At 40.6% G+C, this 72,089-nt stretch overlaps 2 protein-coding genes and 1 non-coding gene across 4 annotated transcripts in view; 1 reads left to right on the forward strand and 2 right to left on the reverse strand.

The window, feature by feature from the left end:
* The first annotated feature begins 27,019 nt into the window (after nt 1-27,019).
* On the forward strand, nt 27,020-47,976 carry LOC110735340 (elongator complex protein 1-like). Of its 2 annotated transcripts, XM_021915517.1 has the most exons (6): nt 27,020-27,327; nt 28,395-28,728; nt 29,371-32,431; nt 45,296-45,394; nt 45,538-45,856; nt 47,570-47,976. In XM_021915517.1, the coding sequence occupies exons 1-5, from the start codon at nt 27,169-27,171 to the stop codon at nt 45,851-45,853; spliced, it is 3,969 nt and encodes a 1,322-aa protein (XP_021771209.1). In that variant the 5' UTR covers nt 27,020-27,168; the 3' UTR covers nt 45,854-45,856; nt 47,570-47,976. The 2 variants fall into 2 exon arrangements, with proteins under 2 accessions (XP_021771209.1, XP_021771213.1); XM_021915521.1 differs by lacking the exon at nt 27,020-27,327 and having other exon boundaries at nt 28,457-28,724.
* A 6,211-nt stretch (nt 47,977-54,187) lies between these two features.
* TRNAC-GCA lies at nt 54,188-54,259 on the reverse strand. The gene has a single exon. It is a non-coding gene; the product is annotated as a tRNA-Cys (tRNA).
* An 8,222-nt stretch (nt 54,260-62,481) lies between these two features.
* LOC110735354 (pentatricopeptide repeat-containing protein At2g39620-like) overlaps nt 62,482-72,089 on the reverse strand; it is a 14,767-nt gene continuing 5,159 nt past the window's right edge. Inside the window, exon 3 of the mRNA XM_021915531.1 lies at nt 62,482-63,667. The gene's annotated coding sequence lies outside the window, so the exon portion shown is untranslated. The remainder of the gene's footprint in view (nt 63,668-72,089) is intronic.

The following is a 72,089-nucleotide window of genomic DNA, read 5'->3' on the forward strand; positions in this document are numbered from 1 at the left end:
TAAATCATCATCATATTTCCCATCTTCATCATATATCCTAACAGTTTTGTTTTATGTTGTTTTTTTTTTTTTTGGTTTTTCTAGGCTAGATGTTTCAATTTTATATTATTAAATTAAATTTGTTGATACGTTGCTTTTAGTATGGTTTTTATCATATTAAGAACATCAACAGTGGTAGTATCTTAGGTAGTTCTTAAGGAGAGAGAAAAAATAAAAGAGATAGATCTTAAAGAAGTGTTTCTTAACTAGGCTTTAAACAACATACTTCATCTGTTCTTTTTTACTTCACCTGTTTCTTTTATCACGCTAACCAATGTAAAACTTTAACGAATCATAACTTTAATTCTTGATGAGTAAAAATTATAAAAGTTATATATTATGATAGTATTTAATGAGACGAATTTAAAAAGATCCTACATAAATATGTTTTCCCTTACATATTATTCAAAAAAGACGGTTAAAGGACAGATGATAAATAGTGTATAAGTCAAAGTGGATCAAGTAAAAAAGAATAGAGGAAGTATTATACAAGTGAAATATGTGCGTTTTGCTTGCCTTGTATTTTTTTACAAAAGTAAAAGCTATGCTTTTGCAGGAGAAATGCAGAGAAGATACCAGGCACCCATATGGCTATGCATGCATGCATTATCCAGCCAAATTCCAACGACTATGTTTCGCATGCATTATTATTATTTTTTTTTACCAAAATTTAAACTGTAAAAAAAAAAAAACAAAAAATATAATATGTTGAACGGTTACTTATTTTTTGCTTATATAAAAGTAGACAACTTCATTCAATTTCACCAAAATCACCATACTTAATCAGTTGTTTTTTTTTTCCTTGTGATAATACTCCATCAAACCATAATTCTCATCATGGATAAAAAATAATCCAAATTATAGATCACCAAACTATTCAATAATTCCAAATTACCCAACAAATCTAAATTACACAACAGACAATCAAAATTTTCAATATTATCCAAACACTCAAAATTACCCTAATAATAAAAATTTCCCTAATAATCAAAATTACCCTAACTATCAAAATTATCCCAAATAATCTAATTTTTCCCACCCATCCAAAATTACTCATTAAATCCAAATTTTCTAGTAAATCCAAATTAACATCCATCTTTTAACCATCACCAAATAGTATGTCACCTTCATCTTTTGCCCCATACTCCACCCAAAATTCTTCAAATTATTTTACAAATATGTTAAACACTCCAAATTTATCAAATGCAGGGGAATCTCAAGGTGAAGATGGGGCTGATCATGGTGGTGAATATTCGGGATCCGATATTTCACTTAGTAACATTAACATTAATGCCATTGCTGAAGAAGAAAATGAAGATAATAATGATGAACCAACACCAACACCTTAAAGTTATAAAGGGAGGAGGATATCTTGGAATAAAGCCCAAGATAACCTTCTAATCTGTGAGTGGCTCAATTATGCGTCTGATAAGATGCATGGTAAAAATAATCAAACTAGTGAATCATTTTGGACTAAGATAGAGGACTACTACTACAACAAGCATCACAACGGGGGAAGGCCAAGAGAACTTCAACAACTCAAGTGTTGTTGGCAAAAAATACGACTCGCGATTGCAAAATATACAACATGTGTTAGCTAATCAATGTAAACAATGGAAAAGCGGCGGTGAATGTACTTCAGATGTCACTAATGAAGCTAACGCAATTTATTTTTCTGATAAGAATGAAGATTTTAAGTTCGACTTTGCATATGAAAGATTAAAAAACCAACCTAAAGAATCCACCTTTTCTTTATCTTCTTGACAAGCAGCATTGTGGAAATCGCAGTAGGGAGATCACACCTCTGCTTGGCTTCGGGCCATCCCAATTTCGGGGTTGGGTCAGACGATGAACGAAAAGACATACCGATGTGTGTTGTGCTATCGCTTTGGTGTTCCATTGTTCTCTGCCTCGACGCTGTGCTCTGCTTGTTAGAGGGTTTTTACTAGGGATATTTTCGACGTCATGCAGTATCGTGTGCCGGTATTTGGGGTGTTAAACATCAGCATAATGTTGTTCGGGATACCCTGGTTGATATTTGTTACCGGTCTGAGACTTCAGCAAGGAAGGAGGTTAACATTGGGTTGTCTGGGGGGAACAATGGACCCCTTAGACCTGCAGATGTGTTACTTTACTCTTGGAAGCGGGGTCAGGGTGTGTGTGTTGACTTGAAAGAGTTTTCTCCTTCGACACAGACTGGGCTATCTGACTTTGTTCCTGGACGAGTAGTGGCTGATGCGGCTCATCGAAAGCGGGTTAAGTATGAAACTAGTTGTCAGGCGATTGGATATGGTTTCCTTCCCTTCTCATTTTCTTCACTTGGGGAATTAGAGAAGGAGGCTATTACATTACTGAAGCGGGTTCAGAAGTTCTCGACGACGCAAGACATTGGGGCACGTGCTGCTGCTCATGTATTCACTAGGATAGGATTTGCTACAGCTAGAGGAATGGGGGGCCCAGATTGTATCTCGGCTTCCCACTAACTTTTTGTAGGTTGTATGACTTTGTCTGTTATTAGATAATAATAATAATAATAACTTTTTGAGTTGACTAGAGGGAACGATGGGGCTCTCCGACCTGCAGATGTGCTACTTTATTCTTGGGATGTGTGTGTTTACTTGACGGGGTCTTCTTCTTTAACACAATCTAGGTTGTCTGACTTCGTTCCTGGTCGTGTTGTGTCGATTGCTACTCAGCGGAAGTGGGACAAGTATGGAGCGCGTTGCAGGGCTATTGGCTATGATTTTCTTCCTTTCTCCTTTTCTTTATTGGGGGAATTAGAGAAGTATGTTGTTGCGTTGTTGAAGCGGGTTCAGACGTTCGCTAGGACTCAGGATATTGGTGCTCGTGCAGCTGCTCACATCTTTAGCTGGATCGAGTTCGCTATAGCTAGAGGGGTGGAGGCCCAGATTGTATCTCGGCTCCCCACTAATTTCTTGTAATTTGTTTGACTTTGTAGGTTTTAGAAATAATAATAATAATAATAATAATAATAATAATAGTAATAATAGTAATAATAATAATAATAATAATAATAATAATAATAATAATAATAATAATAATAATATTGCTTTACAAAAAAGGTATTGAAGAAATAAAGTAATGATGGAGCAATTATTAAAAGTAACAGAGAGAAAGAAGACAGAGATTAAGATATAGTGTTAAGAACTAGTGCATTTCTTAGGTTATATGGAGGGTGACTCCTAATAGGGGTTCTTGATGATGTGGAATAAGAGAGGGAATAAGAACTACAATTTAAGAAACTACCCATTATTGATGCTATGATATTCAGTTTAGATGTTTTTGAATTTGTATTGTTGTTGGGTTTTATTTATTTTGAGTTTATGTTCATTTTATTTTTATTTGTATTATGTCTCTTTAAAAAAAAAAAAAAAAAAATTACATTTTTGTCAATTAAAACTGTAATGTTTTTTTAATAGGAAAGATTGACGCCATCAGTTACAACAATGGTTAGTTATCTTCGAAAGGTCCCAACTAACTATCAATCAACTTAGAGAATTTTAATTCCTTTTTAATATTGCTTTAAAGTATGCGATATGACCATACTAATTTTGTTTGATATATTTTTTTTATAGATAGTACATATAAAATTCAAAATAGGTGTACATTGATGTTATAAATGAGTGTTTGATATGACAAGTCTATAAACGTAAATCTTGAAATAAGTGTACCGTGTACGGCTTTATATCTTTCATACTACCGTTTATTTTTTGACATTTTTTTTGGGCATAGATAGTTTTGTACTATGTTTCTTTTTATTTGCAACGGTTTTAGATAAAGTGTGGGTAGAAAATGTCTAATCGTTGTAAATAAAAAGAAACGGAGGTAGTACATCTTTTAACAATTTATGTTGTATACATATAAATAGAGCTTCATTGCTGCAATATGCAAAACATGCGTAGCTACATTTCAATGTTCATCTTCAAGTAGTTTTGATAAATCTAATTGATATGTTATTATACATTGATATTTCTTTGCATTCTGGCATTTACATAGATCGTCACACAATAAGGTAATTTCGAAGTTTATTGTATGAATTCAATATGCATAGATGTATCATACAAAAACAAAGGTTTAATCAATCCTATGTTAGTATTGTACAGTATTATTTATAGAGTAGTTAACTAGTTATAGTGTAATTTTTTTTCACAAATCTCACTCAAATCTTATATTTAATTTAAGAGTTGTTTTTCCAACTTTCATTCACATCACTCCAAATTCCCATCCTTGCAATTTTAGCCCTTCAATTTTATTTTTTTAAAAAAAAAAAAACCAATAACCATCCTTTTTACTCATACCTACCCGTATCACTCAAATAAAAAAAAAAAAAACCAATAACCACCTTTAATAACTTTCACTTCTATTATCTTTTTTTTTTTCTTAATACATACTACATATATCCCGTGCAAGGGCACGGGTACACTCTAGGTAACCAAATTCAAAACTCAAATTAAATTGTTTTTCATTTGTGTCACCATTTTCTTATTTTAATCTTTATTTCTTAAGTTCTTAATAAAAACGGAATTTTCACCATATACCACTGAGTTAAAGCTTAATTCACCATATACCACCAAAAACTTTCTAATACACCAAATGCCACTCAGCTACTGTACATTAACACAAAATGCCTTTTTTGGTAATTGTCGTTAGTCTGCCGTTTGGGGTAATTTACTAATTCACCATATACCATTATTTTGTAAGTTATTTCACCATATACCATTTAGTTTAAAGTTATTTCATAGTAACCCACAATTTTACAACGTTTTTTTTTTTTTTTTTTTTTTTTTAAAAAAAAAAAAAAAAACTAGTCGTTGAACAGTTATAACGGCTAGTTTGTGTATATAAATGTAGTACTTGAGGAATTCACGTACCAAGTCAGACTTCTAAAAGAATTTGCAAAGATGTCCACACACTCGAGATCATTATCGTCATCTTTCGATTCTTTGTACGTAAGAGTGCCAAACAAAGCTTGTTGTTGTGGCAGGAAGTTTGCAATAAGGAGCTCTGATTCGGTAAAAAATCCACAAAGGTTGTACAATACTATAACTGTGATGTATGTGAGACATTCAGATGGTGCAAGGGTAATGTGGAGCAAAATGTCCCGTCGGGTTATGAAAATCAAAGTAGGGGAGGGATAGCATGCAATTCCATGGAGGTGAGAGCATGTTGAAGTAAGAATTGAAGGAGCTCAAGAGAAGAGTAGCAAAGCAGCAAAAGATAGTAAATGCAGCAATAAATATAGGAGTAATTATGTTTATGGTTATTGTATTTGTAGCCTTGAAATGATTAACACTACTAGAAAAAGGCTGTTTTTCGACGAAAAAATTTCGTCGGAATCACTTGAAATTCCGTCGAAAATTGACTTTCCGACGGAATTCCGTCAGAATGTTCTATCGCAAAAGCTTTTGTAGGAAATTTGCCCTTTTCCGATGGAATTCATTTCCGACGGAAATACATCTGTCGGAGCTTGGTTTGACTTGAATTGGAAATCCGTCGCAACATTCCGACGGATTGAATTCCGTCGTTATCGACACTCTTCCGACGGAGTATTCCGTCGTAAACGATTACTCTTCCGACGGAATTTTCCGTCGTAATTTATGTATGTTGCGAGGGAATTTTAATCCGTCGGAAATTTACGATGCAATATTCCATCGTAAATTTCCGACGGATTTGCTTTCCCTCGGAAAATATACACTTTACGACGGAATTTTCCATCTGAAAATCCGTCGCAACATTCCAACGGATAAATTTTCCGTCGCAATAAAAGGAGTTTCCAATGGATTATCCATCAGAAATTCCGTCGGAATTTCACCTGCTAATTTAACAAATTTTTTTGAATTTTATTTTGGAATTCCCACCATTCAAAACCTATACCTCCTGCATCTACTTCACGATAAAATTAAATTAATGACTTAATTAAAAATATATATATATATATATATATGCCATAAAACATAATCCAATTAAGTACATGTACATACTACATAAACTAAAGCTAAGCTACAGCTGGAGTACCCTGCCCTGCTCCGCCACTACCCGGGTCGTCCCTGGGGTCTCGAGGTTGAGGTTGAATGGTGGAACATGTGTCGCTTGGGAGACGACTCATAAACTCCTCCCATATCTCTTGGTTTCTCCTCTCCATTGCGGCCATTTAGGCTTCAAATCGGGCTTCCATCTCGACTTCCAATTCACTCCGGATTTCACTGCGAAGAGCCTGCACCCTATGCTCCATCTGATCATGCATCCGAGAAACAATGGAAGGCGTGTACTGCTGTGAAGACGTGGAAACTCGACCCATCCGGCTGCCAGTACAGCTCTGCACTTCGGCCAAGTCCCTTCACACGATCCTTCTTGTTGTGACCACCCAAGGTCTCCGAGTACAACTCATTCAGACTCTTCCGAATCCCTTGAGTGCTTGCCTCTTCAGCCTTCTTCTGGTAGGCCTCCTACAGGGTATACATATGAAAAGGAGCAACTTACTAAGTTTAAGGAAGCATTTTCAACAACATAGAACCAAGTAAGGCCTAAGTGACTTCTATATTGCCCATTTTCTTCATTTATTACCAAATGAGTTCCTTCTTTCTCATAACATGTCAATGATAGTAGTTTTAGGTGTATAGGGCTTGAAATGACAAAAAAAAAAAAAACTAAGTTTTGGGAACCATTTTCATCAAAATAGAACCAAATATGGCCTAGGTGACTTCTACTTTGCCCATTTTCTTCATTTCTTAGCAAATAAGTTTAGATTCTAAGTTATATTGAAGTTGTTACCGCAATTTGCTTCGCTTTGGTGTTGACTGGCACTGTGCCGCTTTCCCAGGCACATCCTTGAAGTGCGTCTTCAGAAAAAGCTCAGGAGCAGTTGGTAGCTGGCCTTTATTCTTCGCCGCCTTTGATTATCATGCAGAAAATCATTGTTATAAATGTCACACCACCATTACATTGTAATACACAAATGCATTCTATTTTACTTGCCTATTAAAAAAACTTACCATCCTTTTTGTATGTTGGACAACTGACATGGAACCCTGATAGTGGGTTGGTTCGACCACATTTTCCATTGAACCGCCCCTTCTGTTCTTCCTATTTTGGGCCAACCTCTTCTTATACGTCGAATCTGTGGCAACAATGTCCATCTTCTTGTGGACTTCCTTATTGAGCCAGCCTGGCTTGGCGTCATTCATCTTGTGTGTGACTGTGTAGATAGTCACGTAGGCGAGTTGCAAACCTCCTTTGAAAAGTGACCTTCACATGCTCGTTCAATTGAGGTGCCTATTAAGGGGATTTTTCCCCGCCACGTGGACCAGTCAGCACCTGCCACGTGTCAGCCACATGGACCATTCAGGGGCTGCCACGTGTCATGCTCAAGGAGGTCCAGCATGGACTACTCGCACCACGCCACGTGGCCTACTATTTGCCAACCTAGAAAACGAACAACTGGGCCTGAATCCCGAGGCAAGCCCAATCAGTCCTAAGTTTACCATTTAACCTAGTGTTGGGCACGTGCTTCGAGGCTATAAATACAGTAATTAGCCTTCATTAACGACATTCAGAATTAATTAATCATCTCACCAAGAGAAGCCTAAACACGCGTGCTTACTAACTGGTATACCAGACTTAGTGTTAATTACACACCTCGATCACTCCTCCTCTTAGAGGAACCAGGTCACCTTTACTTTCCGCACCTTATACTCCTTAAACACGTTCTAACTTGATCGTCGGAGGTGGAGTTCCCACTAACCGGAGTTTCTGTTGTTTTGCAGGTACAGGCGCACGGATCCAGTCCCGGAATTGTAACTCTCCCGCAGGACATAAAAAAACCCCGAAACATTTTGGCGCCGTCTGTGGGGAGAGTACTTTCGAGATGGAATCATAGTTTGTAACGATTCTAAGTGAGAAGCGTCCCATGGACGACCCCCTGGTTCAGACGGACCAACATACAGACAATGAAATTGAAGTCGAGACTCATACGGCCTCTGACGGGACCTTAAGAGCTCGACGCACCCGTCCCACCGAAAGGAGGGAACGGGAGGACTGCCCGGCTGGATCTAGTAAACTAGCTGGTCAGCCGCTTGATCATCAATAGGCGGCCGAGGGATCTGCCCCCATCACCAGAAACGAACTCATGACCTTCATGAATAGTTTCAAGGGGGAGATCTAGGAGCTTATCAACAAAAAGGTGACTGTCCCACCAAAGGAACAGTCGGCCAGAAGACTATCCCAATCTAGGAGGAAGAAGCCTGTAAAGGATCGGGAGGCGAATCCTTAACCTAGACCTAGGGAGAGGGAGGCGCCAGTGACCAACCTAACTAAGTACCGCTTCCCCTCACCTGGGAAGAGAAAGCCCATCCGTCATATTCAGCCAGACGGGTCAAAGAGAACATACTCTGATGCTCGAATGTTGCTCGAGCAAAAGAAGAATGACTGATTGTCAGAGTCGGCCTCTACGTCTGATTTTCAAGACAGTCTACATAATACCTCCCTGAGGTATTCAAAATCAAATTATGAGAGCTAGACGGCCGGAGCCTCCTCTCGTTTTGGTTCCCAGAAACATCATGCGGCCCCGTATGTGCCTCCACAACCATACGTTCCGCAGTCCCAATATTTCATGCAGCCTAACCTTTTTGGAGGACAGGCGGCAAGGAATGTCCAGCCTTTGGACTGGCAACTTAGGTTGCTCAAACTTGGAAAACAGCCCTCCGCCTTCTCTAAGGAAATAATAGAGGCCGCCCAGCCGGCTAAAGTAAAAAAATGTGTTGGTAGGGGCATATGATGGCACTACCAACTCTGAAGACCATTTGATGGCGTACACCAACCTTATGTACCTCCAAGGGTTGGATGACGCCACATGGTGCAAGTGTTTCTCGGCCACATTGAAGGGCATCGCCCAGCAATGGTTCGGCAATTTGCCGGCCGGGTGTATTAACAATTTCAAGACCCTCGCCTACTTGTTCACATCAAATTTTGCAATGAACATTCCTGCTAAGAAGACCACCCTTGACTCGGGGGCCATACAGTAGGGAGCGAAGAAAGGGATGCGCGCCTACATCAAGAGGTTCAATCTGATGAGAATTCAGATACAGGGACTACCAGATGAAGTAGCTTACACGGACTTTTTCAAAGGTCTGAAGGACGGTTCGAAATTCAAATTCGACCTCGTCAGAAAGAGGGTGACCACCCTCCAGGAAGCAATGATGAAGGCAAACACCTACATTCAGGAGACCGACCTCTGTAATGTTGGAAAGTAGTCGGACCACAAGAAGTCCGACAAAAAAGAGAGCCGGCCGAAGTAGTCGGCCAATAAAGAAGATAGAAAAAGGAAAGAAGTCTGGGTGGCTGACTCCTCCGAACAGCCGTCCTAGAAGAGGAAGAAGGAATTTAAACCATACTCCCCCAAGTATGAGTTTAACAAGGATAGCTATGCCATCCTCAAGGAAATCAAGGACCGACTCTCAATTGAGAAGCCGGCTGCCTATGAAGAGTTCCGTCAACAATCGGAACAAGGACAAGTATTGCTATTACCATGAGGACATTGGTCATGACACCAATGAGTGCATCAGTCTCAAGCGCTTCTTGGACCGCCTGGCAGACAAAGGAGATCTTAAATCCTATGTTAAGAAATCAAAGGGTACCCAACACCCCAAACAAAAATAGGCGGACCGGAAAAGGGCGACACTTGCTGAAAGCTCCGACACTGACGAAGCGCTAGTCTATACTATAGCAGGCGGCTTCGCAGGAGGAGGCCCTACTATCCGAGGCAACAAGGACAACATTAGGCGTCTAGAAGTTAACTCCGTCGACCAATGGCGGACCTCTAAAAATTCATTTCCAGAATTTGTTATCACTAAGGAGGACTTAGGGGAAATCAGGGGGCCGCATGACGACCCCATTGTAATTGAATGCAAGGTGGCCAACCAGAGAGTTGGTCGGATTCTCATTGATACTAGGAGCTCATCTGACCTCATCAGTAATAAGTGCTTGGCAAAGCTCAAGTACAGGCCCGGCAGCATACACCCGGTCTCCCATCCCTTAGTAGGATTTAGAGGAGGTGTCATACACCTAGTTGGACAGGTGGACTTGCCTATCCGCTTGGGCGAGAAAGGGGAGGGCTGTCACATGGTGGTCCGGTTCTTGGTGGTCGAAGAACTGTCGGCCTACAACATGATCTTAGGGCAACCCACCCTGAATAATTCAAAAGTTGTCATCATTCCATCTCTCATGCTTCTCAAGTTTGAGAGAGATGATGGAACAATCGGCTCCCTAAGGGGAGACCAGAAGATGGCCAGAGAGTGTTACCTCTCTGATATCAATCCCACTGCGGCGGCATCCGGTCCCAGTGGGGAGACTACGGACCTTGAGCAAAGCAAGGACGCCGCGCCTGCCCCATCAACAGCCGGTAAGAAGAGAAAGGCCACCCATCTGGAGGCCTAGAGAAAGGAAAAACAATAGCAATCACTAGCCAAGGAGCGGTCAGATGAATTCCGTCCTCAACCGGCTGGTGAACAAGTAGACTTCGTCCTGGACGACTCTCGCCCCGAGAGAACTGTTAAGGTCGGGACGACTGCTTTTGCTGAACTTGGTGCTGACCTCCACCAATTGTTAAGGGAATTCAAAGATATATTTGCATTTGAAGTCCAAGAGATGCCAGGCATAAGCCCGAACCTGGCCGTACATAAGCTCGCTTTGGATCCCAAAAAGAAGTCGGTCAGGCAAAAGAAGAGGAACCATGCTGAAGAACTAAGCCAGGCGGCAACCGTCGAGGTTAAGAAATTGCTGGACGCAGGATTCATTTGACAGTGTTACTTCCCAGACTGGGTAGCAAATGTAGTTCTTGTAAAAAAGTCGAATGGGACCTAGCGCATGTGTGTAGATTACACAGAATTGAACAAGGCATGTCCCAAGGACAGTTACCCGCTCCCAGAGATCGACCACTTGGTCAACTCTACAGCTGGCCATGCCTTGATGAGCTTCATGGACACTTACTCAGGCTTCCATCGGATTGCCCTGTGGAAGAAAGATCAAGAGAAGACGGCCTTCGTCACAAATCAGGGGTTGCTTTGCTCTACTGTCATGCCGTTCGGACTAAAGAATGCGCCCGCCACCTTCCAAAATACGGTCTTCTTCAACCAGATTGGAAGGAATGTGGAGGCGTACATAGATGATATGATTGTTAAATCTAAACTCCGGACGGACCACTTAGCCGACCTCCGAGAAACATTCACCACACTCAGGCGGTACCAGGTCATGCTCAATCCCAAGAAATGTGTTTTTGGTGTTGAGTCTGGGAAGTTCCTTGGATTTCTAATCAATCAAAGGGGGATAGAGGCTAAACCCGAGAAGGTACAGGCGGTCATAGACATGCAGTCGCCCCGCATTGTCCAAGAAGTTCAAAAGCTTATGGGTTGCCTGGCGGCATTGGGGAGATTCCTTAGCCGGTCGGGCGACAAGTATATCTACTTTTTTCAAGCTATTAAGAAGAAGACCATGTTTGAATGGGGGCCGGATGCAGATGCGGCTTTCCAGAAATTGAAACAACACTTGCACTCTTTGCCAAGGCTGGTCAGCCCTCTACCTAAGGAAGTACTATACATGTATTTAGCAGTTTCTGACCATGCTCTTAGTGCCGTCCTCCTTGCTGAAAGGGACGGTTGCCAGCTCCCGGTCTACTTCATCAGTCATGTTCTTAAGAATGCTGAGTTACGGTACCCTATGGTGGAGAAGTTTGGCCTTGCCCTTTTCATGGCAGTTAAAAAATTGAAGCCTTACTTTCCGGCACATTTGGTTGTGGTCTACACTGACAAGCCAATCAAGCGGCCATTAACAACCATGGAGTCGTCAGGCCGGATGATCAAATGGGCCATCGAGATCCAAAGTCTAGAGATCACTTTTGAGCCAAGGAAAGCAGTGAAGGGGCAAGCATTCGCTGACTTCATAGTGGAACTAACCAGGTCGACTGATCTAGAGAACTTTGAGCAAGTCTGGAAAGTCTATGTGGACGAGAGCTCTACAATGAATGGTTGTGGTGCAGGCGTCATATGTCAGTCTCCTGAAGGGGACAGATATGAGTATGCACTACGATTTAAGTTCCAAGGCTCAAATAATGAGGCGGAATATGAAGCCCTATTGGCTGGTATCCGCATGTGTACGGCGGCCGGGGCAAGGAAGATAGCCGCCTGTTCAGATTCACAATTGATCGTAAGCCAATACCATGGTAACGTACGAAGCCACACATCCGGTTATGATCAAGTACCTACAGGCGGTAAAGCAGGAGGCTGGGACACTTGAAGAATTTCACCTAGATCAAGTGCCTAGGTCTGAGAATAACCAGGCGGACGCCCTCTCTAAATTGGCATCATCAGCATCCTGCGACACACCAAGGACGGTTTTCTAGGAAGTAATGGATAAATGAATCATCGAGGAGGACCCTATTGGGATCCTAGACAGAAGCTCCACCTGGATGGATGACATCCGGGCATACTTAACAGACGGCACCCTGCCGGATACTCACTCAGAGGCGGTCCTACTGAAAAAACGGGCGTCCAACTTTGAAATGCATAAAGGGGAACTCTTCAAAAAGGGCTATCTCCAACCTCTCTTCAAATGTGTCACCCCGGAAAAGGGGCAAGAGATCTTAAAAGACTTGCACTCGGGATACTGCGCCTCCCACGTAGGCGGTAGGTCCCTAGCTCGTAGAACCAGGCGGCAGGGATATTCCTGGCCAACCTTGGAAGCAGACGCTATGGAGATGGTGAAAAAATGCGACAAGTGTCAGAGGTTTGGCAAGCTAATCCATCGTCCGGCCACTGATCTGACGGCCATACATAGCCCCTCACCATTTGCCAAGTGGGGCATGGATGTCTTGGGTCTGTATACACCTGCAACAGGCGGCCGGAGATACATCCTGGTAGCAGTCGACTACTTTACCAAATGGGTAGAGGCCGAGGCTGTCAAAGGTATCAAGACCAAGGACATTATCTCATTCATTTGGAGGGACGTCATTACACGATTTAGGGTGCCTATGTCAATGGTCTTTGATAATGGTCCTCAGTTTGAGACGCCTGTTCTAAAGAACTGGCTTGGGGATCAAGGAATTGCATACAACTTTGCATCAGTTGGCCGACCCCAAGCGAATGGCCAGGTAGAAGCGTTCAACAAGATCATCTCTGACGGAATCAAGAAAAAGATTGAAAAAGCAGGCGGCTATGGGCAGACGAACTACCACATGTTCTCTGGTCCATAATTAAGGACGACTGAAAAAGGGGCGACTGGGGAAACCCCGTTCCTCCTGACCTATGGGGCAGAAGCTGTTCTACCCATTGAGCATTATGAGCCGACTCTTCGTGTTATGCTGTATGACGAGGGGGCTAATCGGGAATACATGCGCCTAGAATTGGACTCACTCCCCGAGCGAAGGGGCAACGCAGCCCTACGCCATGAGATCTACCGTCTAAAAATGACAAGAACTTATAACAAGAGAGTACACAGGCGTCCACTGAAAGTGGGGGACTTTGTACTATGAAAAATGGAAGCAGTCGGTAGGGCTAATGAGTTGGGAAAGCTAACTCCCAACTGGGAAGGACCCTATCAGATCTATGAAGAGGTTAGAGACGGCACCTATTGCCTGGAAACACCAGATGGTCGGCTCCTACCTAGAACATGGAATGTAGACAATTTGAAGAAGTATTACTTCTGAATAATGTGATTGAACATAAGTTGTTAATAAAACTTGCAATTATTTCAATACTTTGTAATTTTATCAGAGGGGCATGCCGCCTGTAAATTTGCAGTCAGCTACTCTCCAATATGTATTTTACTTTTCGTTAGAGGGGCATGCCGTCTGAACATACAGTCGGCTACTCTCCATAGAAGAGGGCCGCCGGAACCCAAAACAGACGGCTACTCTCCTATACTTTAAGTCTAAGTTAACTTAGCACCTACGTTTGCCATGAACCAAACGAGGCCTAAGGCCGGATGATCAGCCCAGGCGTTAGGCCGACTGATCCTACCTTAAAATTAAACTAATACGACCTGTCCCAACATCATAGCAGACGTCCGGCGACATCCCTCCGGATGAGATTCATCGTAGAGAGAAGATCCTTTTTGGGTGGAATAATGCTCTATAAACTATAAACAAACGGACCCGAACGTCTGTCACCAAGGACAACCCCGTTGCCGTTTACACTTGAGACAAAGATAACTACTACCACTAACCAAACCAGTGGTAGTCAGTTTACATCTAAGTCGGATGACCGCCTGCCATTACTTGGGATAAATGCAGACGGTACCTTTTGAGTTAATAGCCAAGCAAAACCTGGCGAATCAAGGGGGCCAGTCGGTCTACGCCGCCTCGTACCTCTACTACTCAAATTAGTCTAGTTTGGAACCTAAAAGGTACAAGAACACTTGTTTTTTGGCAAACAAGGGTACTTGGCCACTATTCCAACTAGGTCCACCAATACAGGCGCAGTTGTACAGACCAGGCACCTCGTCCACATGAACAGGCGGCCTGTCTCTACCAAACATCACGCCCTGTAAACTGCCGAAACATTTTGGTATAATTTGGGTTAATATCCAACGAAACTTGGCGAATAAAGGAAGTCAAGTGGCCTCCGCTGCTTGACCCTCCTACTACTCAAACAAAAGAGGTGGTGACTGGATAACCAGTCGCCCTCCCTTGTATGAAACCAAAAGTATTAAAGGATCACCTGTTCTTGAAAACAGGCGCCCCGTTTACAGACGGCCTGTTTCCATCAAACTTGGAAAACAAATAAAAATAGGCGCCCAACCGCCTAGGTAGCGCCCATATAAGAACAACGCCAGGCCTACTGAAATAGGACGACTGTTACCATTGTGCAACCTGAACTAAAGCTTGGGGAACCCTCAAGACAGCCGCATGTACCCAAGCGCGACCAACAGGCGGCCTGGGTAATGTTCCTGAAATAATCCAAGTCTGGAAAGCCTGCTATCCCAAGCTTTCAAGGGAAGGCCGACTGAACTCATGACCAACTGACTGATAAAGAAACAATTAGTCGGCCAGGGGCAACAATATCAGTCGGTTGCCACACCCACTAAGATGTCTTCTATACTTAGCAACATTCAAATGACAAATTTTGATGCAAAAACGAAAACAACAAGCAAGAACTGTCGGCATGATAAACAAGCGGCTATTGAAGACATTCTATACTTGGCAAAAAGATTTGGAAAATTGAAATAACAAGATAAAGATTGCTGGACAAGACGACTAAACAGTTGCCAAAATTCATTCATAAACAGCCGGCTATGAAGGCTGGCAAAAATATTTATTGACCCCGACCCCTTGGCCGGGTAAAGAGATACAAAAAAGAGACGGCACGCAGGCCGAAGAAGAGTTAAAAATATACAACTTAAACATTAGAGAGAGGGGTTTCAGTACCGGCGGCCGCTTGATCAGCTTCGGTAATGGGCGCCTGCTCCTCTAGCACACTCTCTTGTGGCTCATTAGCAGGCACATGTTCTTGATTGGCGTCCGCCTCCTCTTTCTCAGTCTCCCTCTTGTCGACGTCCTCCTCCTCCTCCTCTTAGTTTCCATCCTTACCATCAGAAGAGGAGCCAACCGCCTCATCCTTCTCTTCATCCTCATTAGCCGTCTGCTGCATAACCTTGATATTATATTCTTCAGTGCAGGCGGCGAACTTGGACTCCCATTGCTCATAGTCTAAGTCGGGGAAGAGGGCAGTCCAGGTCATCTTCATGATGGCCGAAGAGTCCTCCATCATATCCTGGGCCAGGGCCATCTTCTCGGACTCAGCCTTAGCGCTGAGTTGCTTGGTCAGGGCCGCTTCCCGGCTGACCAGGCGCTCCTTGAGCTTGTGGTTCGATTTTTTAAGCTCTTCGGCCGCATGTTTTGCATGCTTCAGCGGCTGCAACTGGTTTTGAAGGTCTTTGACCGCTTTCTCCAGCTCCAAGTTTTTCTTCTTGGCCGCCTCCAATTCGGTTTTGACCTGCAAGGTGGCAGTCGCCTGATAATACATAATGTCAGTTGTCAAAATCTCATTTTGGGCAATCCGAAACATTGCCCGGTCACAATCAGAGGCGGCCATGGCCTTCGCAGCCTTTACCTCCTTGTTCTTTTCGTTGATGGGTCGGCGGAGGCCATGGACACGAAGCAAGGCCTGCGAATCAACAAAACAGGCGTCAAAATTTTCCAAGAAATAGGCGGCGCTTAAATGCCAATGTTGCCGAACGACGAAGAAAGTTCATCAAGTAGACCCATGATAGAGTCCAAGTCAAGGGTGCTGACTCCCTGACTGATGATTCCCTGTCATCTGTGGGAATGGCCTTGATCATAGACTTGGCCATCTGGACCAAGTACGGCTCCTAATGGCCGCCTGCAATAGAAAACATGGAAATTTAGACAAGGGGATAGCAACAAGCCGCCTGATCTAAGAAAGATTGACAAATCTAAGCCAATTATACCTCTTGGAGGCCGAGTGTCCCTAGGGACGGTTGTTTATTTTGACCCACTTTGATGGGTCTGCGCCTGCTTTTCACCCGGATGCTTCCTGGTAGAAAAAGGGGGAAAACACAAACAATTTTTACAAGTGTGGGAAGCTCACCTTGGACTTCTCTTTTGAGGGAGAGTCGGTAGAGGGCCGCTTCTGGCTAATGATAGTCATACGCAGGAGGGCGACCGCCTTTTTGGAAGCAGTGATTCTGTCCATGGCTTCACCTGCAAACAATGCATCACATAGTTATTAAAATTTCAAGCAAAACAAAAAATGCAAGAACATAAAAAGAGCCGACCACCTCTAGTGGTCCGTTCACTAAGGCCACAGGCGGCCAGGAAATACTCATCATACAACCAATTGAATTTGGGTATGCTGTTTAGGGGGATTAACTCTCGTACCCCTGTAGTAGAGTTGGCTTTGATTTCTACTTTGAGGAGACCTTGATCAAGGATCTCCTTCTTAGCTTTACGAGGAATAGGCGGCAAGTCAGAGTCGCCTGTGAGGAGAGGTGGATCCCTGTTCCACCTATTGTACCTCTTGTTGAGGAGTTTGTTGGGACTGGAAACAATGAAGAAGGTGTTCCTCCAGTCCTTCCACTTGTTCTCCTTCCCCCTTGGCATCAAGTAGCCCTTATGGCTGGAAATCTGGTACCAGCCGGTACCGCTTACTTTTGGGGTCCGACTCAGATAGTTCATTTGGGCGAACGCTGCAAAATTTGGTTCAACCCCATACATTTCATAGCCAGCTACAAAGCCCAGAATATTGAACCATGAGTTTGGGGCCAACTGCCAGAGCCCCACCTGGTACCCATCTAGAATTTGTTGAACAACCGGATGCAAGGGGAATCTTAACCCAGCCTTAATGGCCGCCTCATAGTAGCCAAAACAGGCGTCCCCATAGTTGGCCCCCTCAGGCCAGACTACTGTATCTTCAACATCCGGCACTAATAGAAAATAATCAGGACCCATTACATGGTCCGCCTAAAAGGTCCCTAACCTCTCGGACATGGCCTTAATTCGGCCTTTTGGGACAAGACAATAAAAGGGAGTGTTCAATTCCCTATGAGAAGCAGACGGATCTGACCAGCCGTCCCCCTTTTCGATAGCATGAGATGCTCTCGCCTCATGAAGACGAGAATGCCTCTCTTCTGAGTCTGGAGAATGCCGGCTGGATGAGCTAGACTCATAGTCGCTTGAACTCCTAGAAGAGGACGACTCCTCTTTCTCAGAAAGGATCGGCTCTAGTCCTGACATATCAACAAGCATAGGAGTGGCCCCCTAAACCTCCTTAGATTCTCCCAAAATTGAATCACTCGGAGTACTTGGGGGATCAGGCGTATATCTGAATTTGTATATCTGGCCGTCCTCTTTGTTCTGGCCATAGTGTCCTACACAGACACAGAGACAGTCAGACTTGGAGCATAGGGCAGAGATTGGTCCAAAAAGGGGCAGGCGGCACTCCTAGTCCTAGATTCAGCCGTCCCCGGTGACCGACTAATCACTAACTTAGGTCGTGCCGAGTGCTTTTGGGATACCATATTTTCAAAATAAAAAATGCAAAGAAAAGAAAAAGTGCAAGAGCAAAACAGACGGTTACGTGAAGTGTGTTTTCTGAGAAAAGGAGATGGAAGTCTGAAGCAGTCGGTCACCACAAACAGTCGGCTAGTGAAAACAGTCGGTCGAATTATCAGTCGTCTGGAAGTCTCAGAGCACAAGTTCAGGGTTCCGAGTTCCCTTGCAAAGTTCACAAATGTGAACTAGACCTTGGTCAACATGCCCTTATATAGGGTTATTCGAGAATTTGAAGGGTCACACCCTAAATTCAAAAATAGGTGGGAAAAAAACAGACGGCCTACCACAGGCCGACACCTGTCACAGGCCGTCGCCTGGTTACGAGTCGACACCTGTCACAGACATCACATGACAAGTCACGTGACCCATGTGAGGGGATTTTTCCCTGCCACGTGTCAGCCACATGGACCATTCAGGGGCTGCCACGTGTCATGCTCAGGAGGTCCAACATGGACCAATCGCACCACGCCACGTGGCCTACTATCTGCCAACCTGGAAAACGGCCAACTGGGCCCGAATCCCGAGGCAAGCCCAATCAGTCCTAGGTTTACCATTTAACCTAGTATTGGGCACGTACTTCGAGGCTATAAATACAGTAATTAGCCTTCATTAACGACATTCAGAATTAATTAATCATCTCACCAAGAGAAGCCTAAACACACGTGCATACTAACTGGTAGACCAGACTTAGCGTTAATTGCACACCTCGATTACTCCTCCCCTTAGAGGAACCAGATCACCTTTACTTTCCACACCTTATACTCCTTAAACACGTTTTAACTTGATCGTCGGAGGCGAAGCTCCCACCAACCGGAGTTTCCGTTGTTTTGCAGGTACAGGCGCATGGATCCAGTCCCGGAATTGTAACTCTCCCGCAGGACATAAAAAAACCCCGAAACAGTGCCCATGTGAATTGTTTCTGCGAATGATAAACTTTAAAAGTTATAAACTCAACTCAATCCATACAATTAATAAAACATGTATTAACTAAGTTAAAAATAGCATACGCTGAACAAGTTCCACCAGTGTTGTTTCGTTGCTTCATCTACCTCTCCATAGTTCTTCTAAGGGTCTCGATAGTATCCAGTAATCGTACCGGAGACTGCACTCCTCACCTTGTTATCATCAAACCTACAATAAACGAGAAACAACAATGTTAGATGATCATCAACAAAAAGTAATGAAGAACTTGTTAGAAGTAATAAATAGGTTTAATATTCGAAAATAAGAATATAAGTCCAATTCATTAAATGTATGTAGGTACCAGAGCGTAGTAGGGTCTAATATCGGCATCTCTGAATGCTCCTGTGTCTAATCCGTGCATGGGTGGAGGGGGGGCTCCAGAGTGGCACCCAAATCATGTGCCTCCACATCCTCTATATCTTCATCATGGTCGTCGATCACAATGGCGGGATCTTTCCCTTTCCCCTTTGCTTTCCTCGATGATCCTCCATCTTTACCCCCCGCCATGACCACCTAAAATAGATGTTAGTAACATGACATGATATTATAAATGACAAGTATAGTGCAATGTAATAAAATTTTATATAAACATTAAAGATTTAATATAAGACCAAGTCATATTTTGATTTTACAATAACAAGCAAATTCTTAAAGGAGATTAACATATTCTCCTATTAAGTAATCTCATCACTACTATCACTACTAGAATCATCACTACTATCATCTAATAATACATCGATGTCATCATCCTTGTCACTATCACTAGAGTCGATACTAGATTCATCATCTTCATCGCTTGAGATAACAAAGCCATCGTCATCATCTTCATCATCAACATCTATGGCATAGTCTGGAATGTCATTCGGTGGGCAAAGAGTTGCAAGTACTTGTGGGGATGGTTCCTACAAAAACTCTAAGTCCACCAGAGCATCAACCACTGACCTTGCTTGTGTTTTAAACACAACCCACCATTGAACTCGATCCCGTTTCAGGCTAGGGTATGATGTGCAGTACACTTGAGTCATTTGGTAAGATAAGACAAATGGATCATACTTGGGGTATTTCTTAGTATGATTTACTTCGACGAGCTTGTATTGTTCATGTATGTTCATTCCCCTACCACAATCCATCCAATTACACTTAAACAAAATAGTCTTGTACTCTTTTTCGGAACCAATGTAGACAAGTTCAATTACGTCGTCTAAAATGCCGAAGTACTCTCCACCATCCTCACTTGATACACACACACCATAATTCATTGTAGATTTGTGCTTGCCATGGGCATGTGTATGGAAATTAAATCCACCGACAAAAATCTGCCTCCAAGTTCGAACTCGCTTGAAAGGACGCATGCACAACGCTCGCAGGACATTCGAATTGAATAAATTGAAGTGCAAGAAGTAAAATTCATAATTGTGTCACGGTTAGACCGTTTATATCACCTTGTGATGAAACCAATAAGAGAATTCAGCTTCGCATTTCTCCATGACTTCTTCTCTACGTAGATAAGGTCGAGTACTAAGAATGTAGTCCTCAAACCTCCTACGAGGTCAAAGACACGCGGTAAATCAACATTGTAATCATTTTAATTGTTCATAACATTGAATATAATTCATTCCTAAACATATTATACCTTTCGTATTCACCAAGAATGCCACTGTTTAGTAACACGAACAAATGAGCACACTCGAGTTCTTTTTCATCTAAAAATCGAGTTTTACCCTCATTTGACACACGACCGCTATCCTCTGTGAACAACTCTGGTATTTCAGCGTCGTCCACTGTGGAGTCCACGTCGGCATTCACATTTCGACCGAGATCTCGTGTTTTAGTGTCAATTTTCTCCTGAAAGTAATTAGAGCAGAAATTTGCTATCTCTTCGGTGAGATAAGCATTGCATATGGAAACTTTAACTCGAGCCTTATTCCCAATTTTTCGTTTCAAGTGATTGAGGAACCTACAATTATAGTTATATAAATGTATAAACAAGTCATGACAATGAATAGGAAGTAAATAAGAGGATGTGAAAGGGTCTTTGGTTTACCTTTCGAAGGGATACATCCATCTATATTGAACAGGATCATATAACTTGCCCTCATATGGCAAATGAATAGGCAAATGCTCCATGGAGTTAAAGAATGCAGGAAGGAAGACCTTCTCAAGCTTGCAAAGGATCTCAGCTATGTTTTTCTCCAATCGCTTCATGTCACTAACTGTGATTGTGTAGCAACACAAATCGCGGAAGAATTGGCATTGCTTGAAAAAATTTGCATTTTTGTTAGCTTGGTTTGTCAAAAAATTATGGCTACATAATTGTGCAATAGTTGTATTACATTTCTTGGAAATGTCAAAAACATGTTTATGCCGAAACAACCAAGTACTTAACATTTTCTTAAAAAAAACCTGATACTTAACACTTAAGTTTTAAAAGTTTTCACCAAAAAAATTACACATCATGCCTGGCAGCTTCCAAGATGCTGATTGTCAGCCTTTCTCTTCTTCCCCCTTCCTTTTCCTTGCTGTGAAGTGGTTGCAACATTTTCTTCCTTTTTTTGCTGCTGCCTTTCTTGCCTTACAGGTTAAGGCATTGTGTCCCAGTTCTTTGCAAAGACTGCATTTGTTGTTCTTGTGCCTCTTTCCTCTCCTTGCTTCATGAGGGGCTCTTCTTCTCCGCTTAGCTGCAGACTTCTTTTGACAGTTGGTGGTGCAATTTCAGGCACATCAAGTAATGGCCAGTGAGTTGGATCAGCCATGGGGTGCATGTGGTCTGCATAAGTCAGCTTATATGCGGCCCCTTGAAGTATGGTGACACAAAATCCCTGGGTTCAAGTCTTTGGCTGCAAATGACCCTGAGACCATGCTTACTTGGTATCCCTGATCCTTGCCATTTCCCACACCCACAGGTCATATTCCCAAGTATGACAAGGAACTTGACATGGCCATCCCTAACTTCAAATTCTCCACTACCAGCTGCTGTCACATGACAGAACCTAGACTCATCACTCCTTGTCTCCAAAACCCTTTTAGCATACTCTGTCAGCTCATTAGGCTCCACATCAATTGCTTTATCAAACCTAGAACCTATCCTTTTCATGCACCAATTCCTTACAGCTGATTCAGTCCCAAAAAAAAAAAAACAGCAAGTAGACAAACATGTCACAATTAATATCAGAACATTGTGCTATAAAACTACCATTTGCATGCATGAAATTCAAAAAATTAGGCACAACATTTTACCTACTAGTAATGTCAGCACAGGCATATCTCTGATGGGCTTTGTGCATGCATTGAATGACTCAACAAAGTTTGTTGTGTTATGATCACAACAAACTGTTCTGTCAAACTTGTGCACACTCCATTGCTCTTAAACATATGTAAGATACTGAAATGTTGCTGCATCATACTCCTTAATCTTAGACATTGCTTTTTCATACACATATTCATTGTATGCATTTTCTGCAATCCAAAAGAGCTTATGAAACTCTGTCCCACTCCATCCTGCAGTCTTGTAGTTTGAGTACAAATGCTGGCAGCATACTCTCCTAGTTGCTCTTGGGAACACCTCAAACAGAGTTGATTCACACCCTTCAAAAAACATGGCAAAGTTAGATAGTGGAGCTCAAGATTACCAACACAAATTTAAAAAAAAAGGAGAAACTTACCCTTATCCTGTCACTTATAGAAGTCTAGTCATCCTTTTGAGATCCATACTGGGCAAATAAGCACCTTAGGTTTTTGAAGAAATAAGTCTATGTATCTATGCTCTTTGTGTCAACAAGACCATAGGCTATTACAAAAATTTCATTATTGAAAGGAATAGTGTCCTTCCAACAAGTGTATTATTCCGATAGAGGGTTCAGAATTGTTAGAAAGCTAATTCTTCAGTAAGGTCAAGTGATCAGAATGCCTAGGTGGAGGCCACTTCTGATTAGTAATATTAATGTGTAATTAATATTACAGCTTAATCTTGACTGAACCCTTCAGGTCACACCCAATCGAGTAACCGATCCGAGGCGACGAATCAATCCGAAGGATTAGATGAGTCGTTAGAGTATTACGAACAAAGACGTCGGACATCAAGCTTAGAGCGTCAAGACCGAGCGTCGCAAGTCAAGTCGCATTTAGAATTTGACGAGACAAGAAATCAAGCAAGTGACAAGTTCGAGCAAAGCCGTAGCCTCACATTTGCCTAGCAATGCGAATCCTAGGCTAGCTTAAGATTCCATGTGCATCACTAGGCATAGCGCAAGCATGCTAGCAAGGCTGGTGCACAGGGCCGCAAGCATGCTAGTGTGCTGAGCCACGCACCCAGCCGCACCATTGCTAGCTCAAGCACAGCAGCAGCGCGCTATGCGTGCTGTGCTATGGAGATGTGTGCTAGCATAGCAGCCTCACGCATCGCAACCTCTCGCACACAGCCACGCATCGCAGCATCGCCTAGCATTGTAGCGTGCTATGTGCTGTGGTTGTGTATTCTTGCGTGCTACGCGTCACAACATGCTATGTGCTGAGGCTAAGCGTGCTTGTGTGCCAAGCAGCGCCTAGCATACACTACACAGCAGCAGCAGCATCCCGCATTGTATGCGTGGCTTGCTGGCTGCGTGCATGTGTATGCGGGCTAGCTAGCCAGCCCAGCCAAGGTGCCAGGCGCCAGTTAGGCAGCCTTGGCAGCCAAGGCAGGCTGGCTGCCAGCTATGCGTGGGCTACTCTTGAGTCTTGGTGGGGACTAATGTTTGGTGGCCTTACTTGGGGAGCAAGGGGCTTTGGTCCCCCCTAGTAGTCCTCACCTACCTTTGCTCACCTCTTGACACTTGTCATTTGTTGATTCACTTGCATTTCAATTTGATTTTTTAATTAAAAATAAATTGGACAAATTGCATTTTACCAACTCTCCCACATGGATTAGAGATTGAAGTTCAAGAGCTCCCTTCCTTATAAATACCCATCATTTGGGTTTAGGAAGGGACACTTGAGTTGAACTCAATGAGGCATCTCCCTTTAGGTGAGAAAACCTCTAAGTTTGTAATACTCTAGTTTTATCTTGGTCTAGCCCCGGCTAACCTCCAGGGTAGAGACCGTTTGGGTCGGGTCTCGAGGGTGGACTCCGTCGGAGGCTCTCGCGCTTGCAGAGCTAAGGCTTTGAAGTCCGAGCTCTATAGGAGCGAAGCACGCGTCGAGGGTAAGAATGTCATTTCCCTTTCTCTCTTTTATGTTGTTAATTATGTGATTAAATATTTAGTTGCTTTAATTAGTGAGCGGGTCTTGGGTGGGTTTCTCTTCCGCGTAGCGTTGGATGCTACGAAACCCAACAATTATTCCCATTAATTGAAACTGTAGTGAGCATAATCCCTTTGTAATAGCCACTTACATGTGCATCATCTATTCCTATGATAGGTCTGCAACCACCCAAGAATCCTTTGACCTGAGCTGTAAAAGATATGAAACAAGCCTTGAATTAACTCTGATCCCCACTGTCAGTCCATGTAACAAGAGCATATGACCCAGGATTTGTGGCCTTAATCATCTCTGCATACTTTGGTAGGAGTGCATAAGATTGAGAAAAACCACCATGTATATGCTCCCTGGCTAAAGTCTTCACTTTGTAGAACAATCTCAACTTGACATGGATTCTGTACCTTTCCATGCACACTCTTTGCAATGATTCAATCGGAATCTCTGGGTTTGCCTCCAAGTCTTGTATCAAATGTCTGCAAAGCCATGCTGAAGAGACCATAGGATTCTCTACCAGCCTCCCACAAGTTGTATGTTCTCCTTCTAGCTTCTTTATAGCCCAGCTGACTTTATCAATAAGGACTGCTGCATGAATCCTCTAATTGCAATCACTGATCAAACACCTTGCTGTGTATCTTTGATTGTCAGCATAGTCAACTGAAATAAAGAACCCTTCTTGTATGCAGTAATCTCTGAATACCTCAAGAAATTATGTTTTGGTTTCAAAAATTAACCATGGTTCAAGTTCAATGGACCCAAATGGTCAGTGAGACCATACTTTGCCATTTATGTATAGCTTGTCTAATACATGGGACCCATCTAAGTAATCTTCAAAGGTCTTCTCAGGGATATTATCAGCTAGATCTTCTTCTTCCACAATGTAGTCATCCTCAATGTTCAAGTCCATATCCAAATCATCCTCAACATCAGAAATTTCATAATCATCATCTTCACTATCATCAGAAGGCCATGCATCAGACTCACCATCACTTTCCTCAACAGGCATAGGTTTTTTGCTCCTAGTATTCACTTGCCTCCCTACTCCTTTTTTTTCCCAACCACAACACCATACTTATTTGCTGTGCTTCTGGGCATCCTCCACTCTTTGGGTTTAATTCTAGTTTGTTTTTTAGTCTGGGTTGGTTGCCTTGGTGCAGTTGATGTTGGTTGTGGTGGTGGTGGTGGAGGTGGTGTAGGCTTCCTGGCTTGGATTGGTGCTCCCTGTATATGTGGGTTGGTTGGGGAAGCATGGTGTGTTGGTGTTGGTGGTGGAGAAGGATGCTCTTGGGAAACATTTGGTGGTGGAGGTGTGGGCTGTCTTGGTTGAGTGGACGTGTAGGTTGCGTTTTTTTCTTCTTTGGAGTTAGTTTTTTTCTTTTTGGAGTTTTCTTTGGTGGTAATGGTGTCTTACTTTTTCATTTGTGGAATGTTCTGTGGGTTGAGATGTTCCTTTTTGCGAGGGTTGAGGTTGAGATTCCCCTGGAAATACCTCATCAGCTGCTGAGGTGTTGAATACCCTAACATAGTCAACCCCATCATCATCTGCATTCACAACAGGGACCTCTATAGCCATAGTAAATGGCTGCTGAGCCTTAAGCTCCTCCTCAACTTCTGGTGCCTCTGCATTTCTCCTATTCTCTTCCTCCCTTAGCCTAATTTTTTCAGCCCTGTTCTTCAAAGTTTTTGACCAACTAGCTTCTGCAGAATGATACACAAGCTAGAGATGGTGTTTCTGTCTCTTCTATGAACACTTCTATTTCATCCTTCCCTTCATTCCACTCCCACATTTTCAACATTGCCTCATCATCAACCAACTCTAACTTACAATTAGTTCTAGGTTTACTCACAAACAAGGTGAAGTATTTAGGAAGGAAAACATTTTGCTTGATTGAATCCTCAAACATGTACTCAAACAACTCCATCAAATTGGTCTTATCAGTGTCATCCACCCTAACATCAAAAGAACCACTTGTAGAACGAACTAACAGCCACAGTGCATTCATCCTAAGAATGAATGATAAACAACAACATCAATAGCATATTGCATCACAATCCAAACAACAATTCGCATACAACACATCAAACTTAACCTAAATAATTCATATTCGAATTTAATAGCATACCAACCAAACTGGCATATATGATCATTGTCGAATAAACCCTAACCCTAACTCAATTTCGGAAAAAACAACAAAATTAGAGCTCGAAATGCAAATCGATAAGGATAGTAATACATTGCGTATGCTTACTCCGGCCAGGTGCGAACTTGGTGCGAAATTCAGTCACGAACACCTTTCTCTCTCTCAAACCTCGTTAAGCTGCTTCTTTGTTCAATCGTAAGCCCCAATTTGCTTTCCTATTTGCAATCTACCTTACACATTTTAGTTTGAAGCTTTTTAATTGATTTTTAGGGTTGAAGTGTAATGGAGAAAAACAGAGAGTAGCTTCAATTGAAAAGGGAAATGGGGGGTCAATTTTTTCGAAGTGGAAATGTGATGTTTGGGAGAGTCAACCCTATCAATGGCGCCAGTTGGATGTATAAAGGCATAATAGTAAATTACCCCAAACGGCAGACTAACGACAGTTACCAAAAAAGGCATTTTGTGTTAATGTACATTTACCAAAAAGTTTTTGGTGGTATATGGTGAATTAAACTTTAACTTAGTGGTATATGGAGAAAATTTCGTAATAAAAATTAAAAAATCTTTATTTCTTGTAGGGTTCACCCAAACATATGCCGTTATACTTCAACTCTATGCCTCGACACACCTGAACCCTCGCAAAACCCCTGCAATCCTTTGTTCGACATTTTACCATTTTTCTAGGGTTTGAAGACCCAATCTTTTTCGAAGAAGATGAAGAATCTCAAGCTATCTTCCGAGATTTCAGTGAGCTTGGAGCTTCAATCTGATGGCGAACAAATACTGTTTTCCGCCATTGATATTGAACGAAATCGCTTGTTTTTTGCTTCTTCTTCTAATCTTATCTACACTTCCCAATTCCCTTCTCACCAAGTAAGCTAACTTTACATTCATTTTGTTCATTATCATCTATTTTTGCTGCTTTTGTAAATTGTTTGATTGTTAAGTATGTTGCTGTTGATTTTGGAGGAGTATAGTATTGAATGATTTGGTTTGTATGCAAACTCAGTTTTCAAAGATGCACTCTTATCAGTTTAGGAGTAGGGTATACGAAGTTATTTTCGGGTGTAGGGAAAATGTTGTCATGCTCCCGAGTATAGTGATGGTTTAGGATTGGATTTTTAAAAAATATTGCCATCCTCCTGAGTATAGTGATGGTTTATGATAAGATTTTTTAAATTTTGTGGTATTTAAAACCGAGTGATCAGGCGATTGTGGGAGCTTCAAAGTACAGTATTGTAATGTAAAATCATATCTATCATTAATTGTGTGAGATGTTTGTGACAGTAAGTTTTGGATGGGAAGGAGGACCGAAATGAATTACTTCCTCCATTTTTATTTAGTTGCAATACACTCCTTTGACACGCATTTTAAGAGCGATATTAAACTAAGTAAACGGATAAATTAATTTACAAAATTTTACCACCGATAAGAAGAAAGGGATAAGTTTTCGGTTTAAATTTCATAGTTTAATTCATTTGTTTACCTAGTCTAATCACCTCCTTAAAAAGCGTGATAAAAGGTGTGTTGCAACTATAAAAAAACGGAGGAAGTATAAAAGTGTATCAGAATTCGTAGGCAGTCTTTGATGGTTATAGTTTTCAAAGAACGGATATAAGCTCAGCAAAATCTTAAGAACCTTTGTGGCAATTTGAATTAATAATTGAACTCAAGTGCTCTGTCTTTTTGTTACTTTTACTATAATTATATTATTTTTTTTCCTCGATAATTGGGTTTCTATAAGGCCCTCTTAGAGAGAGATTTCACTGGGAATTAGGCTGTTTAAGAAAATTTGAAATTTCATCTAAGTCAGTTGATGAGAAGGTTCTCTAGATTGAAAACTTCTGAAAGTGATGATGCTTGTTACATGAATTATATCTCATGCCTGATGTATTCATTTTATATGGGAGCCTTTTTTGATGTATGTATGATATTGTCAGAATGCAAAAGCACAGAGTGGGATTATTTTGTCAGCAGACGTACAATCACTGGATTTAGAAGTTGATGATGTCATCACATCATTTGATTATCTCCTGGAGAAGGAGGCATTGATCATTGGGACATCTAGTGGATTTCTACTGTTATACGTGGTGGATTGTAATGCCACAGAAGTAGTTGGCAGAGTTGACGGTGGTGTGAAATGCATATCTCCTAGTCCGGACGGAGATCTCCTTGCAGTAACCACTGGCCTGGGCCAGCTGTTGGTTATGACTCATGATTGGGATGTGTTGTACGAAAAAGCGTTCGAGGATCATCCTGAAGATGTTGACGTAAGTAAGGACTTCTCTATGATCCTCATAATACATCCCCGGCTGACATTTATTTTTTTAGGTGTTGTTTGCATTGATGAATGTTGCTTATATTAAACTGCGACTTTGTATAACATACTAGATTTTGTCTTTAGCCATACAATTTATTTGCAAGAAATACTATTGGTTATGAGCCCTAAAGTTTATTCTTCATTATGTTATGCGTAACTGTTGATTCAAGAAAAGAATTTGTCAATGTTATTTTTAAGGATGGTGATTACCTTTATGTTTTCCAACCTTATGACATTAGATGTTTAAGGCATGCTAAGGCATATGAAAATTGCCTTGTTGCCGACTTGAACACTATGAGTCCTGGATGCTGAGCACCTATTCTTTAAATTTGCAATTTGTTGGGAATTTTATGGTTGCCAATTCTAAGCTTGTTCTTAATATAGGTCACACTTCTTTGATAGAAGGAAGGCCGAAGTTGAGATTAGGACAATCGCTTAAAAGTGTATTGTTAGGATGTTAACATGAATTTTTTTTTAATACCAGTCCTTTAGCTCATCACTTCCTTGGTGTAAACTTTGCAGTTGGTGTATGCTGCACACCTTTTCTCAATGATTTTCTTAGTTGGCATATTTTTAAATATCTTAGTGATATGCAGGTGAGTCAGCAAACTCTACTTTTTATAGCCATGGAAATCCCATTTCTTGGCGAGGTGATGGGAGGTATTTCGCTACGTTGAGCAAGATGCAGAATTTGAGGAAGATTAAGGTTTGGGAAAGAGATACTGGTTTGCTGCATTCCTCTTCAGATCCAAAGCCTTTTAGTTCAGAAACTTTAGAGTGGATGCCTAGTGGAGCAAAAATTGCAACTGTGTATGATAGGAGAAATGAGAATATGTGTCCATCCATAGCCTTTTTTGAGAGGAATGGATTGGAGAGAAGCTCATTTAGCATTAAAGAGCCATCAGATGCTGCAGTTGAAGTTTTGAAGTGGAATTGTAGTTCTGATCTCCTTTGTGCCCTTGTTAGATGTGAGAAATATTACTCTTTGAAGGTTTGGTTCTTTAGCAATAACCACTGGTATTTGAAACAAGAGATCAGATACTCCAGGCAGGAGAGACCGCAGCTGATGTGGGACCCAACAAAGCCACTACAGCTGATCTGTTGGACTTCTACTGGTCATATTTCTGTCTACAATTTAATATGGATTACTGCTGTTATGGATAATTCGGTAGCATTAGTCATTGACGACTCTAATATACTTGTGACCCCTCTTTCCCTTTCTTTAATTCCACCACCCATGTACTCATTCAAACTAATATTCCCAAGTGCTGTCAGGGAAATGGCATTTTATTCTAATAATTCAAAGATCCTATTGGCTGCCTTTCTGTCGAATGAAAGCTTTTGTGTTGTGGAGCTTCCTGCTCTTTCTCTTTGGGAAGATCTAGAAGGGAAAGAATTTGCTGTTGAGGCTTCGGTTTGTGAAATGGCATTTGGATCTCTTTTGCATCTTGAATGGCTAGACTCTCATCTACTTCTGGGTGTTTCTCATTTTGGGTTCAATCATGAGAAATATTTGTCCCAAGCTTCATCAAAAAAAGACCATATGGGTTACCAATTGGTGGAAATTGGGGTTCTTTGTTCAGAAAATCATGTTCCAGATTCAGTTACTTGCTCAAGCTGGAATGTGAAAATTTCCAACCAATTTTTTGTGCAGAAGCTGGTGATTAGTATTGCTCCTAATCCCGCCAATAGTGGTTCAGCATTTGTTCAGTTTAATGGGGGAGATGTTTTTGAGTATGTGTCGCAGGCGAGCATGCTCCAATCAACTTCTGGTCCTCACTTTGAGAAATATAATGCAGTGACTCTCTCATCATCTTGCCCTTGGATGACTGTGGCTAATGTAACCAGTGGTACAGAGTTGAGGCCTTTGCTATTTGGACTTAATGAGCATGGTGTGCTTCATGTAGATGGAGCAATATTATGCAACAATTGCAGCACCTTTTCCATATACTCTAATTCTTCTGATCAAATCATTACGCACTTAATCCTTGCAACTAAGCAAGATTTGCTTTACATTGTTGACATCTCTGATGTTTTAGCTGGGAATGCTCTGGTAAAGTATGAAAACTTCATGCGTGTTGCCAGCAAAAGAAAGGAAGAGGAAAGTAGAAATTTTATAAACATCTGGGAAAGAGGTGCTAAAATTGTTGGCGTTCTTCATGGAGACGAAGCTACTGTTATACTTCAGACAATTAGAGGAAACTTGGAGTGCATCTATCCTAGAAAATTGGTCCTGACCTCGATTACTAATGCTTTAGTGCAAAAGCGATTTAAGGATGCATTACTTATGATAAGGCGGCATAGAATAGATTTTAATATTGTTGTTGACTACTGTGGTTGGCAGGCTTTCCTCCCATTTGCTTTTGACTTTGTAAAACAGGTAAATAATCTAAGTTATATTACCGAGTTTGTTTGTGCCATAAAGGATGAAAATACAACTGTTAAGTTGTACAAGGACTGCATTTCATTTCCTTCTTCTGATGAGAAAGATGTGCATACTGGATTACTGGGGGATTTCGATCATAAGAGCAAGGTATCTGGTGTCTTGTTGGCCATTAGAAGGGCCCTTGAGGAACATGTACCTGAAAGTCCTGCCAGGGAGCTTTGCATCTTGACTACTCTTGCACGAAATGATCCTCCTGCACTTGAGGAAGCTTTGGCAAGGATAAAGATTACTAGAGAAATGGAACTATCAGGCTCTAATGAACAAAGAAGAACGTCTTATCCCTCTGCTGAAGAGGCTCTCAAACACCTATTGTGGTTATCTGACGCTGATGCTGTGTTTGAAGCTGCATTAGGTCTGTATGATTTGAACCTTGCAGCTATTGTAGCATTGAATTCTCAGAGGGACCCAAAAGAATTTCTTCCTTTTCTCCAGGAATTGGAATGTATGCCAACTCTTTTAATGCAGTATAGAGTAGACCTTCGATTGCGGAGGTATGAAAAGGCGCTGAAGCACATTGTTTCTGCAGGGGAGACCTATCATTCAGATTGCATGGCTCTTTTGAAAGATCAACCTCAGCTGTTTCCTCTTGGACTTCAGCTATATTCTGACCATTCAAAGAGAATGCAGATTTATGAGGCTTGGGGTGATCATCTAGTTGATAAGAAATGCTTTGAGGAAGCTGCCATGACATATTTGTGCTGCTCCTGTCTGGAAAAATCTCTTAAGGCTTATCGTGATTGTGGTCATTGGAGTGGAGTCCTAACTGTTGCTGGTCTTCTGAAATTTGATAAAGAAGAGGTATTGAAGTTGGCACATGAGCTTTGTGAAGAACTCCAAGCCCTTGGTAAACCAGCTGAAGCTGCCAAGATTGCTTTAGAATACTGTGGGGATGTTAATTCTGCTATCAGCTTACTAGTAAGTGCTAGAGAGTGGGAGGAAGCTCTAAGGATTGCATTTATGCATAGGAATGATGATCTAATCACAGAAGTGAAAAGTGCATCCACAGAATGTGCTGGTATCTTGGTCAGCGAATATGAGGAGGGGCTAGAGAAAATTGGGAAGTATCTTACACGCTATTTGGCTATCCGACAACGAAGATTAATGCTTGCAGCAAAGCTGCGGTCTGAGGAGCATTCCGTGAACGACATTGACGATGATACCATATCAGAAGCTAGCAGTAACTTCAGTGGCATGAGTGCTTATACTACAGGGTATGTTGAATCAGTAATTTATTGTAATATATATACGTGCTTCACTGTTTGTCATGTTTTTAACAATTTCTCGTGGCTGCATATTTTTTTTTTCCTAATTATTTCCATGCTAATTAGAATATGTGCTTTACTGATTAGTCATGTTTCAAAATATTTCTCGTGATTATAAATTATATTCTTTCTAATCATGTCCATACAATTATTGGTTTTGCAAATTCAGAAATGTTGGTCTGGTTCTGTCCTTTATTTGTTTACATTTAGCATTGCTGCTTGCTCCTTTATTTTTTCTTTGGGAAGGGGAACTTGTTATGGTTTGAAGTGTTAACTCATGCATTTTAGTGGCTTGGAGCACATATATAATCTGTATATAACGTGAAGATGCTTGTAATTGTTTTTTATAATAAGTTTTATATAATTTGACATTGAACTAGTTTTCAACCTCTTGTTAGAAAAAGGTTTGTCAAGCTGGTAATGGCTCTCTGGCGAATTCATTTTTCCTCAATATTTACTTGCTCCGTAGGGGAAGTACAATTTTGTTTTTGGAGAGGAGAGCGATAGAGTGAGATAAGGAAGTGGTCCCATGGCGAATTCAGTAAGGTTGTGTATAACTCCCCCGACTGAAGACGAACACCTTTCTAGAGATAATGGTGTAAAGTTGTGGTATAATATAGTTTTTTAGGCTACTCTCTGACTGCTTCCTGCTTGCCCTGTACTCCAACCGAAGTTAATTTATTTTATTCCTTGTCTTTAAAGTTAGATCATTGTGGGTGGTTTAAATAGGATTTGGCTGCTAGGTGGAGTGCCATTGTATATTGTTTTTCTGACAAACTTTCATTAACCGAATAGACACTTTATTTGTGAGAAGAATGCTGTGAAGAAACTCATAAGAACTTGTATTTTTTTTTTAAGATCTCTTAGTGGATAAGGTCTTTATGTTCTTATTTTTAGGTTTAGACTAAGAATGTGACATTTCCTTAATGAGACAGGGGCTAGATATTCAGTGAATTGCTGGATGGATGGACCTTTCAGGACTTTGGATAAGTGATATTTTGTAGTGATTGCTCATTTGTCTTGTAAAATGATAGAGTACATGGTGTTAGTTTTGTGGCTCAAAATATGTATCTGAAAAATGAATTCTAATAGAAAATAAGAATGCTGTAAAATGGTAACATTTAATATTGAGAGGAACATATGTCTAGACTATTTTATTTTGTATTTTGCCTTCGCCTGTCCCCTTAAAGATTACTATGGGCTGTACTACGTATTCGGCCTGTATGCCTTGGGTGGTCTGGCTAGGCCCAGTCCTCTTGCAGCGTGCGTACTGTGCCATGCCAAAATTTTCAAAAGGGCGTTGCAAGTATGGCCGAAGCCCTCATGTTTCCGTGTTGTGCTGTGTTATGCTTGTGTACCAAAACCAAATATAACTTAATTTAGCTTGCTTTGTCGTATCGATTCATGCTATGTCGTGCCTTGTCATGCTTCTCCAAAAAAACCTAGTCCATGGGCCGACACAACATCTCGTTCCTACTTTGTGATGTGTTGTGCCACAAATCAGCCTGGCCTAGTGTCATATTTACCTCTATATTGCGTACAATTTTCATCTCCAAGTCATATAATCACTAGTCGTGATTAGGGGATTTTCCCCCACCAATCACCATCTGACAAGTGGACCAATCAGGTTCCGCCATGTGTCCGTCACATGGGCCAATAGGAGCCTGCCACGTGTCAAGCAATGATCCGTCCACCATGGACCAATTACGACACGACACGTGTCCTTCCCATGACACCTGGGATAACCGGTCACCTAGGCCCAACTTCCGAGGGAAGCCCAATCAGCCTAAGGTTAACCTAAACCTAGATTGGCACGTTTCCCGAGGTTATAAATACCTCCCTTAATCCTCATTAAGGGGGATTACATGCTGAACACGCTAAAAAGCAATTAAACACTCTCACCTAGAGAGACCCAATCACTTTAATTTCCGCATTAATTACTCCTCAAACAAGTACTAACTTGATCGTTGGAGGCGGAGCTCCCACCACAAGGAGTCTCCGTTTGTTTTGCAGGTACAGGCGTCCGGTTCCAGTCTCGGAATTGTAACTCTCCCGCAGGACATCAGAAAACCCCGAAACATTTGGCGCCGTCTGTGGGGAGAGTACTTCTGAGATGGCATCCACGTCTGTACCGACTTCTGAAGAGAGGCGTCCCCTAGACGACCCTCAAGTTCAGTCGGACCACGATACTGAGAATGAATTTGAAATTGAAGCTCACACAGCTTCAGACGGGACCCTAAGGGCCCGACGTACCCGTCATACCGAAAGGAGGGAACGGGAACATCTTCAAACTGGAAGTGAGCCAGCAGGTGCACCGCCTGTTCGGCAGCAGCCAACTGATGGGTCTGCTCCTGTCACAAGGAACGAACTCATGACCTTCATGAGGGACTTCAAGGGAGAAATTCAAGAGTTGATCAACAAGAAGCCGCCTGGTCTGGACAAGGAGCAGTCGGCTAAGAAACCCTCCACTTCACTGAAGAGGAAACCAGTTCAAGGGCGAGAGGCGACCCCTCATCCTAAATCTAGGAAGTGGGAGCCTCCTGCCCTTGATTTCACAAAATACCGTTTTCCTACTCCAGGAACTAGGAAACCTGTTCGTCATATTCAGGCGGACGGGTCGAGGAAAACATACACAGACGCTCGGCTACTGCTAGAGCAGAAGAAGAGTGACCGATTGTCAGAGTCGGCCTCTACTTCAAACTTCCAAGACAGTCTGCGAAATACCTCGATGAGGCATACTCAGTCGTATCATGAGAGTCAGTCAGGCGGCACCTCCCGTCAGTCCGGCTTTCATAGCGACGCGGTACCAAACTTACCGTTTGTACCGCAACAACAGTATTTTTTACAGCCACCTCCGTTTGGTGGACATGCAACAAGAAATGTCCAACCTATGGAATGGCAGCTACGGTTGCTTAGACTTGGTGAACAGCCGTCGGCCTTCTCCAAGGAAATTACTGAAGCCGCTCAGCCGGCCAAAGTGAAAAATGTATTAGTAGGCGCCTATGACGACACTACTAACCCAGAAGACCATCTGATGGCATTCACCAACCTGATGTACCTTGAAGGGTTGGATGATCCCACTTGGTGCAAGTGTTTCCCAGCGACTCTCAAAGGAATCGCACAACAATGGTTCGGCAACCTGCCGACTGGTTGTGTAAATAACTTCAAGACGCTTGCTTACTTATTCACCTCCAACTTCGCCATGAACATCCCTGCGAAGAAGACGACCCTTGATTTAGGAACAATTCAGCAGGGCGAGAAGGAGGGGCTTCGTTCTTACATCAGGCGGTTTAACCTGATGAGAATACAGATTCAAGGGTTACCGGATGAAGTAGCCTATACTGACTTTTTCAGAGGTCTCAAAGACGGGTCGACCTTCAAATTTGATTTGGTCCGAAAGAGGGTGGCGACTCTTCAAGAGGCCTTGATTGAAGCGGAAGCCTATATATAGGCGACTGATCTTTGTGGTACGGTAAAACAGTCAGACGGGAAAAGGTCTGACAAAAGAGAAGGACGACAGAAACAGTCGTCAAACAAAGACGAGAAGAGAAAAGAGGTCTGGGCGGCTGATTCCTCTAAACAGCCGGCCCAGAAAAAGAAAAAAGAATTCAAACCACTCCCCAAAGTATGCGTTTAACAAGGATAGCCAATTTATCCTAAAGGAAATCAAGGGACGGATCTCAATTGAGAAGCCGGTCCCCATGAAGGGTTCTGCAAACAACCGGAACCAAGAAAAATTCTGTGATTATCATGAAGATGTTGGTCATCACACCAATGAATGCATCAGTCTCATGCGGTATCTGGACCGCCTGGCTGAGCAAGGTGATCTTGACACTTATGTCAAGAAATCTACGGGGAACATTTCCTCAAAAAAGCAGTCGGCCAAAAAGAATCAACAGGCCGACAGCTCCGATACAAATGATGCAGTCGTCTACACCATTGCAGGCGGCTTCTCAGGAGGCGGCCCCACTATTAGGGGCAACAAAGACAATATCAGACGGTTAGATGTAAATTCCGTTCACCAAGAACGACCCTCCAAATATTCATTTCCTGAGATTGTCATCACTGAAGAAGATCTAGGAGGGGTACGAGGGCCGCATGACGACCCCATCGTTATTGAATGTAAAGTGGCCAACCAGAGAGTTGGCCGAATCCTCATAGATACCGGAAGCTCCTCAGATCTCATCAGTAGCAAATGTCTGTCGAAACTAAAATATCAGACTGATTGCATACATCCGGCATCCCACCCTTTAGTATGGTTTGGAGGAGGAGTCGTCCACCCAGTGGGACGAGTGGATTTACCCATCCGCCTGGGCGAAAAAGGGGAAGGACGACACATGGTAGTCCGGTTCCTGGTAGTAGACGAACTCTCGGCCTACAACATGATTCTGGGACGACCCTGAATAATTCCAAGGCTGTTATAATCCCATCTCTTATGTTGCTCAAGTTTGAGAGGGATAATGGAACAGTCGGGTCCCTAAGAGGAGATCAGAGGATGGCCCGAGAGTGCTATCTCTCGGATGTCAAGCCCACTGTTATGGCCACTGGGTCGAGTGGTGGAAAAACAGACCTTGACAATGTCAAGGAGAGTGCGCCTGTTCAAGAAGCAGGCGGCAAGAAGAGAAAGGCATCCTAGACAGAAACTCAACCTGGATGGATCCAATCAGGGCATATCTGACAAACGGTACCCTGCCGGATGATCATCAATAGGCGGCAGCACTAAAAAAACGAGCAACCAGTTTTGAAATAATAAAGGGAGAACTTCACAAAAGGGGGTACCTTCAACCCTTCTTAAAGTGTGTTACTCCAGAAAAGGGACGAGAGATTCTAGACGATCTTCACTCTGGTTACTGTGCTTCCCATATAGGCGGTAGGACGCTTGCTCAACGGGCAAGGCGGCAGGGCTACTTTTGGCCTACTTTAGAAGCAGATGCGATGGTGATGGTGAAAAAATGTGACAAGTGCCAAAGGTTTGGCAAACTAATTCACCGTCCGGCTACTGACCTCACTACCATTCATAGCCCACTACCGTTTGCTAAGTGGGGCATGGATATTCTGGGTCCATATACGTCTGCTACAGGCGGAAGGAGGTACATACTTGTTGCCGTCGACTACTTCACTAAATGGGTAGAGGCGGAGGCTGTAAAGGGAATCAAGACGAAGGATGTAATTTCATTCATTCGGAAAAATGTCATCACTCGGTTCGGGGTTCCCATGTCTATGGTTTTTGATAATGGTCCCCAATTTGAGACGCCTGTTCTCAAAAGCTGGTTGGGTGACCAAGGAATTGCACACTACTTTGCATCTGTCGGCCGTCCACAAGCAAACGGCCAGGTAGAAGCCTTTAATAAAATCATCTCAGACGGTCTCAAGAAAAAGATTGAACGAGCAGGCGGCCTATGGGCGGATGAATTACCACATGTTCTCTGGGCCATTAGGACGACTGAAAAAGGGGCGACTGGAGAAACTCCATTCCTCCTAACTTATGGTGCGGAAGCTGTTCTTCCAATAGAACACTACGAGCCGACTCTTCGAGTAATGCTATATGACGAAGAGGCTAACTGGGAAGCCATGCGCCTGGCATTAGACTCACTTCCTGAAAGGAGGGGCAATGCTGTTTTGCGCCATGAAATTTACCGCCTGAGAATGACTAGATCATACAACAAAAAAGTACACAGGCGTCCATTCAAAGTGGGGGACTTTGTACTTAGAAAAATGGAAGCAGTTGGTAGGGCTAATGAGTCTGGCAAACTAACTCCCAACTGGGAAGGACCCTACCGAATCTGTGAAGAGGTCAGGGACGGTACCTACCGTCTGGGAACACCAGACGGACAACCGTTGCCTCGAACTTGGAATGTAGATAATCTTAAGAAATATTTCTTTTGAATGATGTAAATAGTCAAGGGCTACTTAATAAAAGTTTGCATAATATTCAATTTTGTACTAAGAGGGGCATGCCTGCTGACAAACAGTCGGCTACTCTCCATGTTTAATTTTTACTTACTTAAGAGGGGCAGGCCGCCTATACATTTACAGTCGGCTACTCTCCATTGAGTATTTTACTCTATCTTCAGAGGGGCATGCCGTCTGTACCTTTACAGTCGGCTACTCTCCATTGAATATTTTACTCTATCTTCAGAGGGGCATGCCGTCTGTACCTTTACAGTCGGCTACTCTCCATTGAGTATTTTACTCTATCTTCAGAGGGCATGCCGCCTGTACCTTTACAGTCGGCTACTCTCCATTGAATATTTTACTCTATCTTCAGCGGGGCATGCCGCCTGTACCTTTACAGTCGGCTACTCTCCATTGAGTATTTTACTCTATCACCATAGGAGCATGTCGTCTGGACATATAGTCGGCTACTCTCCATAGAAGAGGGCCGACTGGTTCCAAGGCACACAGCCACCCCCCTTATACTTAGCTAAAAAAGATTAGGGCCTGGCCGACCCTGTGCCTAAACAGGCGGCTACCCTCCTTTTACTTAGCACCTACGTTCACCAAGAACTAACCAAGGCCACAGGCCGAATGATCAGACCAGGCGCCAAGCCAACTGATCCAATCTTCAAAACTAATACGACCTGTCCCAACATCATAGCAGGCGTCCGGCGGCATCCCTCCGGATGAAATTCGTCGTAGAGAGCAGCTCCCTTTTGGGTGGAACATTGCTCTATAAACTAAATACACGGCACCTACGACTGCCCCCAAGGGCAACCACGTAGCCGTTTTTGAGACAAGGATAACTCTATCACTAACCAAACCAGTGGTAGCAGTTGACATCTGAGTCAGATGACCGCCTGTATTACTTGGGATAAATGCAGGGGGTACCTCTTGAGTTAATAGCCAACAAACATTGGCGAATCAAAAGGTTCAGCCGGCCTCCGCCGCCTGGTACCTTTACTACTCAAGAAGGAGTGACGGCGACTGGGTAACTCCAACGTTAACTCATAGTCACTCTCTCAAACTTAGTATGGAGCCTAAAAGGTATGAGTCGTCCGCCTGTTTTTAGCAAACAGGGGCTCTCAACCACTACTCCTGCTAGGTTAACAACCTATGAGTTAAAAGCCAACAAACATTGGCGAATAAAGGGGAACAACCGGTACCAACCGCTTGATACCTCTACTACTCAGTTTCTTGGCGACTAGGTAACAATCATGTTTACTTGGTCAAACCACTTTCCTACTTGGTTAATTTTATAAATGACAGGACCGCCTGCCTAAAGGGGATCCAGTCTTTAAAATGGTTCGAATACCGATTGGATAAATGGCCGACTGATCGTCTAGCCAACCAGTCGTCCAGGGGCATAGGTGACGTGACTAACTATCCGTACCTGTCTGCAACTATCGGCCGTGTAAAACAGTCGGTATAGTGTACAATTGGATATCAGAATATTCAATACTTAAATAAATTTGAAGCAAAACAAAAAAAAAAAATTCATTAAAAAGAAGCCGGTCATTAAAGACCGGCAAAATATTCAGAGCCCCGGCCCCCTGGCCGGGTAAATACAAACAAACGGCACGCAGGCCGTGGAAAGAAGACATAAAGCTTAAGAAGGGGGCAGGTCTTCAATATTAGCAGCTGCCGCCTGGTCAGCACTCTTCTTGCTGGACTCGGCTTCAGCTGCATCCTTCTTTGATGCATTACCCCCAAGCGGCACAAGCGCCACTACCGGCTGCTCCTCCTCCAACGCTTCCTCCAACGCCTCTTCCTCAGCAGCCGCCAGGATCTCTTGATTATATGTATCAGAACACTGGCGGTACGTTTTTTCCCATGAGGCAAAGTCGGCATTGGGGAAGAGGCGGCCCCAAGTCATGCGCTGGATTTGAGCAGAGTCTTCCATCATCTCCCGGACCAACTCTTTCTTTTCTTGCTCGGCCTTTTCTTAGAGCTCCTGAGTAAGACTCTTCTCCTGGGTCACCAGGCGTACCTTTACGCTCGCCAAGGATTTCTCCAAGGTTTCGTATGAGGACATCTTTTGGCGAAGAGGTCTCAGCTCGGCCTTGAGGCTGTTGATGGTCGCCTCCAGCTCGCTATTCCTCTTCTGGGCCGCCTCTAACTGAGCCCGGATAGCGGCGGTAGCCTGCGCCTGATAATAAAGAATATCAATGGTCAGAACTTCATTTTGGGCAATTTGAAACATTGCCTTATCACAGTCAGAGGCGGCCATAGCTTTTGCAGCCTTTACCTCTTTGTTCTTCCGGTCAAGCGGCTTGCGAAGGCCGTTCACTCGGAGCAGGGCCTAAGTAAAAAGGGGGAACATGCGTCAGTTTCCAAACAAAAAGAAAACAGGCGTCCTGGAATTCAAATACTCAAAAATATGCTAAGTATACCTCAGCAAGGACCCCTGCAATCCCGTCTAGGTCAAGGGTGCCGACACCCCTGACCGCCTCCCTTTCAGCTGGAGGAACGACCTTGATCATAGACTTGGCCACCTCGACCAAGTCAGGCTCCTGAGGGCCGGCTGCATCAAGCATAAACAAACGGATTAGACCTAGTAAAGAAGGGAGCAAGTCTAAAATTTACAAGGATAATTTCATACTTCTAAGTGGCCCAGCTGGAGTTTTAGAAGAAGTGGCCGGCTGTTTCTCAGCCGCCGCATGTTTCCTGGCAGAACCAGGAGAGCTCGCAACAGTCGTCCTCCGGGCCTTGGGGTCCGGCTGTTGGGAAGAAGAAGCTCTTGGAGCGCCCGTCTAAAAAAGAAGAAAAGAGTCAGTATATGCATAAACACAACTCCAAAAAGAGGGTGAAAGGTTCGAAGCCCACCAAGGGTGCCCCCTTGTTGGGGGAGTCGGTGGAAGACTGTTGCATGATGGAGGCCCGCAACATGGCCGCCGCAGTCTTGGAGGCGATAGTTTTGCTCATGGCGTCCGCTGCAAAAAACAAATAGCAAAGTTAATAAAAGTCATAACAAGAAATGCACGGAACAACAGAGTATTCGACAGGCCGGCTACCTCTTGAGCACCGACTGCTGAGGCCACAGACGGCCAAAAAGTACTCGTCGTAGAGCCATTTGAAGCTCGGGACGCAGTGCAGGGGTACTTGCTCTCGTACCCCTGAAGTAGAGTTCACCTTCGACTCTACTTTGAAGAGTCCTTTATCTAGGATCTCTTTCTTAGCCTTGGGGGGACAGGCGGCATGCTGCGGCCGCCTGCAAGAAGGGGCGGATTCCTGTTCCACCTGTTGAAGCGCTTGTTCAGCTCTGTGTCTGAACTCTCAATGATGAGGAAGGTGCTCCGCCAGTCCTTCCATTTGTTTGCTTTACCTCTCGTCATGAGGTAGCCCCTGTGGCTCGTCAATTGATACCAGCCGGTACCGCCTGCCTTAGGGGTCCGGCTGAGGTAGTTCATGTGGGCGAAAGCCTCGAAGTTCGGCTCCACCCCGTCCAGTTCGCACCCAGCCACATAGCCGAGTACGTTGACCCAAGAGTTCGGGGCTAACTGCCATAACCCCAACACATACCCATCCAAGATCCGCTGAACAGCCGGATGTAGTGGGAAACGCAGCCCAGCCTTGATGGCCGCCTCGTAGCAGCCAAAGCAGGCGCCATCATAACTGGTACCAGCCGGCCAGACGACTGTGTCCTCTAGATCCGGCACGAACACTAAAAAGTCGGGGCCCATTGTGTGGTTTGCGATAAAGCTCTCCACTTTCTCTTGCATGGCCGTGATCCGGCCCCGAGGTACCGTGCAGTAGTAGGGGGTATTTTGCTCTCGGTGAGAGGCAGATGGCTCCGCCCAATCGTCCCCCTTCTCAACTGCGTGAGAAAGCCTCGCCTCTTGTAGGCGACTGTTTTTCTCTTCTGTGTCCAGGGAAGCATGGCCAGAAGAGCTAGACTCGGAATCGTCCTCTGACGAGTCCGAAGAGGACGACTCCTCCCCTCTCCCGGAGGGGCCCGCCTCCTCTCCTTTAAAAGGAGCAGGAGAGAATGAAGAATTGTCAACTGTGAAATGGGAAGGGGTCACTTTGATTCCTCCCTCAGAACAGCCGGCTTTCAAGCCGCTTTGTTTCACTTCCACATCTGGCGCCTGGTCAGATGTTTCACTAATCGGCACCCTGTGGGATGAGCCGTCTGAGTTTGAGATCCTGGCAGTCTTTTTTGTTCTGGCCATCATGCTCTGCATAGACACAGATACAGTCGGACTTTGTATAAAGGGCAAAGATGGGTCCAGAAAAGGGCAGGCGACACTCCTAGTCCTAGATTCAGCCGTCCCCGGTGACCGGCTGATCACTAACCTAGGTCGTGTCGTGTGCTTCCTTGGTGCCATTTCAAAAAAGAATAAAGTAAAGAGAAAATTAAGAGTAAGAGAACCGACGGTTACCTGAACGAGTGACGATTGATGAAGTTCTGAAAATCCTTTGCAGTCGGCTTATCAGAGCAGGCGGTAGGCAGAAAGGGTCCAAAATGTCAGAGCAAGTTCAGGGGTCCGAATGTTCTCTCACAAAGTTTTCAAGTGTGAAAATGACCGAAGTCAACACTCCTTTATATAGGCGAAGTGAGAAGGCGAAGGGTCACTTCCAGAATTCAAAATTTTGGCGGGAGAATCTCTCGGCCTCTCGCCGACTGACACCTGTAGCAGGCCGTCGCCTGTTACAGGGCGATACCTGTCACGGGATTTTTCCCCACCAATCACCATCTGACAAGTGGACCAATCAGGTTCCGCCATGTGTCCGTCACATGGGCCAATAGGAGCCTGCCACGTGTCAAGCAATGATCCGTCCACCATGGACCAATTACGACACGACACGTGTCCTTCCCATGACACCTGGGATAACCGGTCACCTAGGCCCAACTTCCGAGGGAAGCCCAATCAGCCCAAGGTTAACCTAAACCTAGATTGGCACGTTTCCCGAGGTTATAAATACCTCCCTTAATCCTCATTAAGGGGGATTACATGCTGAACACGCTAAAAAGCAATTAAACACTCTCACCTAGAGAGACCCAATCACTTTAATTTCCGCATTAATTACTCCTCAAACAAGTACTAACTTGATCGTTGGAGGCGGAGCTCCCACCACAAGGAGTCTCCGTTTGTTTTGCAGGTACAGGCGTTCGGTTCCAGTCTCGGAATTGTAACTCTCCCGCAGGACATCAGAAAACCCCGAAACAAGTCGCATGTTCATCATCTATACTATGGAAGCTATTTTGTGGGTAGGTTAATTTTGTATTTAGATTGGATCATTGGAAACTATTGAAGCTAAAACAAAAAATCTACGCTGAAAGGCCTTTTATACTTTATTGTCATAAAGCTAGTAGTGCATAATTCTTGATATATACTTCCTCCATTCTTTTTTAGTTGACACATTTCTTTTATCATATTTGCCAACACACAAATTCAATAATTAATATATCTAATTATCAATAAGTAAAAATAATACTACCTCCGCCATGAATATCTGCAACAAAGGACAATTGGACGGACTCCTAGGTAAAACTTTTAGGGGAGTGTTAATTGAGTTTTGGTGGGTTTAATTAATGAGAGAGAAAGGTAAAAATACAAAATTACCCATATGATGATATATATAAACTAAACATTTAAGTGTTGAATAATAAGGGTATATTTGGTATTTGTAGTGTGAACACAAATATTTGTAGTGGGTTTTAGGTAGTGGGTAATAGGTGATGGAGGGGACCAATAACCAAAAAGTGGGTAATTAATAGTTAAATATTACCCAAAAAGGAAAAAAAACAATTTGTTGCGGATACTTCAAGCATCCAAATTTGGCAAATGTTGCAGATATTCATGGGCGGAGGTAGTAAAAAGTTGAATTATGAAAATATGCGTTGAGACGATTCTAACAAGTTCCTACATGACTATGTTATATCATACTATAAATCATAAAAGCTATTCAAAGTAGCGTTTGTGAATAGTGTCAAAAACGTTAACTAAAAAATGACTGATGTATTTCTTTATATGAATTGCCATACTTTTATTTGTGGAAATGTATGCCTCACTTTGCTGGCGTATTTGTGCCTTTAACTCTAGGACCTCTATTGCGTTATGGGGGTGAAGCTATAGAGGGGAAATTTAGCCATGGCCCTTGTCAAACTTGAGCTATTACGGAGTACTTGTTATGAGTTACTCCTGTTTCAGGAATTACAGCATGCTGACGTGGATCAGTTGGTTTGTCCTTATCATTATGAAATGTCCTGTGTGACCCCTGATTAGTTGTAAGTTTGAATGCTTATATGTGTTTTTGATATTGTAGACTTTTTTTCATTCTGATACCTTCCTCTTTGGCATGTTTCCATCTCGATGCCCTGATATTGCGAATATATACCCTAGAAATTTTTTGAAACTTGCATTCATTGCTTGTCAGTTAAAGTGTAGGAGACAAAATTAGAGTTTTACTGAACTTTAGGAGGTGGAATGAAAATTTCAATCGTCAGTACTAAAAATGAACTTGGGATAATTGTAAGTTACTCTTTCTATATAACTCTAGTATTGCCCCCTTGCCTTAGAGCTTGGTCAGTTATTGATCAAAATACAATGAAGTGGTGCTTTCTCCAGAAATTGAATGACAAGGGGTTTTCTGAAATAAATAAAACATTACATTTATTTTGAACACTAGGCTTGAAGTCTCTCATTTTGCTTGTTTGGTGATACAATGTGAATGAACATGAGCTCTAATTCTTTCATAAATTAAATACTTAATTCCTATGTTGATGCATCATATGTGGCCATGTCCATCTTTCTTGGGCTATCTTGTTGTTTGTCACTTTCTTACAATTTATTCTAGTTGCTTTTTTCTATTAGCATCCCTCTGCTTTAATTTTATTCAGTGTAGTTTTCTTATGATGTTCAACATTGGCAGGACGAGTAAGGTTTCTACTGCTTCAATCACTTCTAGGACTTCCAGCAGGGCAAGAGAAAACAAGCGTAAGAAAAATAAAGGAAAGATTCGTGCTGGCAGGTATTCTATTTTTATATCTTAGGTTTTCGTGCTCTTTGACTCTCTCGATAATGATAACACCCTGGCTATCTGATTTAGCTCCCTTTATCTTACTGTTTTTTCATTACCGACAATTTTGTTACCTGAAAACCTTTATGATGTAGCCCTGGCGAGGAACTGGCTCTGGTTGATCATCTTAAGGGTATGGCTATGACCATAGGTGCCAGGCGTGAGCTGAAATCATTGTTGTCCACCCTTTTGATGCTTGGCATGGAAGAAACTGCTCGGAAGCTGCAGCACATTGGCGAAACATTTCAGTTTTCTCAGGTGGCTGCAGTCAAGTTGGCTGAATATGCAAATTCCACAGAAATTGTAGATGACCAGACATATGCTCTGGACTGTTACTTAAAGAAAGTGAAAAATGAAGAATGTGATTCAGAACCTTTTTCCTGGCGCTCTAAGATATTGATTTTACCATAAAAGGCAAGTATCAGTGAGTACTTTAAGGTTGATCTCATGCATATACATGTTGGGGGTAAATTCAGGATTCTGGACATGTTTTGCTATTTTCCATTAAGGCCTAAGTATTTATGGTATGGAGCGAACTTGAAGGACAACCCAAAGCGAAGAGTGGAGCAAACTTAAGGTGGAGAGAGTAAAAAGTAGCCAACATAAATCAAGAGAAGGAATGAATATTTCTGTCTCCCATATATTTTAAAGCTCTCCATAGTCTACACTATGAAGTTTGATTATTTTTCTTTTTTCTTATCTTGCTTTGTTTGATAAATGTTGAAAAGGTACTTTGTATTTAAGATGGTAGTTAAACTCTGAAAAGCTAAATGCTAGCTGGAGAAGCTAACATATTACTCAGCCTGACACAACAAATTGCATCTCTCACATGTTAGGCCACAACACTATGGTATTGTTCATGTCAATAACGTGTTTGTGTGCTGATGTAGTTCCTCTTAGTAACTTCATGTTGGGTCAAGGCCATGTTAGTATGCCATATTAAAGAGTTCATCCTAGACTAAATATTTTTAATTTTTTTATTTGGGAAGTTTCTGTGTTTTGTAGACCAAGAAATGTGAATATTGGAGCTTGTGAGTTCATTGATGACTACTCAAAGTGGATTTGTTGTACGTTGTAACCCCCCTAGCCATCTAAATTCTATCTCTTGATGGTTGAAATTTGTATCCACTATTCATCAAATAGTTGCATTATCCTGCATAGTGGCTCCATTCTTGCCTGATCCTCGACAATAGAACCATATTAGATCCCTCTCACTATTTCATTAGCCGGGAATTAGAAATCTAATGTGGTGGAAGCTTTCTGTTGTTGATTTGCTTATGAAGTTATGATGATTAGGGACCTAGGAAAACATATGAGACATTCTAGTGGGCCACTTTAGGCCTCTTCCTTAAGCTTCCATAAGGCAATGATGGCGTCATTACTGTCCTACCTGTGTTTCCTAATAGATTTGTTAGCTTCTGGTCAAATGATACGCTGGTCACATCAAAATTGAGACTGCATGCTAATTAGTCAAGCTGTCTGGAAGAAATACGCCTTTCCAATTATGTTAAACAATTTATGGAGATAACTCAGCTAGCTTGCCATTTTTATGAGCCTCTGCACTGAGCATCTAATCCTACTCTTTTGTGATGTCTCATTTGGTTTATGCGTTTTAAACTTCCATCTTTTAAACATTGTTTATTAGCATATTTGCTTTCTTTTAATTTAAGTGAAAATGTGTTTTCAATCACTTGGGAGCAAGAAATTGTTCAAAAAATGGTTTCAAGTACACTGCAGAATGAGATTTTTTTGTTACTGGGAGCAAGACGTCTAACATATATCTTATGTCGGTTTATCTAGATAGTGATTGTGTATATACCCTGAGTAAAATCTAGATGCATTGCCAGCATTGCTCATTCAATGCATTGACAAAATCTAGATGCATTGACAACATTGTTCATTCGATGCATTGACAAAATCCAGCTGCATTTTACATTTGATTTCTGGGTATATTTTACTCCTGCTTGGAAATTTTGTACTCATAGTCATATGAATCACATCATTAATTTCACTCTTTATTTGCATGTACTTGGTGGTTGGCATATTGATGTTAATTTGCGCTTTCAACTTTTCACAAACCAAGTTTTTTTCAATAAGAGTATTATAACTTGGTTTTTTAAATTGCAGTTAAAAAGTTGGGAATGGTCATTCTTCTAATTTTCTGACTGGAAGCCTGGTTGCGGAAGCAGCAATGTCCAGAAGGGTGAATTTGGACTGGAACGAAGGGAGTATTCATGTAATCTAGTAACGACCGGTTTATGAGTTTTATGATTTACTTTGTTCTATAATGTTAAGAAGCAATTGTTTTATCAAGCCTGTCGGCTTCATGAAGCAGATTGAAATTTCTTGGAATCATTGTTTTCCTACTGAGATTTTGTAGCATCAAGCTCTGGTATATTACAATTGAAAGCGTAGCAATTGCCTCATTTGTTTTTGGCTATTTTAGTGGAGCTTGTATCATTTCTTAATTTGTTTTTGTTTGGAGCTTGAATTTCATCAAGTATAATCATATCTCTCAGTTATTACACAGGTCATTTACATTATATCATTTTTTTTTTTCCAGCAACTATGAAATTTTGAATGAACCTTATGACTATGACTATGATTTGATTCATTTCTGTGGCCTTCTGGAGTTCTGGAGCCCTATGACTATGCTCACAATTATAATAAACTCGAAGAGGATACAACCACCAGTGATTCACAACTATGGTTTAAAATGAAAGTAATGCTAATTGAATGCTAGAGAGAGAAAGTGCTAGAGAGAGAAAGTGCTTCTTTCTTGCCGCCATTTTTGTGCTGCGATTTTGCTTGTTTGGCCATGGCCAAAGGCAGAAAAGGGAAGGCGAAGAAGAAATCTAATTCAAAATCTGGCTCTAAATCTAAATCTGGCTCTAAACCTAAAGGTAAGAAGAAAGATCAACAGGAGGCTAGATTGAGGGGGAAGCATGGTGATGGTGATTCTGTTGCTGACTCGTCAGCTAGCTGGTTGATGGATGCTGCGGTTGAGGAACCTCTGGGTCTTCAGGAATCTCTGGAGGAGAAGGAGATGAACAAAGCTCAATTCAATCAGTGGTTACAGGTATTGAATCGGGAAACCCCTTCGCAGAATCGTCATATCTTGGATAGTGCAGTTGCAATCAGTAATGAGGGGATTGGTTCTGGGATTGCTAATCCTACTCCATTGTTTATGATTAAAGATAGTAGCCTGATTAATGTTCATCCTGATAATGAGTCTGGATTGCATGCTGATCGTATGAGAAATTTAACCCCTATTGGGTCAGCTGAGAATGGTCATAATCTGAATGAATCGGGGAGGGGTAGCTGGAGTGTATTGTTTGGTAATTACCTGGATGAGGGTTTGAATTTGACTAATAATGGTATGAATGTCCATATCAATGGTGAGGATGGTGGAGTATTGCGTCTTGGTGTGGATGATGTAAAGCCAGAAGTTGATTTCTGGGATACTGCAATTGTGTGCTATGTGCTTAGTGCCAGACCTGCCTTGCCTGCCATGAATGGATTTTTTAGGCGTGTGTAGGGAGATATGGTGTTGACAAGGTGGCTGCTAGGTCTAATGGTATCTTCCTGGTTAGGTTCAGAAGTGCTGATGGAAGAGATAAGGATAGTGAAGAAGTGGTGCCATGGCATGAAGCTCAAGGAGGAGGAGGTTAAATCTGTTCCTATTTGGGTTAGATTTCCTGATCTTGACCTAAAATTTTGGGGGAAATCTGCCTTAATGAAGATTGGTGGGTTGATTGGTAAACCTATTAAGACTGATAAAGCTACTGCAAACAGGGAACTCATTGATTATGCTAGAGTTTTGATTGAGGTTGTGGTGAATGGCCAACTTCCGGATGAGATCATGTTCTATGATGAAGCTGGGGAGGTGGTTCATCAGCAGGTTCAGTACGAATGGAAGCCGGTTATACGCTGTGTATGGAGGTATAGGCCATGAGGGTGTTCATTGCCCAAATCACAAAGTGAAGGCTAGATTTCAGCAGAAAGCCACAAGAATTCAGCAGCCTACTCAGAGGAAGGTGTGGAGACCTGTGGTGAAAGATCAGACTGAGACTCCTGCAGAAGTAGGGGAGGGGATCAATGTCAGTAAAAGGTTCCAAAACCTTAATGAAGTAGGGATGGGGGTTGAGGTCAGTAATAGATTTCAGAACCTTGATGATTTGGAGGATGGACAGGACATGACTGTTCATAACAGAAAGCGGATTATGGTGAAGGAGGGTAGGGTCTTGTTTGGTGGGTTGGAGGAGGGTGAGTGGTCCTATAATATCCATGGATAATTGGGTATTTTGGAATGTTAGAGGGCTTAATAGTCCAGGGAAAATATGTGATGTCTTATGGTTTTTGAGGCATTATAATATTGCACTTTTTGGTCTTCAAAAACGAAGGTGAGGGGGAAGAAGTTTGGTCGAGTTTTTGATATCTTTGGGAGTGATTAGGCTGTGTGTTGTAATTACAAGCAGAGTGAGAAGGATAGAATCTGGATTGTTTGGATTCCTAATGTTTTCCAGGCGGATGTTGTGAGAGTTGAGGTGCAGCTGATTCATGTAAAGGTTACTCATACAGCCTCAAGTCGTATGTTTGACCTCACTATGGTCTATGGTCTTCATACTGCTGCTGAGAGAGAAGTGCTTTGGCAGCAGATCAGTGAGATGGGCAATAGGGTTCATGGCCCTTGGGTAATTGGAGGTGATTTCAATAATGTCCTCAATCTTGAGGATAGAGTGGGGTCTTTGGTAAGGCTGGAGGAAGTTGAGAGCTTTAGATCTTGTTTGAGGCACTGTGGTTTGATGGATGTTAAAGATGGTAGGTGTTTTTATACATGGAATAAGAAACAGCAAGGTGACAGCAGAGTTAGTTCTAAAATTGACAAGGTTCTTGTCAATGATAACTGGGTGGATATGTTTCAGCACTCTAAAGCTACTTTTCTACCAGAAGGTCTTATGGACCATTGTCCATGTATTTTTGAGAGGTTTGGTGAGGCTGATAAAGTTAGAAAACCTTTTCGGTTTTTTAATATGTGGACTGATGCTACAGGTTTTCGGGATTTAGTGAGGGGTGCCTGAGATGCTCAAGTGGTTGGTACTGCTATGTTTAAGCTTGTGTCAGCTAAGCTCAAATTAATGAAGCAGAAACTGAAAGAGTTTAATATCAATAGCTTCTCGGATGTCGAGCCTGCTGATTTTAAAGCTGTCAGAGACCTTGATGATGTTCAGCAGAGATTGAATAAGGATCCTGGTAATGTGGGTCTGATTGAGGAGGAGAAAAGACTGAGAATAAGGTTTAGTGATGCTCATAAAGCTAATTTCAAGTTCCTAAAGCAGAAAGCTAAATTGCATTGGCTTCGAGAGGGTGACATGAATACTTCTTTTTTCCATGCTTTTGTGAGGAAGAGGAGGTTGCAGAATAGAATTTGCTCTATCAGGAATAATTCTAGTAATGTTGTGCAGGATCCTCAAGCCATTGCTGATTCTTTTGTGGACTTTTATGTCCAATTGTTGGGCTCTCATTCTGTAGCCACATCTACTATGCATCCTGCTGTCATTAGTGAGGGTGCAGTTTTGACCTCTGAACAGGGTACCCTTCTGTGTAGAGGGTTTACTGAGGATGATGTTAGACTGGCTATTTGGGATATTGAGGATGATAAGGCCCCAGGGCCTGATGGCTATTCTAGTAAATTTTTCAAGTCAGCCTGGGAAGTGGAGAAGGGTGATGTTTGTTATGCTATTCTTGATTTTTTTTGGAGTGGGAAGTTGTTAAAGCAGGTAAATGCTACTACCCTTACTATGATTCCTAAAGTTGATAATGCTGAGAGGGTTAGCCAATTTCGTCCTATTGCTTGTTGCAATGTTATCTATAAAGTCATATCTAAGATGCTTTGCTCTAGAATGAAGGAGGTTCTGCCAGGGTTGATTAATGAGTCCCAGGGTGCCTTTGTAGCTGGGAGATCTGTCCTTGAGAATGTTCTCATTTGCCGGGACATGCTTAAAGACTATAATAATAAGAGGAAAGCTCCTAGATGCACAATCAAAGTGGACTTGAGGAAAGCTTATGATTCAGTCCATTGGGGGTTTGTTAGGGATATGTTGACTAGTTTGGGTTTCCCTGTTATGTTTGTCTCTTGGATTATGGAGTGCATTTCCTCTCCCTCTTTTTCTGTTATGATTAATGGTGGTATGAATGGTTTTTTTAAAGGTAAAATGGGGCTTAGACAAGGGGGTCCCCTTTCCCCTCTCCTTTTTGTGGTGGCTATGGAGTACCTCACTAGATTATTGAAGAAAGTGGGAAAACTTCGAAAGTTCAAGTTTCATTCAAGGTGTGCTTCTTTGAATTTGAATCATTTGATCTTCGCTGATGATCTTATGTTGTTTTCTCATGGTGACACCACTTCTGTGTCCTACTTAATTAAAGCTCCGAGGAAATTTGAGAGTGTGTAGGATTACAAGCTAATCTTGAGAAGACGACCATTTATTTTGGTAAAGTGTGTGACCAGGTGAGAGAAGAAATCTTGAGTGTTTCAGGGTTTGTGATTGGTGACTATCCTTTTAGATATCTTGGCATCCCCTTAAATGCTAAGTATCTTAAGGTTGCTGAGTATGATAAGCTTATTGATAAGATGCTGGCTAGGGTCATGTGCTGGTCTAGCAGAAATTTGTCTTACTATGCCAAGGTTGTGCTTATTAATTCTGTGTTGTTAAGCCTTCACACCTACTGGCTCAGTGCTTGCTGCTCCCTAAGGCTGTGATTATGAGGATAGTGCAGCTGTGTAGAGCTTTCCTCTGGAGTGGGAATGATGTGCTGTCTAAAACCCCTCCTGTTGCCTGGAGTTGGATTTGTAAACCGAAGAAGGCAGGTGGGCTGGGTATTAGGGACTGTGATAAATGGAATGTGGCAGCTCTGGGTAAGTTTGTCTAGCAGTTAGCTGCTAATAAGTCCTCTTTATGGATCAAATGGATTCATAGTGTCTACTTAAAAGGCAATGACTGGTGGTCTTATCTTCCTAAAAAAAGGGGATGGTTGGGCTTGGAAAAAGCTTTGCAAGGTGAGGGATACTCTGAAAGCAGGGTTCGATGCTAAAAAATGGAGTGAGTCTTCTTATAGTATAAATGATGGCTACTCCTGGTTGCAAGGAACGTATGATAAAGTTGGTTGGGATAGGTGGGTTTGGAACAGGTACAATGTTCCAAGACATAGTTTTATTGCTTGGATTGTTGTGTTGGGGAGGCTTAAAACTCGAGATAAGCTATTGAGGTTTGGGGTTTGTAGTTCTTGAGGATAGCAAGCGCTTGTTTTTTGGCTGCCAATTCAGTAAAGCTTGCATACGTACTATCAGTAGATGGCTTGGCATATAATTGAGACTTATTTTGATATTGACTGCTCTTGGAAAGCCTGGTACAAAGCAAAGAAGGATCCTGTTCAAAGGAAAGTGGTGCTCACTGCCCTCACTGCTGTTGTTTATCATATTTGGATGGCACGGAACAAAGCTCTGTTGGACAAGGCTGTTTTCCATCCTCAGAAGCTGTCAAATGATAATCATAGAGACTGTCAACAGAGTATAGCAGCTCATCACTTGTAAATGGAGGAAGTTTCATTGTAAATGGCTGTATAGCCTTAGATCTAGTATGCCTAGCTGTGTTGGGTATTGAGTGCTGGTTCCGCGTGTTGTTTCTGTTCTTTGCTGTGGTCCTGTTTTGCTGTTTCTGTTCTTTGCTATGTTGGGTGTTGAGTGCTGGTTCTGGTGCTGTTTCAGTGCTGTGTTCTGATGTGCTATGTTTCTAGTTGGTGCTGTGTTTTTTTTGGTGTGTTGCTTGTTTGTTGAGGTGCTGGGTTGCTGAGGTTTTTCTTGCATGTTGTTTCTGTGTTGTAGCTGTATTCTGTGTTTTGTGCAGGTTGGTTTTTCCTGTGTGTTGCGTTTTGCTCTACTGGCTGCTGCTGTCTCTGTCAGGGCCTGCTGGGAGTTGCTGTTTCTCGCTGCTATGTTGTCTTTATGGTGGACTGCAGTTATTAGAGTTAGGTCGTTTGTATTTAGTCTTTGGAGCTGGATTCTTTGTAATTAGCCTATTTTTGTTTAAGTTGTAAGTCGTTATAGCTAGGCGTAGGCTAGTGAGTTAGTCGGTTTTTTGGTGGTTTGTTTTGGCCGTTTTTGGCTTTTGTAGTTTGGGTGAGGGCTTGCCCTCTATCTTTTTGGTAATAAAAGCTTCTTATTTACCAAAAAAAAAAAAAAAAAAAAATTATTCTTAAAATGTACTAGTACATTATTAGTCTACTCATTTTTAACATAAAACAACAAAACTTAATAACCGGTAATCACCTTTTTTTTCTTTTGAGGGAAAACCAGTAATCACCTCTTAAAATGTAACAATGATTCACAACAACTATGGTTTATCCATTGATAATAATATTTACTCTTAAAATGTACTAGTACATCTATTAAAAAAAATGTACTAGTACATTATTAGTCTATTCATCTTTAACATAAAACAACAAAACTTAATAACCGGTAATCACCTTTTTTTCTTTTGAGGAAAAACCAATAATCACCTCTGTAGAACAACCCTCTACCTGCAATCGAATTCGACAATAAGCGTACAAACCTGTGAAGAGCACCGGTGAAGCACCATGGCATTAGTACACACCCCATAAACCCAACGCACATCAGCTCTAGCAAAATAGAGACAAACAGCAAGGCGGCCAAAAAAGAATGGAAAAAAAAAATTAAAAACTTGGATTAGGGCCCAACCGGGTTCGAACCGGTGACCTCTTGATCTGCAGTCAAATGCTCTACCACTGAGCTATGGACCCAATTGATGCTATTAAATCAATTTTAAAATACTAATAATAATGCAACGAAACTAAATTCGTGTACAATCTTATTAGTTCGTATCATTTTTTTTATTACCTATTTTATTATTTCATAATTATCATCTGAGTCTTAAGTATTATGGTCTTAACTTTCTCTAATGTCAACCGAAAAAAAAAAAAAATCTAAATTTTTGTATATAGTTATACTGTACTTAATAAATCCCATACTTTCAATAAATTTTCTTAAAAAAATTTCCAAGTAAATTTATTTATTTATTGTTTTTTTATAACCCCAAATTTACATTGTCCTTATTTTCAACCAAGATCTGATTATTTATTCATCTTATGTACTATCTCCGTTCCTGAAAGTTCAACTCACTTTGCATTTGCGCGGTCTCCAATGAACATTTTTTACCATGAATATCTTCGGCTATGTATAAGTGAAATTTATAAAAAGTTGATATTTGAAAATTTTATAATAAAGGGAATCTAATAAGATCCCTCATTGTATTTATTTTTATTGTATAAATCATAATATGTGGACAAAGTTATTTTATTTTGACCAAATGAATAGTAAGTGAGTTGAACTTTCTGGAATGGAGATAGTATAAAACACCTAATGATTTTAAAAAGTGCTTTTTTTTTTTCTTTTTTTTTGTTTGCCAAAATTGTAACAATCCCATCAAATACGAATAAAAAATATTAGGGAAATTCTCTTTAGTAACATCATAATTTTTAATTTTCTCAGTGGTAAATTGTAAATTTTTTTATTATCCTTGGTAAACTTTTATTAGCTATAATAGTCAAATGGTAACACTAATAATGTTTATATGCAATTATAAGCCTAAACATGTAATTATTTATTAATAATAAAATTGTATTAAAATTTTTTTAGAAAAAAAAAACAAAAAAACCCTCCCCACTCACCCAGCCACCACCTGGCCCTAGAGGTGGCCAGTGGGCCAAGTTGGACCCAGCCCACCCTAACCCGCACGGCTGGTAGGTCACGTGGGTCCGACCCGATTTCAACCCGGTACCAACCCGGCACAGCTCGGAGCAATTTGCATCTCGAATTCAATGTATTAATATCGGATAGAAAGATGGAACCAGCAAGACACCTGCAGCATAAGGAAAATGAACTTTGGTCACATCCTCCTCACCGGTCTCGGGAACCCGGGTTGTGTCGTGGGTCCAAAATTTTCGACTCAACCCAGCTCATTTTAACCCGTTTGATTCGACCCAACTCACAGAACCCGTTTTGACCCATTTAATTCGACACACCTAGCCCGTGAACCCACCTAACCCGACCCACCTCGCACAACCCAGCCCACCCTGCACGCCCAACCCGCACGGCGCACGACTCAGCCCACCCGCATGCACGACCCACCTAACCCGCATGGCCCACCCACCCAACCCATACGACCCGCCCAACCCACCCAACCCGCCTAGCCTAATAGCCATATTCCAAATATTTTTTCAAAACTAACGGCTACTTTTTTTTTTTATGAATTTGATGAACAAAGTTAACAACTACTTTTAATTGTTAGTAACAACTAGTTTTTTTAGTGTACTGGCTAGTTTTTTGAATTGTATGATCATCCCCTCAATTTTTCCTATAAATACCAATTCCATTTCACTCAAATTTCCACACAACTCAAGCTTTCTTTCTCTCTTACTCAAAAATTCTTAATTGTTCTCAAATTCTCAAGTGTTATTTAGTGTTATATAGAGTTTTATTTTTGTTAAAAAAAATCTCCTTAACATTATTATTAGTATTCTTAAGATTCCAAAAAAAAAAAAAAAAAAAAAAAGGGCTCAAGAGGAGGAATGGGAAGGAGTCAAAGTGGTGGCCAAAAGAGTGGTGGTGCAAATTTTTCGTATGAAACTAATACGAAAAATTTAAACCAATTTGTCAATGAATATGGAGATTATGGTTTAGGAGATGGGCAAAGTATTCAAACGTCTCCACCACAACATTTCTCCCACCAATCATCGAGTTCAACTATGCCACCTCCATCGCAACCAACATCTCAACCTTCATCTAGAGGTAATTGCTAATTTAATTTTTATTGTTATGAATATTTAGAAAAACTATTATTAATGATTATAAAGTTAATTTAGTTTCCAATTTTCTATGATTTATAATTACCATGAAAAATGTGTTTAAATAATTATAACTAAAAATATTTAAAATTTAAAAGCTTATTTTTATGAATAGCGTTTAAAAATTAATTTCAATAATTTGATTTATGAAAGGTGGTGGCGGTGAAAGTAGAGGTCGAGCACAATTTTCTTGGATGTGGAAACATTTTGAACGAGTTGACGTCACACCCCCGGGATGGCAACCCGGTCAACCAAAGAGGTTCACATGTACATGCCTAGTTTGCAAGGCGCTAGGTGCAAATGTCAAGTCATATAGTTGGAAAACGGGAGATGGAACCGGAACCTTGAGTCGGATTTGCAAAATAAACATGACTTGTTGGAAAATGGCCCCCGTCCTTCGGGGGGTGGTTTGCCCGTCCAAACACAATTGGGTGGATACATGAACCATTTACCCGGCGGAGGTACACCTTTCATTTATAAAAAAGATAGAATGATTGATAAAATGAGTACTTTAGTTATTGCTAATGAATACCTTTTTACTTACGGTGAAAATGCAAACGTTGAGCTTTTTAATAAAGTTGCATTAAAACCTGCATTTACTCGTGTCCCCCGAAATATCCTAAGACGATACACAAACTTCTTATAAGTATAGGAGTGGTTTGATTGAATTATTTCGTACTTTTGATGGTCGTGTTAGTTTTACAAGTGATACATGGAATTCTAGTTTTGGCAAACCTTTTCTTTGCATTACTGCTCATTGGGTGGATGATGATTGGTTTACTAAAAAATGTATACTATGTTTTCAAGCTGTGGAAGAAAGGCATACCAGTTTTAACATCAAAGTTCGTATTTTGGATTGTTTAAAAGAATTTCACTTAAATAATAAAGTTTTTTTCTTTGTCTCTTGATAATGCAACTGCAAACACAAAGTGTATTGACTATTTTAAAAATGACTTCGAGTTGCATTTGTTGTTGGGTGGTAGTCTCTTGCATGTTAGATGTTGTGCTCATATTTCAAATTTGTTTGTTCTAGAGGGTCTCGCTGAGTTGCAACCATTGCTAAACCCAATTAGAATAGTTATAAAATGGATTAGGATTACTCAGTCAGTTAGAAGAAAGTACATAGATATGTGTAAAGAGAGAGGTCAAGAAAAGACAATGGTCTATTGATACCCCTACCCGTTGTAATTCTACTTTCAATTTGTTGAATGATGCTATAAAGTATCGTGACATTTTTATCCAACTTTACAATGAGACTCGTGTTGATCCTACTGAGTTAATAACCGAAAGTCATTGGACTAATGCTTCTTTTGTTCGTGATGTTTTTAATGTTTTTGATAATGCAACTCATATTTTCTCTTATATTTATGAGCCTAACATTCATTTAGTCATAATTGAGTGTGTTAAAGTTGTTCACACCATCCAAGAGCATATGAAGATTGATGGACTTCGTCCCGTTCTGTAATCCCCCGTATTTTTAAATGATATGTTATTTTACTTATAATATTTATTTGTATTTTTTCCAGAATTTAATTTTAAAAGTTTCAAATTATTAATTTGGGTCAAAAATTATTTTAGGCTAAATTATTTTATGAACCTATATCCTACAATCCATTATCATAAAAACAAAGTCTAACCCATTTGTTTATTTAATTGACCCATTATTTTCATGAGGCCCAATTATACCCTACAATTCTCTCCTATAAATACCCCATGAATCCCCAAATTTTCCCCCACACAAAAAGGTTAGTATTATTTTCTTCCTCCTTTATTTCTTATTATTTTCATAAAGCTTATGTAATTGATTTTTGGGTTTTGGTTTTTATTGCTTGAAATTAGTTTATTTATTATCAAAATCATGTTTTTGATGTTTTAAACTAATAATTTCAGGTTATAATTGTTGTTTTAATTTTCAGATTTTGTAATTTTAAACCTAGGATTTTAATTTAGTTAAATTGGGATTTTAGGGTTCTAATGATCATTTAATTTGAGGCTTTTGTTCCTATTGAATTTATAATGATTAATTAAGCATAAAAACAAATTTTCAGTTTTTCGTAATCAACTTATGATCTCCGTTCTTAATCTCCTTTTGTTTTATCACGTTTTAATCATGTTTATATTCTAACTCGTCCGATTTTTTTACAATAAAATAATGTTTTTTGTGTGTAAACAATGTTTTAATTACAATTCACTACCTTTGGTAGTGTTCACCACCCTCTCGTGGCCAAATTCAGCCTCTAAATATGGTTTTCGGGCAGTTTTTGATTTTTAACGAAGGTTTAATGTTTAAAATAAATTTTTAGATTATTAAAGTTTTAATCTTGGGTTTAAATTGTATTGATTTCATGTGTTTCAAGTCTCTAATTTTATTAAACAAAGGTTGTGGTTATTTTATGATTATAATGTTTGAAACTTTAAAGTTTAATTGCAAGAATAAATTTTTAGATTTTTGGTTATTGTTTTTAGAGTCTTTATTTACATTGAATTGAGGAATTTTTGGGTTTAAAGTCTACTAACTTTCTATATAATGTATGGTGATAAAGATTTCTATAATTTCAAGATTTCATGTGTAAAATAAATTTTCATATTTTTAATTATAAAGCTCTAAACTAGCTGTAATTTCATGAATAAGTATGTATTTTAAGGTTTTTATGAAGGAAACTTAAAGAACTATATATAAGATTTTGATTTTAATTAAAGGGAAGGTTTTAAAGAGTTGTTTAATTGAATTTTGAAGGTTTTAAAGTAAGTTAGTATTGCTGTAAATTTAATTGCTTGGGTATTGATTGGACTATTGTTGTTTGGTTTGGGAGAGGAATTCGTAGAAGGTGATTTCTAGTTCAATTCCTAAGTGGCCAACCAACTCGTTTACTCAAGGTACGTACAAGGATACAAAAACCTTGACTTTAGAAGCATGTTTAAGGACTGGGAAAACTTAGAATCATGTTAGGAAACTTGTAGATTGGTTGGAATTGTATGGTAGTAAGTTTGATTGGTGATTAATGTGGTGATTGGTTTTGTTTCATGTATGAGGAATGGTAATTAATTTATCTTGTAAGTATTATTTATGCATTAACATGCAAGATTAGCTTAGAGGCAAAGGTACGTGAATATGTGGAATGAATTATTTTAATACTCGTTCACGTTTATTGAAATGGAATGAGTAAAGGGAGAATTAAAGTCTTATAAGACGAGGTCGAGGATTTGAGGTGCCTTATGCACTAAAAGTGTTTGTACACCGAGATAGTTAAAGGATTCAATACTAAATATTGTTTGTCACTAATAAATCAAGAATTGAATTAGAAATTTGAATTGTTTGAATGATTGTTGTATGATTAGGTGTGTTGTTTTGCACTTGAGTCATCACCAAGTTTAAACTTGTAAATCACGTAAAGTACAAGATGGATGAGCAATAAAACTCTGGATTTGTGCACATCTAGAGTATTGACAATCAAGGGTTGGGGTTCACGGGGTATTAGCCGTGTACTTTCTAGAGGCCGTCTGATCTACGAGTCTCTCGTTTACAAATGTTTTTCTTTAAATTATAAGGAGTTAGATGAGATCTCATACTAGCTATGGCCACAGAGTTGCGCCCGTCTGCCCTTGGATTGTTTATTAATGTTTCCGAAAGGAGGCATAGGGTTTTTCTTTTATTAATGTTCCGAAATGGAGCACAGGGGGACAACCTGGTTTATTGCTTAATCCAATCAATGAATTAAATGAAATGAATTATTGTTAGTAATTAGTGAAGTCTTAGTAATGTTAATAGTTGAGGCATGTGTTAGAGTCAATAATTAAATTGTGTGTGCTGATTTATTTTTAGTAACATGCTAGGGACTCTTTGATATATTTTATAGCTTGTATGTACTCACCGTTGCTGATTGCGTGCTTTTGTGTGTCTTTTTCTTGGTCATGGCCTTCGCCTTTTTAATAACCCTGTAATGATCCAATTTTTACACTTGTAATATTGGGGAGCAGATTAATCACAGGTTTATACATAATCAGAACCTGCATCAAGGTGGTGGGATTTTGAGTGGAGTATTGGATATTTCCACAGTTTATTTCATTTCGTAAGTTTGGATTTAATTTACTGGTTGATTTATTTACTACTTTTATTGGGTTTTGAATAAGGGCCTTAATGGTTCCAACTTGTAAGACTAAATTTGGTTTTGAAACTTATTGATAACTGAGTTAGTTTTTCCGTTGCTAAATTCTGAACTAGCCTTAACGTTTGAACACGTGACGGTAGCACATCAGTAATTCTCTTACAAATTGATAAAGGTATTTACAGGTTTTTAAGAGAGAATTATTGGGGTGTTACACGTTCTTGATAGCATGAAACGTAAGTGGCATACTTATTTTAGTGAATTTCCAATTATTTATGGAATTGCTACTATTCTTGACCCCGGTGTCAAAGCTAAAGGTTTGGAAAATCTATTAGAATTTTATTATACAAATTTAAGTATCGATTATGATGTTAGTGAATATATTAACAAATGCGAATCTGTTTTGGGAGACCTTATGATCATTATGCATCTATTTATGGTTTTGATTTAGCAACACCAACTACTACTAGCACTTCTGATTCTAGATTTGGTTTTCTCGATAAAGTTATGAAAAAAAAACAAAGCATCTACATCATTCTCATCATCATCTTCTTCAACACTTGCTATTAATCATTATTGGTCATATCAACATGAGACCAACAATAACTTTCAAATTATAAAATGGTGGCAAGAACATCAAAAAAGTTTTCCTATATTGGCGAGAATTGCAAAAGATATACTTGCAGTTCCCGCTTCATCTATTGCTTCTGAGTCTGCTTTTAGTGCAGGTAGAAGAGTGTTAGATGAAAAATGATCTCGCTTAACTCCGGAAAGCATTCAAATTTGTGTTTGTAAGAAAGATTGGGATCAAGCTGAAAGAAGAACTCAAGGTTTAAAGGAAGACGAAGACAATGAAGATGATCCTGTGATGATATTGGAGTCGTCAACGGATGATGCAGCTTCCAAGGATGATGATGCAACAAACATGGGTGGCTAGAAAAGTCTAAATCAGGTATGCTAAGAACTACGTGGGCTTTGATTCTTTTGGGATACGTAGGCAACTTATTTTTCGAAAATTACAATTTAATTGCAAAATTAAATTTTAGTTTGCTAAAGATAGGTCCAAGCCCCCCCTCCCCCCAAATTCCAAAAGAAGTACAATACAAGAACTACGTTGGCTTTGATTCCTTATTTTATGATATAAGGATATGTAGGCATCCTAATTAAGAGCAACTGAGCAAGCCATCAATTTGTTAATTTTGTAAAAGTTAAAACACCACACAACCCATTTAGCCATTTGGCCCACCCGACCCTAACCCACGAACCCCCCCGACCCTAACACATGAACCCAGCTCAACCCAAACCCACCTAACCACTAACCCACCCTTCGACCCACCCTAACCCACTAACCCACCTCGACCTACCCTAACCCACGAACCCAACTTGACCCACTCACGACCCGTCTAACCCACGAACCCAGCTCGACCCACCCACGACCCGTTTAACCCACGAATATAACCCTGGTGTGTCCAACTTCTCCGACCCAACCCACGACCCGGCCCACCCTACCCTACATGTGTCGTGTCGTGTGTCATGAAACCCCAACCCGCGACCCACCTAACCCTAACCCAGCTCGCACGGTGAACACCTCTACCTGGCCCCCACCCCAGCCTGCGGCGACAAGCTCCGGCGATTGCCTACCCCTACTTTCCTTTCGGCGACCCCCAACCCTCCCTCACCCCCGATTCCCATCTCCCCTCTCCCACTCCCCCACCCCGATTCCTATCCATCCTCACTCCCCCATCAAAATCCGACCCCTCTGCCTTCCCCTTCCCTGAAAACGCCCCCTTCTCCTATTCCCTGCCACCCTAAACGCCAAATGTGACGAACTCACCTCATTTCACGCACATAAAGTCCTACAAAACAGCCTCTTTTCTTGCAAATTTGTTTGAACAAGCTTAATATAATGTAGTAAAATTAAGATGGGTTTTGGGATTCAAGGGCAAAAGAAGCAATTCCTGCGAAAATTAGGGTTTTGCCGAGGTTAGTGTTGCAGCCTAGAGAGGGAGGAGATGAAGGTGAAGGTTGAAAAAAGATTCCGGCGAAATTAAAGGTGAAGGTGAAGGTTGAAATTGCGGAGCTGAGTTATGGAGGTTCAAATTGGGGAAATTTTAAGGGATTGTTTGGGGAAGGGGATTCGGTCAAGGCCAGTGGTGGGCAGTGGTGGCTGCTGCCAGTTCAGGGGGAGGGGAGCCCGGCGCGCCAGCGACAGAGAGGCTGGGCGTTAGCGTGGGTGGAGGCGTAGAGTAGTGGCTGGCCGGAGGGGGAAGGGGTGGCTTTTTTTTTTTGTTTAAAAAACGTTATTTCTATTTTTTTAAAGTAAAAAAATATCAATAAATAAATAAATAAACTAACTATAGTTAGGTATTTAACTACAATTTATCATTAATGTTATGGTTAGCTTAATATAAAAAATTCAAAATTACCAAGAATAATAAGAATTTTCGTAGTTTACCACTGAGAAAATTAAAAACTACAGTGTTACCAAAAAGAATTTCCCAAAATATTATGGAGTATATGTATTTGAGATTTTTAAGGTGCTCTATGCTCTAAATGTTTTTTTTTATTGATCTGATCATATGACTCATGCCTACACAATCCTATGCTTTATAAACTTTTGATATCCAATAGGCAAAAATAATTAAACTTATAAGTAAATAAATAAATAATATGTACTTCTGCATATATAAACAATAGATTCATCATTCTTCATAAATCCTTTACAAAATCAACTTTTTTTTCCATTACATCATTTGGAGAAAAACTGACATCTAAAAGTCCCATACCAATACATGCCAATTGTTTTCCTTCTCAACATATATGGATACATAAACATCACTTATATCATATCAACTTTCAGAGCAAACTGTTGTATAATAAATAAAAATAAAAAAAAACTTTCAGAGCAATCCTGTCCAAACAGCTTCTTGCTTTTATAGAGTCATCCTTTCCATCTGTATTTTCAAGCATGTACATTTTTTTAGCATCAAATGCAATAATAGATTGACAAACTATGGCACTACAGACAGAATACTCCCAAAGCTTATGCAAAAATTTGCTGCGGATGTGCTTCATGCTTGCAGCATTATTGACGCAGTAACAGCCAACTCACTGATGTTTTAATCATACTTTCTGAAAAACTGATAAGACACTCCATTATTGTTGGCTGCTGTTCAGCATAAATGGTAATATCATACAACTGCAATGATCAGGAAAAAAGGGATGTTAAATTACTCATGAGAATGAGCTTAGAAATGCCAAATGGTGTTTTAATATTCGAGGACAATCAGATTACGGACTGCAGCAAGGAAGAAGAAAAAGCAAAATTATATCTACCCTTACAACTGCACCAATAACCAGAAATCACTGAGCAGCAAATCAAACCTGTGCTCATCCTTCACTCCAACAATTGGAGTCTAACTGCCTAAGTGCCTAACTAGCAAGCTCTCAGTGATATATGCAGAACTATAACTACTATAAAGAAATTACATTATAACACCTGACAACAGAACTGCAAGACAAAGAAAATGATATATTGAGCATGACCAACAGAGGTCCCTCTAATCTCTAAAATTAGAAAATTTTCCATCCTTTTATCTGTTGGAGATTTTCTAGTAGTAACAAGGGTCACAAAGAAATGGAAATGAAAAATTCAGAAAATAAACTTTGAGGCGTGAACGGAATCACTTTCCCAAAAGTATAATTCCGACCCTATACTACAACCGGGTATCACGGAAGTCACTTAGGAGATACAACGAAGGCCAATTACAATCACAAGTAGGATAATTGCAATACAATGTAATTAAGTGTATGAGCTTTGTGATGATGAACAATAAAATGCAAAAGGTTCTCTCAAGAGAATTAAAACTGTTTTCTTGAACATATGATTTCATCATATATGTATAATATATATAGACCAAAATAACCAAGCATAAAACCGAAGAAAACCATCAAAGGTTGCCCATCCAACACCTGCTCCCGACCGAGCAAGGACAATTCCGACCAAGCGAGCGAGATCCACCAACCTAGATTAATCTGGGTGCTCTCGCGCCTTGTCGGGCAGTGAAGCTGCGTCAAAATCCTTCGCGCTCACGCCTGCCTGGGCAGTGGTGGCCCGAATGGGCAATCGCCCAACAAAATTCTTCTTTGCTCTCATGCCCGCCCGGCGGCAGACCAGAAACCTTCATGCTTGCACTCGCGCCCAGTCGGGCGTGCACAGCCTTGACTGGCAGTTTGCTTTTTCTTTAAATCGAGATTATCTTTGCTCTAATACTTGTTTAATCAATTCACAATACCTTACCCTAAGTAAATCAATCAAACAACATGAATATTGTCACCACTACTCTAAATTATTCAACAATCCTCCCCCTTTTAGAGTGTTAAATTACTCATTGCAAAACATCATCACCAAAAAAAACAACCTTATGCATAAATGAAAGTGTACAAAGACTATTCGGTATCGTAAAATGTTTGAACCAACAGTAATACATATTGGATACTTGAAGATATTACACACACAAGATTAAATACTTCCCAAGATTAAATGCTTAAATACATATCCATATCTATTCATAAGTACATCAAAGCTATGCCCATAATAATTTTTTGAAGCGGCTAAACTTCGTACTTATATAGGTAGATTTCCAAAACATGCTCCTGTAACAAAGCACAATGTCAGGAATTCTATTAAGTTAAACAACCTCTTAACATCACAAAAAATCCGAAACTTTACCTTGGATGAATATACAAGTTCCTAATTAGCAAATGAGAAAGTTTATCTAATTGAACTTAAGACCTAACGTCTTATTGGGCGTTAAGTTAAGACTCCCTAATTTGTAATTATCTAGGGCTCCAATCCTAAACTGATTGTCATCCCATTGTTAACATTTCTTGTCAATGCCTTTGTGAAACAATCGGTGAGACTAAGATTTGTTCGAATGTAATCAATAGTGATCACACTATCCTTGCTAAGTCCTTGAATGTAATTATGTCGTACTCCAATGTGTCTTGACTTACCAATATTAACTTGGCTATATGCCCTTGCCAAAGTAGCATTGTTATCACAATGTATCAATACTAGTGAAATTGTTTTTGGCAACAAAGGTATCTCAAATATGAGATCTTTCAACCATACGACTTCTTTACCGGCCGAATGTAAAGCAATGAACTCCGATGTCATTGTGGAGTCCGCAATGCAAGTTTGCTTCTCAACACCTCCCTCATATAGGAAAACCCATTCACCTGTGGGAGGAATGGTCTTTATTAGAGATCCAACTTGCATCCGAATATCCTTCTACAACCGAGGGATATTCACTATAAGATAAACCATAATCCATGGTTTTCTTCAAGTACTTCAATAAGCGTCGAACCGCTTGCCAATGTAGCATACTAGGATTACTACTTTACTAGTTTACCTCCTTAGTTTACCAACTGTATAAGCAATATCCAGCCTAGTATTTGTCATGGCATTCATCAAACAACCTATTACTGTAGCATATTCAAGTTGTGAAACTGCATTGCCTTCATTATGTATCAACTTTACGCTAGGATCCATAGGTGTTCATTAAAGAGAGGTCGAATCATCACTAACATTGAATTTCTTGAGTACTTTCTCAATGTAATGAGATTGTGACAAAACCATTTTTTTTCTTTTTCCCTCTTTATTCTAATGCCCTAGATGACATCCGCTTCTCCTATGTCTTTCATGGAAAACCGAAAACTAAGAAATGATTTTGTCATTCTAACTTGTGACAAATCCGTTCCAAATATCAGCATGTCATCCACATATAGACAAATTATGACACCTTGACCGTTGTCATCAACTTTGCTATATATATATACACTTGTCTGAATTGTTCCACTTGAAACCATTAGACAACCCAACCTCATCAAACTTTTGATGTCATTGCTTAGGTGCTTGTTTTAGCCCATATGACCAAGCATAAAACCGAAGCAAACCATTAAAGGTTGCCGAACCAACACCCGCGCCCAGTTGGGCAGGAACACGACTGACCGAGCGAGCGAGATCCAGCAACCCAGATTAATCTGGGTGCTCTCGCACCTTGTCGAGTTGTGCCCGCCCGACCGAACGGTGAAGCAGCGTCAAAATCCTTCGCCTCCGCCTGGTCTTTGTGAAAACCAAATCTTTGTGAAAATCGCCAATGGAAGAAAGAAAAACGATTTGGTTTTAGAAAAACTCAATCCAAAAAAACCAAATCTTTATGAAAACCAAATCGTTTTTCCTTCTTCAAGTGGCGATTTTCACGAAGATTTGGTTTTCACAAAGATCGGCAGGATTTTAACATAGCTTCACCACCCGCTTGGCCGGGCACAACTCGGCAGGGCGTGAGAGCACCTAGATTAATCGGGGTTGCTAGATCTCGCTCACTCGGTCGGGCATGTCCGTGCCCAGTCGAGCGCGGTTGTTGGTTGGGCAACCTTTGACGGTGTTCTTCAGTTTTATGCTTGGTCATTTTGATCTATATATAGATGAAATCATATGTTCTAGAAAATCAGTTAAGAACCTTTTGCTTTTTATTGTTCATCATCACAAATCTCATACACTTATTTACATTGTATTGCAATCATCCTACTTGTAATTGTAATTGACCTTTGTTGTATCTCCTAAGTGAATTCCGTGATACCCGATTGTAGTATAGGGCCGGAATTATACTTTTAGGAAAGTGATTTCGTTCACGCCTCCATTTCTTTGTGACCCATGTTACTACTAGAAAATCCCCAACAATCCAAAAAAATAATTTACTACAATAATGACAAGTGTGAAAGAAATGATGACTAATTTCCAGAAATTGAGGGTGCGGATTTTCGAAGGTGGCAAAAGAAGATGCATTTTTTGTTGACATCGCTCATTGTAGCTTATGTTCTCACATCCCCGAAGCCTTCGAAGTAGGACAAAGAGATGTTGGATGCCACTAGAAAAAGGAACAATTGGGAGAATGATGACTACATATGTCGTGGTCACATTCTAATGGTATGTCTTATGAATTGTTTGATGTTTATCAATTCCATGAGTCCGCTAAATTGATTTGGGATGAACTAGAGTCTAAGTATATGGCCAAGGATGCATCTAACAAGAAATTTCTTGTTAGTAAATTCAATTATTTGAAAATGATTAATAGTAGGTGGTTATGGAACAATTTCATGAAATTCAAAGAATTTTAGGGAGTTTTAGGCAACACAATATCAATCTTGATGAGACCTTTATTATTTCTTCTATAATTGATAAACTACCATCCTCTTGGAAAGATTTTAGAAATGCTTCAAAGCATAAAAAAAATGATATAAATCTTGAGGGCTTGACTTCTCACATTTGGATTGAAGAAGAAATCTGAGTTCAAGAAGGACAAAGGAATGTTAATCCTAGTTCCATCACGGTTAATGTGCTAAGTCTAATGAGAGGAAGAGAGGAAATGATTTAAACAAAAATAAAGGCAAAATGCCTAAAGTGGGAAATGATGGTCAAATATCACGAGCTTGTTGGGTCTGTGGAAAACTCGATCATGTTAAAAAGGATTGTACCATTTGGAAGAAAAAGATGAACAACAAAATGGCTCTAAGGTGGGAAAGGCGGGTCAAGCCGATCCAAGACAAGCAAGGGTGAAACTTCTTGGTACATTGATTCGAGAGCATCGAGGCATGTTTGCAAAGATCGTTTGTTGTTTAAATCCTTCATTGAGGTGACCATGGAGAGATTCTTTACACGGGAACGATTCCACCGCAAAAGTACTAGGCAAGGGACAAGTAGAGTTAATGTTTAGCTCGACAAATCTCTTATTTTAAGGGATGTATTGTATGCTCCCGAGTTTAGGAGCAATTTTGTGTCCAGTGTTATCTTGAATCGTTTAGGATTTAAAATGGTGTTTGTGTCGGGTAATTTATATTGTCTAAAGGTGGTTTATTTGTAGGACTTGGTATTTATGTGATGGAATATTTAAGCTTAGTATTTCTAATACTTTGAAAGACAATTTGTATGTTGTTAATGATTGCTTTTCTATATGGCATGTAAGACTTTAGACATGTTAATTATAAAAAATTTGTATATTATGTCAAAACATGATTTAATTCCGTCTTTTGATCCAAGGATAGAGAAGTGTAGGACATGCATGTTAACAAAATCACAAGGAAACCATTTCCGAATGTTAGAAGACAAAAATAATTCATTGCTTGATTTAGTGCATAGTGATCTATGTGATTTTCATAGCACACCTTCCTTAGGCAACAAAAAGTATTTAGCAACTTTCATTGATGATTTTTCAAGATTTTGCTATGTTTATTTATTACATTTTAAGGATGAAGGCCTTGATCGATAAATTTAAAATCTACAAAAATGAAGTTCAATTGCAAACAAATGGTAAAATCAAAAGATTAGGAGCCAATAAAGGTGGTGAATACTATAATCCAAGTAAAATCAAAAGATTAGGAGCCAATAAAGGTGGTATTAACTGTTTGATACATTTTAAATTGAGTTCCAAAAAAAAAAAAAACGACTTGGTTATAACAAAGATTTGATTTTTTGGATTAAGTTTTTGCAAAGGAGAGGTAGGTTGGTTGATATATACGAGGGTGAGGATGTTTTTTTTTTTTTTTTTTTTTTTGGGAAATAACATATGGGCTCTACTCGCCGGAATTGGTTGCCGGAAAATGAAAAAGGGTAGTGATACCCAAACTTTTTAAATTTGGGGTAGTTTTTTTTATTAAACTTTTTAGCGAGTAGTTGTTCACAAATTCAACTGTTAAAAATGAGTAGTTCCTTACAATTTTTCCTATGTTTAATTTTGATTAAGCTAATTTCCCTTGAAAAAAAAAAAGGTAGCTAAATAATGAATATGTACCTAATTAGTTGTATTAGTGGAGTAAGATGTGGGATAATGTTTATCCACTTAGTTTGTTGGTTGCTATTTAAGTGCAACTTAGTTTCATCCGTAAGCCTATGTGTAGGTACTTCTGTTATATGTAATTGAATGAGAATGTCGTGATATTAAGTGGTTCTTCTTCTCCATGTTCCACCAAGACTTAACTTTTTCTTTTAACTATTACATCATTTACTAACTCTAGGAGAGAGTGCATGGAGGGGAACATTTAGTTAAGCTACTATTTGGTCCATGTTGAAAACATCACATAGATCAACATCATGAACTGACATGAAAACCTTAAAGTTGGGTGGATAAAGACACAAGGTGGAAAAGGATTACTCCCCGAGTGACTACTAAATAGACATAGGTATACATAGATGGTAGATGTAGTTGGGAAGATGAAAGGTGTGGATTGCCAATGATACAGAAAGTGGGGGACTTTTTGTTGAAATAATTTAAGTTATTTATCTAATCCCTCTTTCTCGAAATCAATAGGTTTATTCTAATGCTTTTTTAATGTAAATGTTTCTCGGTGTGTAAGGGTATTTAGGGTATGTCCAATGTCTAATGTCCAAATGTACTCGATCTCACGCCCATTGATTTCTAGAAGAAAAAGTACTTAGGGTATTTAGGGTGCGTCAGTGAATGTACTTTCTAGAGAGAGAAAGACAAATTAGAAAAAATTACCATCAATAATAATCATTGTCTTGCTATTTATAGATGTACTTTCAGGTTGCAAATATGTAATTTATTGGACAGATTAGAGGTAAATTTGTACTTTGTAATGATTAACGAATGATTAAGTATGATGAGCTGGATTATGGAGGGGTATTTTTGTCATTTCAAATATAATGGGCTTAGGACATGGACTAGGCCCAAACAATAATAATCTTAGGCTAAGAACAATAAGCAAACACTAATGATAGAGATAGTAAGAACTAAATTTATTGTAAAGCATATCTCTCAAGATTTCTCTATCTCTCTTATTTTATCTTTTTAAGCCAAATATAATGTAAAGAAAAAATATACATTTATAATAATAATAAATACATAAAAAGTATTTAACACAATTTAATAAACATGTTTAAAAGAGCATTCTCTATATATATAATTTTCTATATTTTTTCTCATAAATTTGATCCTATTACCCATTGTTATCTCCAACACCAAGGAAATGAAACTCATCGAAAATTGCAATTTCTTAAGAAGTAGAACCTTCATTACGAAACTCACAAAGAAAAAAAGAATACAAAAAACAACAACAAAGCCTTAGTCCCAAAATGATTTAGGGTCGCCTAACATGAATCTTCATAAGGAATCGCACAATATGAAGAAACAAACATAACAAAACCATCATTTAAAAGTGTTTGAAAAAAGGTGAGTAAAGTGAGTAAACGAAGGAGCATTTAAGAAAAATTAAGAGAGTTTGTTAAAAAAAAAAAAAAATGAAGAATAAAATTCAAGAATGTTTTAAAAGAGTGGTTAAAACGTTGAAGTTGAAAACATGAGATTTGAGAAAGCTTTAGCAGAGGAAAACATTTCATAAAACATTGGTGGGCTAAAAATAAAATTAAAAACGAAAATGAATTAAAAAGTATATATAATCAATTTACGTTGTTGACGTGAATTTTCTCCCTCCACACCACCCTATCAACACCATATTCTCCTCAATCCCCAAAGCACTCATGTCACTCTCCTTCACCCTCTTCCAAGTTTTCTTAAGTCTTCCCCTACGTCTCGCGATCCCAACACTTTGCAATTCTTCATGCTTCCTTATCAGAGCGTTACTGGGTCTCCTTTTTACATGGCCAAACCATCTTAAGCGATTCTCCCTCATCTTGTACTCAATGTAACCCTACTTCCTTCCTTATTATCTCATTCCTTAACCGATCCTTTCTTGTCTGACTACACATCCATCGTAACATGCTCATCTCCGCCACATTAATCTTATGCACGTGGCAATACTTTACAGCCAAACATTCTGTACCATATAACAAAGCAGGCCCTATTGTCATTCGGTAGAATTTTCCCTTTAATCTATGGGATATGCTGGATCACATAAAAAACTCGTCGCCCTCTTCCACTTCAACAACCCCGCTTCGATCCTATGAGCTACATCTCCATCCTTTTGAATAATAGATCCCAGATATCAGAAGTCCTCAAAACTTTGAACACTCTTCCCATCCAAGGTGATCACCTCTGCCTCATTGTTTCTCGCATCGCTAAACTTACATTCCAAATACTCCGTCTTACTTCTACTCACCTTACTTTCCATGCCTTCTTTCTTCTCATCAATCAACACAATATCATCAGCAAACATCATGCACCATGGTATATCATCTTGAATTGGACTCGTCAATTCATCCATGACTATAGCAAAAAGAAAAGGTCCGCACACTTGTGCTAGCTCCCTCATACATGTCCTTAATGATGTCAATATATTTCCGTGAAACGTATATCCTTGTTAAAGCCCAACAAAGAATCTCCCTTGGTACCTTATCATAAGCCTTTTCCAAATCAATAAAAACCATATGTAAATCCTTCTTCTTATCCCGATAGATCTCCATTAGTTGTCTCATAAGATGGATTGCTACAATCGATCTTCAATCCAAATTGGTTTTCCGAGATCTTCACACTTCTCCTTAACCTTTGTTCTATCACTCGCTCCTAAAATTTCATAGTATGACAAATTAGTTTGATCCCTCAGTAGTTAGCACAATCTTGGACATCACCTTTGTTCTTATACAA

This window comes from Chenopodium quinoa, unplaced genomic scaffold (genome assembly GCF_001683475.1).
Source record: "Chenopodium quinoa cultivar QQ74 unplaced genomic scaffold, ASM168347v1, whole genome shotgun sequence".
NCBI lineage: Eukaryota > Viridiplantae > Streptophyta > Magnoliopsida > Caryophyllales > Amaranthaceae > Chenopodium > Chenopodium quinoa.

What these genes read in the sequence shown, in the direction of transcription:
- LOC110735340 (XM_021915517.1), top strand. Translation starts at nt 27,169, where the DNA reads ATGAAGAATCTCAAGCTATCTTCCGAGATTTCAGTGAGCTTGGAGCTT. An exon ending in ATGAGTGCTTATACTACAGG is followed by an intron (nt 32,432 to 45,295) that starts GTATGTTGAATC and finishes CAACATTGGCAG; the next exon opens with GACGAGTAAGGTTTCTACTG. An exon ending in GGAAAGATTCGTGCTGGCAG is followed by an intron (nt 45,395 to 45,537) that starts GTATTCTATTTT and finishes TTTATGATGTAG; the next exon opens with CCCTGGCGAGGAACTGGCTC.